Source organism: Rhincodon typus, chromosome 28, assembly GCF_021869965.1.
Source record: "Rhincodon typus isolate 14 chromosome 28, sRhiTyp1.1, whole genome shotgun sequence".
In the NCBI taxonomy this organism is placed as follows: domain Eukaryota; kingdom Metazoa; phylum Chordata; class Chondrichthyes; order Orectolobiformes; family Rhincodontidae; genus Rhincodon; species Rhincodon typus.
The window spans coordinates 19801276-19873364 of NC_063359.1; the positions used below are offsets into that span (position 1 = coordinate 19801276).

At 40.6% G+C, this 72089-nt stretch overlaps 1 protein-coding gene across 2 annotated transcripts; it reads right to left on the reverse strand.

The window, feature by feature from the left end:
* Positions 1-5660: 5660 nt before the first annotated feature.
* pdcl (phosducin-like) lies at positions 5661-25005 on the reverse strand. 2 transcript variants are annotated; one of them, XM_048613569.1, is made up of 4 exons: positions 24879-25005; positions 10733-10930; positions 8070-8251; positions 5661-7640 (listed from the first exon to the last, which is right to left on the reverse strand). In XM_048613569.1, the coding sequence occupies exons 2-4, from the start codon at positions 10893-10895 to the stop codon at positions 7092-7094; spliced, it is 894 nt and encodes a 297-aa protein (XP_048469526.1). In that variant the 5' UTR covers positions 10896-10930; positions 24879-25005; the 3' UTR covers positions 5661-7091. The 2 variants fall into 2 exon arrangements, with proteins under 2 accessions (XP_048469526.1, XP_020374111.1); XM_020518522.2 differs by lacking the exon at positions 24879-25005 and adding an exon at positions 12855-12933.
* Between the last annotated feature and the right edge of the window lie 47084 nt (positions 25006-72089).

Here is a 72089-nt window from a genome sequence, read left to right on the forward strand (position 1 = left end):
CTCTGGGAATCCTCTGAGTGCCAGTGACCTGGTGTATCTCTTCCTTGGCCAGCTGCAGAGATGTGGCAATGAAATGCTCACCGTCTGGTGATGCTAACTGTAATCTAGAGAAAGTACCACGTGATGTGGTAGCATCTGTGCCTGGTGGGTGGGTGTGCAGGAGAGAGCTTTACTGGTGCTTCCTCTGAGACAACTGTGCTGTCTTCCTCAGAGTTGGAGGACGGTTGTCTTGCGGGGCAGCTTGCATGACTTTGACTTCTACCATGGACATCCCACCAGTACCTGAAGGAGATGAAAAAGGGAATGTCACACCTGAGGGATAGGCATTGTGGTATGTTAATATTAAATGCACATTGGAGGTAATTATTTAGTTGACATGGAGGCATTCTCACAGATGCCAGTGTTTGCAGGCCAATGACAAGGTCCTGTCCTTGTATAGAGTGACACCCTTGGTCCACACTGGCAGGGTCTGGTACCAGGGCCTCTTCTAGTGATCCTCTTAGAAGAGGTAGGTCCTCCTCTGCACCACGCTGTCCACCAGACCTCAAGGTTCCTGATGGAAAACCAGAACACCATTCTCTGCCATGTTCTGGAAGAATGCATGGAGACGTGTAGGGTAGGTCCGGAATGTCATCACTTAACTGGGTGTTCAATGGCCTTTTAAAATTGGCTTTAACACCAGGGATGGCAGTGTACCCCGGAATACCTGGGCGGTGGTCAGTACTTCCAGCTACATGAAGTGGGAGAATCAGGCTGGCATCAGACAAGAATTGCCATAACTGCAGGTAATAAGGCAGATTTAGGGAAATTGCATCAGAAACTCACTAGTGCTAGACAAAACGCTCCATGAACCGTGATGAAAACAATACTTTGCCAAAATATGGTAAGATGCAGCCCACAGATGGACACAAGGTGGTGATGTGAACATGTGATGCAATGTGCCTTTAAGAGGGTTCTGTTCTGTCCTGTTTCTCTTGAAGAGGGGAGTTGTAAACCTGGTACTGAGGTGTCTGCTCCATGGAAAGCAGGGTAAATAGCTTTGGGGTTTTTTTAAAGCAGACAAAAATAGCATGAGTGGGTGGAGTCGGGTTCACACAGACCCAGGGTTTCAGTTTTGCTTTCAGTTGTTGAAATTGGGGGTTTGGAGTTGAAGCTGCTAGACTCAGCTCTCTCTCTACTGCTGCAAACAGCTTGAATTCTTTCTCGGCTGCTGCAAACAGCTTGAGTTCTCTCTTTGCTACTAGATTCATTCTTTCAGTTATTAATTTCTCCAGCAGTGGAGGAGATTGCAAGTGAGGGAAATCTGTTTTGCTGACTTTGCCTTTGCAAAGGATATGTATATGGGATGCTGCTATATTGGAACAGTTCATGAGTAGTAGTTAAATATATTATGTTTATTATGTTTATAGGGTTAAAGTTGTTAATTTTCATTTGTTGTTTGTATTTTAATTGTGGCGTAAGTATAAAGTGTGTTTTACTTAAAGCTTAGTAGTTGGACCAATCAAATTGCATCTGGAACACAGCCTTTAAATAAGGTATAAGTTAGGGTCAAGGCTATCTCTGTGACATGTTTTGAGGAGGTTTGGTCTCGTCCGTGACAAAGGTTTAAAACTATTACTTTAGAATTTGCTTTCTAAGGTGGAATAAAAATGATCAGAAAGTGATCCTAAACATTGAGTTTAAAACAGCATTTATAAGAATGCCTGTGATTTCAAAACACTTGGGATTTATGCCAGAGAGAAAAGAGAGAACAGAGTTGTCAGAGAGGAAGAAATATATAAGACTATTGAAGACGTGAGTTTATGGGACCCTTGTTATGTAATAGTGAGTGGAGTTAACATTTTGTTTTAATATCTTGGTCAAAGACATCAACTGAATTAAAATAGCATCAAGTGAATACACAGAAATTTCTGAACGGAAACTGATTACAGCCATGACACAGTGTGGAGCTGGAGGAACACAGCAGGCCAGGCAGCTGACAAGAAGCTTTTTCACAAAGAGGGACACATTCTTCACTGAGGTTTGAATTTCTGTCTGGATATATGACATTAAAAGGGATTATTTTTCTGATGCTTGTAATGAGATTATTCCAATGGTTCTTCTCTTGTCCAATATCATTGATGTTTGGTCCATTTTTTGTAAAAGTGTGTTGTATTCACAGGAGGCTGCCATTCAGTAACTGACCTCCTCAGTAGACAAAAATAAAATAAAAAGGTTGACCCATCAAGCAAAATTCCACTCTGAGATCAGATTTATCCAATAATATCAGCAGCTGGGACCATGACAGAGGCAGAAACAGCTACTTCTGTGAAAAGCAGAGGTAAAGACTTTCTTTTAATATTGGCTACCCAGCAGGACTGATTGCTGTCCATCTAGGTGGAGATTCTGGGACCAGGAGTTGCCATAATTGTCCTTGCAACGAGACATTGACTTGGGCCTATTCAGAAGACTAACTGGCTTGACTTCCAAAGGATACTGAAGGATTCACTCAGATATGGCACAAGAAAGAGAACCCACTGAAAAGCCAGGAGTTTTGGACTTGACCTTTAGAGTTATGCATCCAATGGGAGCGTGGTATAAAGTGAAAGAAATGTCATTAGACATTTTGATTGGATCAGTTAATAAGTGAAGAATTATCTGTTCTTTAGTTTGACATATTAGTTGCTCTTAAGTAATATTCATTCTATATTGATTTTAGTTTGTTTGTTATGGTGAAAGTGGTACAATGTGAAATCTTGCCCTGCAATTTTTTTATTCACTCATGGATTTTATTCATTCATTGCTAGCTAGGCCATCCCTAATTGCCCAGAGGGCAGTTAAGAGTCAACTACATTGCTGTGCATCTGGAGTCACATGTAGGCCAGACCAGGTAAGGATGGCAGTTTCCATTAGTGAACTAGATGGGTTTTTCCTGACAATTGGCAATGGATTCATGGTCATCATTAGATTCTTCATTCTAGATTTTTATCGGATTCAAATTCTACATCTGCCGTGGCATGATTTGAACCTGGGACCCCAGAGCTTTACCTGGGTCTCTAGATTAACAGTCCAGCAATAATACTACTAGGTCATTGCCTCCCAAAAATTTTTCCAAACACCTTAGAAAATATGTCTTCATTAAGATTATTGTTCTGCACAGGGATTGCAATATTTTGAAGTGTGAAAATTGTAGATTCTACTTTAACTTGCCAAGTAGGCCACTGTGAAAAGTAATTCTAAATTACAGGAATATAGGAAAAAAACTGGGCTATTCAGCCCTGCGAGTTTTTTCATCACTGTATAAGATTACGATTGATCTGTGTCTTAATCCTATCTACGCACCTTGGTTTTGTAAACCCTAATACATTTAGCCAACAAAATTAAATAGTACAAATTCAAAAATCATGTAGCTTAGGCTGTGATACAAATATTAAATAATGAATATGTCACAAGCCTTGTATTGCACTGTAGGATTACAAATTGTTTTACCTCATGTTAACATATCACCATATTGAAGATGACAATAAGTCAGTGAGTTCTGTTAAGCTGATCAGTACATTGCTGAACTGATAGATATTATTCATTTTTAAGCGTAGAACCATTAATTACTTTAAAAAGTGAATTATTAGCTTTGATAAAGCTACAAGGTCAACTCAAATACCTGGCAGTATTCTAATGTTGAAGCTCATTCGCATTTCAGTTGTGTAAAAATAGAATGTATAAATAGGTAAATTTTTATAAATAGGGAGGATTAACAAACAATTATCCTGAGTAATAACAGATGTAGTTCCAGATGAGTCAAGGCCCATTAGATGTAGCCATTGTTTGAACAAAGCATTTAATTGATTCATATACTCATCCAGATGCCTTTTAAAATGTTGTAATTGTACCTGCCTCTGGCAGCTTGTTCCATACACACGCCACCCTCTTTTTAAATCTTTTCTCTCTCACCTTAAACCTATCCCCTCCAGTTTTGGACTCCCCACCACACTAAGAAAAAGACCATGGCTATTCAATCTATTCATGCCTTTCATGATCACAACTACCAATAGTTTGAAGAGAAAGATGCACAAATCCAGAGCTGGAGGAATATAGATTAATAAGGAAGCAAGAATATGTTAACATTGAACATTAAACATTAATGGGCCAGGCTCCCGTATGTGTCAGCATAAGCTCAGGGGTAATGAATGAACTCATGTTTATGGAGATGGAATTTGTGACATTAGCTAAACATGGAATTAACAAGCATGGATAAATTATTGGGAGAAGAAAAATCCTGAAATAAATTGACCTTTTGTCTGGCGGGGCAGGCAAACCCAGAGGGGAAAGTGTCATAACAGAATGATATGCTTCATTCCATTTAGAACATTAACCCAGATGTCTGAAGCGTCAGTTATATGTCAACTGTTTTTTTTGTCTCTCTTTCAGTTTTTTGAGAGACATGTCACATGGGCTTGTCACAATGCAGGTCAATCACTCTTCATTTCAGCCAGTTTTGAATTTGTCAGTTGATTTTACAGCCAATGCCCTTTCTACCACTAACTGTTCTCATTTATCCAGACTGGGGATTGGCACTGATACATACTGGCTTGCCTGCACCAGTGACAGGGCTTTTCTGTGGCCAAGAAGTTCTGCAATGTTTTTTTTTTTAAGAAAGAAACATACGTTCAGAATAAATAAATAAATAGCATGTATTGCTTTGACATTCTCAAAATGCTACAAAGTCCTATGCAATCAATGGATTAGATTTGAATGGCTGCTATTGATGTAATTTTTAAAATGTCTATTTAAGCATGCAGCTAAGGTCTCTTTTTAACATCTCCTTGGGGAAAAAAGAAGTGGTGTAGGCAATCCTCTATCAGGAGGAATTTTTAAAACTCTCAGCTGGGAGTGTTTCAAGACTGAAAGTGTTAAGACTAAAAGTTTTCCTATCTGAATCATATCTTTTAAAACACCACTATAAAAAAAGAACATTTTAAATTATTTCAGAGATAGTAGGAACTGCAGGTGCTGGAGAATCCGACATAACAAGGTGTAGAGCTGGATGAACACAGCAGGCCAAGCAGCATCAGAGGAACAGGAAGGCTGACGTTTCGGGCCTAGACCCTTCCTCAGAAATGCTGAATTTTAAATTATGGCAGTTTCATCCATTTCTACGATAATGTGGAGTAGGGAGACCCATAGAACAGCCCAATTATTCAACGAACATAATGAATACTGAGCCCATTTTGAGCTGTCCCTTACATCAGAGAAATGTAAGCTCATCAGCAGGCCAGATTCTTAATTGGAGTATCACAGATGTTTATTCTAGTTTAAGCTCTCATATTAACTGCTTGTCACACATGGACTAATAGAACAAAAATTAATCCATCTCAAAAAACTCCAGTGATTAGGACACTTTCTGGGCAGACAGCATTCAGTGTCTCACTAGAACTCTATCAAGCATCACTCCTTGGTCTCAAGCTGGACAAGGTATTCAAACAGTCAACAGAACTGCAGCCCCATGAAGTTAACTGCGCTCAAAAAGAAAACAAAAAGGCCAAGAATTAACATTGCTACTTTTCATATCAATGGGCAAGACATTTAATAACACAGGCCAATGGAGTTGCTCAAATAAAACTTAAACAGGGATTGAAAACCACATTAAAGGAGTGTTGTAATTATAGTAAATTAACAAACAATTTGATTGTACTACTTTTTTTATTAGATTAGCAGACAATGAAAAAAACATTTTCCTTTGTAGATGGAGCTATTAAAAATACACAGTATACTCACAAGCAGCAATATTACAAAAGTTACAGCAATGTTGGACATTATACAATAACTACCCATCATTTTGACAGTTTAAACTGTCAATGTACAGTTACATTTTCACAAGGCAAATGCTAAGCACACAAACAAGAATCCTTCAACACTGCCTATAAAATCTGGTAGTTACTATAAGGATGAAGCACCTTAACACTCCAGCGCCACATTTATTGTAACTTTGGTGCTTACTTAAACTTCATGCAAATAATGACAGTTAACATGAACAATCATGCTTCAGAGCATAACTAATAGAAATAAATTAAGATGCAATCTTTGCATTAAATACAATTTGTATTAATTATATTTAATACAACGCTTGCAGTTTTTCAATTTTAGGAAGGATATAAACTACTTGCTTTTATACGCAGTCCACAAAGTAAATAAATTACAAATTATAGCATTACAAGAAAGCCTTAGGAAACACAAATGGAAAAGGAACAAGAACGTAGAAATAAAAATCAAAATAAAAAAGGAAATCATGCTATCCCTTCAGTTGCTCAGAGCTGGCCTTTAGAGTTAGAATTACAGGTGATGGACAGGAATCTGGATCTACCAATAGCTATTCAAGAACATGTTAGAAAAAGTGGCTTCAGATGCAACACTCTCGTACAATTACAAAGAACTGAAAGTCTGAAGAAATAGAAGGAAAGAAGATTTTCATGTTAGAAAGATTACCAGAAAAAGAGAAATCCAATTTGGAGAAACACTTAGAATATGAAGGAAATTATATACAGTGCTATGGTATCTCTTCCTCAGTAGATACACTTAGGTTTCCAAAAACTAAGCATGCAGTCAGATCTTCATTATTTGCAATCATTAGCATGAATCTAACTGTATGTTTAGCATAGCTTTGACAAATGCATAGCTTGACTTAAGAGTTTTGTTGTGAGGAACATTTTCAACTACATTTTGGAACCACTCCAAAACAAATTTTCTACAATATACATATTGGAATGATTCAAGTTGTTCTGTTATCAATAACATCTATAATGTCAGTGGGAGCAGGGGCTGCTGTTTTCAGAAAGAAAAGTTAAATAATGAAGCGTACCACTACAGGACCATGTGTCAAAGACTAAAGATGACCTAAAAAAAATTGCTGGCCTGATTAACATACATTTGCTAAGAATTAACTGGTCTAAAGTTTAAAAATAGGCCATGCCATGACTTGCTAGACCCCATAATAAATTAGGTACTGGTAGCTGTTCACTTTCTAAAACAGTAACTTGTTTTGAATTTGCTCTAGAAATAAACTAAGCCTCAATAATGACCGTCCTGAACTATTAAATCATAAGGAAGATACCATGTTAGTCGACGTCCAGATCACTATCATCACTACGAGACACCAAAGTACTCTGAATGGATGTGGGTGAAACCACATCTTTTTCTGGCAGTACACCATACTCGCGCAAAAATGCCTCCAAATCCACTGCAAAAAAGTCATACCCAAGTTGGTCAGTGATTCGCACAAAGTTGCCAATTAAATCTCCACATTTATAGACTAGCAGAGCAGGTAAAGCATTATCAGTGAATCTTGCACTGGCTCCAATTACAGAACTGCGGACTTTGCAGAATTTCACAACTGGATATTCTGCGGCCAGACACAGTAGACACCCATTCATAGCTTCACATCCGGGATGGTCATCTTCATAGATATGCACCATTATGAGTGTATTCTTTTCCTCTTTGTCGATTGTGTCCAGGAAAGCCTGTGAGCTCTCCAGTTCATAGATCTCTTCAAAACGTTTGCCACTGTAAAGATGTTCCCTCATCTCCTCCATCCGTTGCTTCCTGTACTGCTCCAAAAACAATTCATCATCCTTTTCATGTAGCATGTTACATTCCTTCATTGTCATCTATACAACATAATTAAAAAAAAAGTTTAATTTTGAATATAGGATTTTATACTACTAAATAAAGTGATTGCAATATATATTTCTTACTAATTTCAGTTACTATAATTGCTTCCAGCAATGTTAGTATTGGACCTTCAGAATTAAATCACAATTCACAGACAACAAACTTGGAAACTAAAAGAACAAAAAAATGAAAAAAATCTCATGATTGGATGCATTTTACTTTAGTCAAGTTAATCTAAAATTAAAAAGAATTGTCTGGCAAAGCCTGTTTTGATCAGATTTTAGCAATTTTTGCAATTAGTATTTCATTTTGCCAAAATTTGTACACATTAATCCCTCTGAATTTTCATTCAATTCTGTTTGTTATATTTTGTATTTCTACAGCTTTGATTCCTTATTGGTAAGTTACTCATCACAAATATTAACCTTTCCATTAATCTTCTCTTGGAGCATTTGCTGCTTCTGCTGGTCTTTCTCTTCATCCAAATGAGACCTACAACTCATTGAGAGTTTCTTGATGAGTCTTCGCATCTCCCGACGCTGCTCTACACGCTGTTCTGTTTCAAGCTGCTTGAATCGGCGCCAGTCATTTATTACTCCTTTAGGTCCTGCACAAACAGCAACCCACACAATGGTGATTCAACAAAAACACACTGTTGAACAGCAAGTCAGAGGCAAATGTTAGACAGCAACCATCATTAATTTATGAAACGTACAAAAAAGTGTAATGTGCTTCCTTCATGCGTTAAGTGCATCGCCATTCTTTCAGGAAATCAACAAACCCTTTCCACAAGTAGTTTTGAAAATTCATTCAAGTTTAATACCTAACTGATGTCTGTTACAAATTATAATACAACATGTTTTGAACTACTGAGCTGCCCGCTTCATTAATTTGTAAGTTTTATTTTCCAAAATAAACTCAGTCTGATGCACTTCATTAAGAAACAATGAATAAGTGGTATCCAATAATTGCAATTTATTATTTGACTATAGACTCGAGGTGCACAGCAACACTCAAACGTTCTTAAAACATGCTACATTTAATCAAAAACAAATATACAATGTTTTTATTAATAATGTAAAGTCTGATTTGATTGTGGATATAAGTTCATGTTGATACACTGCATTTATCAAATTCTGCATCAACAATAAACGATCAGTATTTCAAAGCTAGGAGCACCAACCCGAGAGAGACATTTTAAGAGTACCATGAAACCTAGAAAGAAGTTCACAATAAAACGTGTGGATCACGTTTGATCAGCACTCTGTACAATTTTATTTTTAAAAGTGATGTTAGTCACTTTGAATGCAGTTCCATTTCACTTGCGTGTTATTCTATTTATCAAAGATGAGGCCAGCTTATGGAGAACCTTAATTCTCCAAATTAGGCTTACACATTTTGCAATGCGATCAGCAAACAGCGCAAAGCAAGTCATTCAAAGATTTATAACAAGGAAGGTCAAGAATCACATGACACCAGGACTATAACAATGTATAACATTATAACAATGAGGATCACACACAGACAACCACACCTAGTGAAGAAATGGAAGGAAAGAGGAATAAAATGGAGCTTACTGAGAAAGCTTGAGGTTTAGTAATTTCTAGTTGAATGCACACAGTCAGGTTCCTGCCCCTCACCTTCAGTCAGTAGCAAAAGTCAGGAATGACATTTCTGTTTATGGTATTATGGAATGTTGTCATTCTCCAACTTTCTAGTAGCTCTTGGCACCCCTATCACAGCATCCTCCTCCAACAATGTTCCTTCATTGTTTGGCACTGTGGGATCTTTACACAGTCCCCATTTCAAACATAGGCAGTGCTTCTCTATCAATTGCTTCATTTTTCATTCCTGCATGGTTACCTCCAAGGCCGCAGACATCACCTCCTCCTCATTAATGACCACTTAGCAATATTATTTACAGAGATGGCTCCTGCTTCCATTTGCAAACTAACATCTGCTTCCCCACAAACTCTCCAAATCTCTCAACTCTTCCAATGCGCCTCTGCTGTCAAGATTACTTACTCAACATCTGTTCTTGGATGAGTTGCAAGTTCTTACAGTTAAATGATTAGCAAGACCAAAGCCATCATCCAACATAAATCTATGCCCTGGCCAGAGAAGATCTCGCCGTCCCTAACACTACCTTGTACTGAATCACTAGTTCACTATCTTACTCTGAGCCCTTCCTGGCCTACACTGACAATTATTGCTTACCTCTACCAAACTCAATCCATCTGTTACTGAAACCCTCAATTAGATTTGAAATATCACGTTCAGTTATTTGTCTGTTTGCTTCCCACTTTCCACTATCACTAAACTTCCAACCAACACTCTACTGCCTACATCCATACCAGGTCCTCTTCAATTGCCATTTTTGCCTTTTCTAACCTGCATGGGATCACAATCTCGAAGTTTCAACTTCAACCACTCTAACCTTTTCCTCTCTATAACCTGAGCCAGTACAACAACCATACTTCCAAACCAAACCCCTCCCTCCCAAAACTTGGAATGTTCTTCACATCAATCTCCTCTGCCTTCCTTCCTTTTACACACCAGCAGTTGCATTTTCAGCCATCTAAAGACAATGCTTGAAATGCCTCCATAATTTCCTTCCCCAACTCCGAACAACTCTTTGCCTTGAGGTATTATATATTTAATGCATTATATTGTTACTGGGTTACTCAGGAATACCACGAGGAGAAAACTACAAGCTAAATTCAACAATACAGCACACGTAGGGCCGAACAGAATAAATCAAACTAAATTAGGTTGCCAGGCAGGTGGCAAAAGATTTCCTCTACTTGCTATGAGTATGTAAAATCATACATCCAGTAAGTTCACACTTACAGATTTGCTTCACAATGAGTGAAGAGGAAATGTTAGCTTACTATTTTAATTAGTTACTGAAGAAATGTCAATGATTTAATGCTTTAAAAATAATCTGGGTATCACCCTTTCAACATTTAATTTTGCTGCAGGAGGAAAAGTCATTTGATTGATTTGAAAGTGAGTCCTCAACTTAAAAGTCTTAAATATTTTGATAGCAAACGTTTTTCATTTTCCAGTGAAATTTCTCACTCTATACCTGTGTTGACAGCACTACGTTCTCGGACTTCTGCACCCATAGAAATCCCTGGATTTTTGATGGTCTTTTGGTCATTTTCATCACCATCGCTGTCTTCATCCTCACTGCTGCTATAATAGTACTGGAGCTTTTCTCCAAGGATTTTATCGTCCAAAGTAGTCATTGCAACCAGCGATCTGAACCAAAGTCAAAAACTAACTAGAAGAGAAAAGCAGAGATGAGTCTATTGCATCACTTAGATTCAAGTCTGTCTTAAAAAATACTTTGCTAACACCTTTCAGATATTCCAACACCCTGTTTCAACATTAAAAAGACATTTAATAATTTGAATTCTTGCACTATTTTACTAAACTTGCGTTCATATCAAATAAATGCAATAATTCAACTTTGTCAAGTTAGAAAGTGGTCGATGCCAGCAGCAACCTTTTACATTAAAAATGAATAGAAATAATAATTTCATGTGGGAAAGTTAGATTTTCCATGCTCATTATTTTAAACTACTATGTAATGCAATTTACTACATTCAGTTGATTCCTTGAAAGAAAATATTGAAAACTACTGTTTATTTAATTTTCACTAACAGAACTGCTGAAAATTAAACAATGACATTTTTGTTCATTCTCCATATTTCAGGTTTGTCTTGAGTATCACTACTGTAACTGGAAGTTATCTTCAAACCAAGTTTATATATCTACTCTTGAAATATCACCCACTGTAAAAGCACTATTTTGAATCAAAATAATTTCAGAAGTTTTTCAACCCTAGTTGCAAATCTAGTTGTTGGATTTTATGAGCGCTCAAAGTACTAACAATATATTTTATTGTTCCTTCGTTGTCGCTGGGTCAAGATCTGGGAATTCCCTTCCACTGGAGATACTGAAGATGGCAGAACTGTCCTACGAGGAGAGATTAGTGAATGTCAGCCCAGTTGAACCAGAGTTTAGAAGTGAGTCTTTTTTTGGGGTTGGGGAGGGAATGCGAGAGGCAGCATCTCCGATTGAAATGCATAAAAATTTGAACAGGACTGGTCAGACTGGATACGGGGTAGATATTTTCCCTTGTTGGGAGGCAAATCTAGAGCCGGAGACACTTTTGTCAGGATACAGGGCAGACCATTTAGAACCAAGACGAGGAAAATTCTCTTTACGCAAAAAGACAGTGAACGTGTGGAATTCTCTGCCGCAGAAGAGTGTGGAGGCCATCACCAAATATATTCAGACAGATAATTTTTTTAGATTCTAAAACCAATGGGTATAGAGAGAAAACAGGAAAATGGCATTAAAGATAGAGGATCAGCCATGATCCTATTGAATGGTAGCGCAGGCTCAAACAGCTGAATGGCCTACTCCTGCTCCTACTTTTAATGAATCTAAGAAATTAAAAGAAAAATGATGATACAGAATGCATTTGCTATCCCCATGGTATTAAGTTTAATTCCATTTTCCCACAGGTCACTGCTCTTCCAGTAAAAATCCAACTACGTTTTAAATGTGATGAGAATCTGCACCTCTATCACCATTACTGGGGCAGGATTCCTAGTCCTTTCTCTTCTTCGTGCTCTCTTCTGAAGGTAGGTCTGACCCACAGTGCCACAAACCCAACCACAGACAGAATAAGGAGCTATTCCTGAGCCCAACACAACATAACGGGGGTCGAATCACTTGTAGTTGGCAAGAATATCGTCCCGACCAGCTATCCAGCCAAAATCGGCCAACCAGGAGTCCAGAGCTTCCGTTGGAATGGAACTTTTACATGCATGCTATCTGCATAGTTATGGTAGAGAGACCAATTTCTTTCCATCACACAAGTGACCAAAAATCTTTCCTACTCTCAAAGCCTTTTGCTGGCACACACTGGAAGAATTTATAAGCTGATATTCGACAGGTTTAGCCACTTAGGAACACATCTTCCATGATCATTATGTCTTGGAGTGAGACTTGAATCCAGAGTTCTTGAGGCAGGGATGCTATCGCTGTGTCGCAAGACCTTCTGTTGCTTCAGGTGCTTCACATTCTCTGAAAAAGAGAAGTATTTCTATTCTAACCCTTCCACCAATTACTTTAATCTGGTCTTTGACTCCTGGTTAGGTTCCTTATAAATTTATGCACCTCAATTAATTTACCTCTTACACTGTTGTTCCAAGGAAAACAAGTCCAGCTGATCCAATTTTTCTTCGCAGCTAGAACTTTCTGGCCCTGGCAAAATCCTTGTAAAAAATGACATATAGCACATTGAAGTGTACAGCTAAATAACAGTCAAGGCAACAGAAAGGGTTTCAAATACAACATCTGTTCTTTAACAGGCACACTAGTAGAAGTCAACACAAGACTGATTGCTACAGATTGCAAGAGGGTAACTGTACATTGGCCAGGCATTTAATGGGTGTGATTTTATGGAACCATGATGATTGGAAGAGATGATATGTAACCAAAGTTTGTATTTGCTGGTTATGTTTCTGATAGAGCCTCAAAGGAAGTGACAAATCTACCTACCAAAAATACTGAGCTAAAGCTATATAATGACAGCAATTAAAATTCCATCTCTAGGTACGGACTTATTTCCTCATTCTGCTCTCAATTGGAAAACAGATTCCATCAAAACACATCAAAACTGACATCACCTGACTAATGCCAGTCAATAGGCCCTTAATTTTAAAATATTTGTGAAGGAAAAAAGGAAAGCATTAAAATATTTTGCCAATCCTACAAGCAGGTCAACTCAAAACCCTTGGTGCAACACTACAGAAATCAACATTTGGTTGTTCATGCAATAATGCAGTTGAGCCTACCTAAATAAGCTGCCACAGGGCAAAGCTTCTACTCAGCTCTACTGGTTTTCTCAATACAATTTGATCAAGATCAGAATATCCAGCACAAGGAAGATATTTAAGTGCACATTATCTTCAGCCCAAAACTGATTTTGCATGTTTCTTTGAACAAGTGAAATGATCATCTTATACAATAATTCTGCTCACTAAACCATTGTACCCATCAGTTGAATAAATCCATCGCAAGTTTCTAATAATTACAGCATTTTGCAGGGCTTCATGGAAACTAAAAACATTAGGCTTCTCTCTGGATCAAATTCATTAACAGTCATGATCTAAGTTTTGAACGTATTGTTTCAATTTGCCAAGAAACCAACCACGGTGCAGTAAGGTGACTAGAAAAATGCTCTGTATATATAGTTTTTTATAAGTCATTTTCAGTCTTTTAAAGAAGATTACACATGGAAAGTGATTTAAAATGGTTTTCCAAAACCATTTTAAGATCCATTTCTAAGTCGTAGTGAAATTTCACTGAATCACCACTCAAATATCAAATAATGTTTTATTGAAAGCAAAAAATTTGATATGTTTTAAGTGGAATACTGGAGGTTGGCTAACGTGGTGCTACTATTTAAGGAAAAGATGGTAAGGAAAAGCCAGGGAACTATAGACTGGTGAGCCTGATATCGATGGTGGGCAAGTTGTTGGACGGAATCCTGAGGGATAGGATTTACATGCATTTGGAAACGCATGGACTGTTTATGGATAGTCAATATGGCTTTTTGCGCAGGAAATCGTGTCTCACTAACTTGATAAAGTTTTTTTGAAGAAATAACGAAGAGGATTGACGAGGGCAGAGCAGTGGGCATAATCTATATGGACGTTTGACAAGATTCCTCACGGTAGACTGGTTAGCAAGGTTATATCACATGGAATAGAGACAGAACTAGTCATTTGGATACAGAACTGACTCAAAGGTAGAAGACAGAGGGTGGTGGTGGGGGTTGCTTTTCAGACTAGAGTGCACCATAAGGATCAGTGCTGGGTCGGCACTTTTTGTCATTTATAAAAGTGATTTGGATGTGAACATAGAACATATGGTTAGTAGGTTTGCAGATGACACCAAAATTGGGAGGTATAGTGGACAGTGAAGGTGGTTACCTCAGAGTACAACAGGACCTTAAATTAGATGGGCCAATAGGCTAAAGAGTGGCAGATGGATTTTTAATTTAGATAAATGAGGTGCTGCATTTTGGAAAGGCAAATCAGGGCAGGACTTATACACTTAATGGTAAGGTCCTGGGGGTGTTGCTGAAAAAAAAAAGATCTGGGAGCACAGGTTCATAGTTCCTTGAAGTGGATTCACAGGTAGACAGGATAGTGAGGGTGGCGTTTGATATGCTTGCCTTTATTGGTCATTGCATTGAGTATAGGAGTTGCGATGTCCTGTACAGTCACTACATGACATCAGTTGGGCCACTTTTGCAGTACTGTGTGCAATTCTGGTCTCCATGCTATAGGAAGGATGTTGTGAAACTTGAAAGGGTTCAGAAATGATCACAAGGATGCTGCCAGCAGGGGAGGGTTTGAGCAGTAGGGAAAGGCTGAATAGATTGGGGTGTTAGAGACTGAGGGGGAACCTCAGACGTTCATAAAAATCATGAGGGGCATGGATAGGGTGAATAGCCAAGGTGTTTTCCCCAGGGTGGGGTGCCGAAAACTAGAGGGCATAGGTTTAAGGTGAGGAGAAACATTTAAAAAGGGACGCAAGGGAAAATATTTTTACGCAGAGTGTGGTGCGTGTATGGAATGAGCTGCCAGATGAAGTGGTGGAGGCTGATACAATGACAACATTTAAAAAGCATTGGATGGGTATACGAATAGAAAGGGTTTAATATGGATATGGGCCAAATGGCATTAAATTTATTTAGGATATCTGATCAGCATGGACAAGTTGGACCAAAGGGCCTGTTTCCCTGCTGTACAACTCTGACTCTAATTGTGTTGCTTCACAGTAGATTTTACATTTGGCAGTATGCAAAGAAGCTTTGAAACAAACTCAAAAAAGAAAACAGATGCAAATCTGAGTGCTCGCAAATTAGATAAACTGCTCCCCCAGGTTAGCAAAGTAACTATCTCTGTTGCAAAGTATAATCAGCAACTGCCCCTCTTGCCAATCCCCAAGAAAGTTAGTCATACATGTGGACAATATGTCCGATTTTCATATTATAGTTTTGCAATGCAAGCCACGCCACACAACGATCTTCAGAGAAACAGTGATGTAACATTTAGGTGAGAATAAACGATGCAACTTCACGTGGTCTGTTATGAGATGCAAACAAGTTTTCACATCGTTCTCCCTTCTGCCTGTTGACACTTACATTTTTGTTATGGACATGGACAGATCTGATGCTGGCACCACCTTGGATTTAAATGACTGCACTTTTTCTGAATTGTTCCCAAAACTATTTTTATAAATGTCCTTTGGGCCAGGTTGTCTATTACGTGTGCACAGCTGCCATAGCTCTTCTATAATAGAGGTGTCACTTGGGGGTTTCGGACACTCCAAAGGCTATTAAAAACTGAACGTTTGTGCTGAATAAAGATTTGTAAGTCCTACATCTAGGATTACAAGTTCACAATTCTGTAGCAAAATTTCAGAAAATGAAACCCATTGTTAAGAGCCTCCCCACTTTCCCCAAGTGTATGGTTTGATTTGAAATCTACAATAGTTCTGGGAGTGTTCCTGTTCTTCAGGAAGAAGAATAATCAAGTTACCAGTGGATCAGACCCGTGTTTAAAAACCTCCACTTTGTCTTAAAGAACCAAAATACATAGATTTGGTTTTCTTTACATTTGGATCTATACTCTTCCACACATGGATTAATAGGCTTTGTGCTCCCAGCACATCTCAATTTTAACGGCTGTATGGACTCATTTATATTCTGAATTTTATCTTGTTGGTATTCTAAATCAAAAGCCAGCTTTTCCTGGAGCTGACATGTACCTTTTCTCTCTCTCTCCTCCATGCTGTAAAGTATGCATTCTCAATCAACATATCCTATTGGCAGAAGCCCAACAGTCCTGTTGTAGGATTAAATTGGCAAAAAGCTACACTGCTTGAACCTAGAACTTTTGAATTATGAAACAATTATTTCATCTACTTACAACTTTTCTCCCCAGTGTGGTGGATTACCATGGGCAGCCTCCATCATGGCTGTGGGACTAAGAATCCAGAATGGAAACGTGCTATTTACTTTAGAACAGATACTGAATTGTACAATGAATAAAGAAAATTACAGTACAGGAACAGGCCCTTTGGCCCTCCAAGCCTGCACCGTCATGCTGCTAAAGAGTCATCACAACTAAAACCCCATCCCTTCTGGGGGCCATATCCCTCTATTCCCATCCTATTCATATATTTGTCAAGGCATCATTTAAAAGTCACTATAGTATCTGCTTCCACTACCTCCCTCGGCAGCAAGTTCCAGGCGCCCACCACCCCCTCTGTAAAAAAAAAGAACAACTTGCCTCGTACATCACCTTTAAACCTTGCCCCCTTAAACCTATGCCACCCTAGTAACCGATTTTTCTATCCGGGGAAAAAGCTTCTGACCGTCCTGTCTGTCCACGCCCTTCATAATCTTGTAGACCTCCAACGGGTGCCCCCTCAACCTCCGTCGTTCCAGTGAGAACAACTCAAGTTTCTCCAACCTCTCCTCATAGCTAATACCCTCCATACCTGGTAAATCTTTTCTGTACCCTCTCCAAAGCCACCACATCCTTCTGTTAGTGTGGCGGCCAGAATTCAACACAATATTTCTCGTCATCCTTGGCTCAGTACATTTGCAACAGAGTCAGAAGGTTTAAATTTGCTCCAGAGACTTGAGCACCACACTGTCAGGAGGTGTCTTTTACATGAAACGTTTGGAGATCTTTTTGCAGTATTTAACGAAGAGCAGAGAGCTCTTCAATTGGCCTAGCTAACAGTATCCTATAACTAAACATTAAAAAGCAGTGATCTTGTCACGGATTTTACTGTTGTCTGTGGTTCTTTGCCATGCATCAAACTTACATTTCCAAGCAACTATACTTTCAAAGTAATTAACTGCTTGCCAGAGCAAGGTCACAGATTTTTGAGAGATATGGTGAGAAAGTCCAAAGAAAATAGAATCAAGAAGAGCCCTTTCTGTAGTATAGATCACGATATTGCACATCTATTAAATGTCTGTTTAGGATGGGGGCTTTCCAGACTCTTCAATGATGACTTTGAGGCAAATCAATGGCTAAGACATGTATGATATCCATCTAGGCACTTGGAAAGGGAATAAAGTATTTTGAATTTTGTTCCAGTATTTTCTGCACTTTAACTTCTATCTGATGACTTGCTTTCCAAATTGAACATCTTTATTAACACAGGTGTTAACTCAGACTGTTGCTCCGTAGGCAAATTGCCTATTTAATATCCTGGAAAGTGGCCAAAGCAGATGAAAAAAATGTGACTGAAAATTACAAATACGTTATGGCATATAGCTATCACTAATAGAAGAGGAGATTAACAAAACATATCCAGTCCTACACTATCTGAATAATTGCCAGTTTCAAAAGAAAGAACTCGAAGTACATCAATACTGTAAAATTTTGTTGGAAATGCATCACAGCATAATGTGCTATCAAACAGAGGAATAGCATCTATAAATATCATACAGCCTTAGAATGAACATACATGAATACTCCAATCCTTCCAAACATAACCATTTACAGATCCTCAATTTCCAGGATGAAATACAGCAAGTGAATGGCAAATTTCAAATTAATTTTCACCAAGCAATGTAATATAAACAGTGAAACACTAGTTAAAAGTAACCTTTAAATAAGAAGTCTGCAAACAGCATTTTAAAAATTATCTTTTTCATAGCATCTGGTCAAAAAATAGTAAAAAAGTCATCCCATACCTGTCCTCAATTGCCACCCACACTTAAAGTGGTAGCTCAGTGAAATCAGAAGCAAAGCAAGTGAGACTGTAATAAAACTGTCACAAAACAACTTGATTAGGAGTCAACTGAACAACCACTTGAGACATTAGCTAACCATTTTTTAAAACCTATAGGACTCTAATTGGAACACCAATGACAAAAACATGACTGATCACATCCTATAAATAAAAGATTTCCAGCTTTGTTTTGATGGAAAAATATTTAAATACAGATGCAGGCACATCTGTAACCAATGTAGTTAATTGGTCCATGAATAATGTGATGCAAATCAATGGGCTAGAGCTTAATTTCAAGGAGCAAATGCTTAAATACAGCCAAAAACAAATGTTTGCTGTAAAAAAGACATTTCCTTTACACAAAATACCTGCAAGCTTTTGTTGGGACAATTAAGTGAACTATGCAAAAAGATACTTGAACAAATCTATAAAAACCAGTGTTAACTTTCTGGTCCCAGAAGGCATACAAAGTTCAAATAGGAACCTCATTTGCTCCCTGTAAACTTGCATAGCAATCGTGAACAATAGTTTCATAACTGTCACAAATCATACTTTCAGAGTAATCAATTCCACATCTAAAACATACACAGCAGAAATTTCTGCTGTGCACACAATTAACTTCAGCAATGTGGAAATATAGACAGAGCTATCTTGCACCCATCTTTACTGACCTATTGCATATCAGTGCAGCCAAAAAGCTAAGTAGGACACTGTTTATTTTTCGTTTCAAATTTGAATTTAATTATTCTTCCAGCAGATTCATTTCCTTCTACCAAAAAGATATTTTGCCTGCAAGCGGGTCTGTGAAATGTAGAGTACAGCAATGCACAAAATGAAACAACCAAATGATTATTCTTGGAATATATTAAGAGATAGCAATTGCATGTTTGAATTAAAGCTTGCACTAATCTTTACAAAAATGGAGTTGAATTCAAGTTGTGAGCAAACACTAGTGATTTTACCATTATCAGACAATCTTACAACTTGGCTGAAGTATCCCATTCTGCCCCCTGGTTATCCTATAGATCTGTCATGAATAAATTAAAGCCCAAGTTGAGGACAGGAAATGCAGTTCTTCAAACCCTGAAGCCACAGAATAACAATAAACAGCATAGGAGACTATAAGATAGGAGTGACAGGAAAGTCACTAGGCATGGAGGAAAACATCAATGCAGGTTTTATCTTAAAATTTCAAAGAAAGTTTGCAAACCTATTAAATTTCTGTTTCATATTAAATTTTGACAGTGGCATTAACAAATTTGCTTTGAAGATCGACATTGGGATACAGAGTAGAATCATACATGCTAATTTTCATGCAGCAATTTTGAGCAGTCTGATCTCTTTTCCTCGTTGCCCTGAAATGTTTTCCATAAATCCCACCAGGGTATTAGCACACTTCAACAAAGAGCAGGAACCGTGAACATATTCCAAGAATGCATCAACGCGAAATGCATTCAGATAGAGATTATAGTTTAATTTGGCAGAATGATCATGATTAGATTGTGCATAAATGTTAAACCATATCCTTCAACAGCTGGGCAGGGTAAGTAACAAAATGGCAGAGGACTTCAGCAACTGAGTGACTTTTTTTGAAATTGTGAATATTCAAAACAATAAAAACATGGACACCACATAATCTACTGAGAAATCCAGTGAGGCAACAGGATTATTTCGCCTCAAATAAACTACTCTTCTTCATACTCAAACTAAGACAGAGAATGATGGGAATAAATGTAAATATATAGAAATGGTGAATTTAGGTATCCCTACTAAACCTGTTCAGATGTATTATGACACACATCTTGAGTAGGTGGACATGAAAGTGGACCACCTGGGTCAAAGGTAGGGACACTACCACTGACAATTAGCAGTGTTTTAGTGTATGACAACTTGTCAAATCTTAGGTTGAATGTGAACTATAACTCCTGATCATTAGTGATGCATGTCCAGGAGTACCTGGGAAAATTAGCTTTTAAACGAAAACAGTTCCTCTCAGCTCACTAGTACAATCCTAGGCTTGTCCCATTTCAATAAGAACAAATAAATTTGCAAATATACATCCCATAATCTAGAAAAAATGTATAAAGGTTAACTAACAAAAATGCTCCACTATAGAATTTAACAGGGACATGGATTTAAGAAACCACAATCTCTCCGGGAGTGTTGTTGAGGGTGTGGAACACTCTCTGGGTTTGGATGATATTCATTTAAACCCCTTGTGTCTTGCAATCTTGTGACATGTTGAATGTTATTCTCCACATAACCAAGAAAAAAAAAACGTAATGATATACTTGTTTATTTCAAAGACACGTACTGCTACTTTAATTACATTTTGTTCAGAAAGGTCTTGAATTCCTTCCCGTCTGTCACCATCTGAGCGTATTTTATGAACATTCAATAAATTTATAAAACATAGAACTTGCCATGCTACAGAGGGAAATTTTAAAATGCCATTACTTTTTTGTGATCCAAGTTTTTAAGAGGATGGAATTGTCGAAGATATATTTTTCATACAATTAACGCGAGAAAAGTCAATATAGAAACATTTCCTGTTTTCCCCTTTGCAATCTAAAACCTGACTAATTCAATTTCTGAGAATTAACAACATAAGAGTACTTTAGAGTTACACTTACAAGAAATTTTACATTTCACTAATTAGTGGAACAGGTTTCCCTGGAGGATGACATTTCGTACTAACATCACTTGTAGTGCAATGCTCCCTTAAAATGGGAGGTATTTCCTGATTTAATGGAATAACCAAACAATTCCATTATAAATAAATGAAACACAAAATGCGAGCAGCCTAGTTAATTAGACAACGAAGATGTCAAATGGAATTTAGCCCTCACTTCAAAGAAAATGGAGCATAAAATGGGGAGGTTTTACTAAAATTACACACGACAGTCAATCCACACCCCGGAATTCTGTGAACAGTCTGATCCCCTTGTCGAAAGGAATGCCAAACTGACAACAGTGGCAGTTCAGAGAAGATTCACTAGGTTGGTCCAGCGTACGGAGGGATCTTCTTATGAGGAGAGGTTGAGTAGGCTGGACTTGCACTCACTGGAATTTAGATGAAGAAGAAGAAAACTTATTGAAACATAAAAGTTTCTTAGGGGGCTCGACAGGAGAGATGTGGACAGGTTGTTTTCTATCGTGGGAGAGTCTAGATCAGAGGGCATAATCTCAAAATAAGGCATGGCATATTTAAGACCAAGATGAGGAAGGCTTTTTCCTCTCTGAGTAGTGAATCTGTGGAATTCTTTAACATTGAGGCTGGGTCATTAAGTATATGCAAGGCTGAGACACACAGATTTCTGGTCATTAAGGGAATGAAAGATTATGGGGATAAGGCAGGAAAATAGGTTTGAGGATTATCAGACCAGCCATGATCTCATCGTACGGCAGAGGTGACGCAACAGACCGAATGACCACTTCTGCTCCTACATTTTATGGTCTTACAACCAAGGTTAATTCCCATGGTCCCCCCTTGCAGCTAGCTTGACACCAATACCTACTTTGACAGCAGTGAGTGTGGGAAAGCAAATTTTGTTGAATTATTTGAATTAAAACATCATAAGCTACAGAGAAGTGGAACCTAAGTCAAAAAAATATCAGATACTATAAATTAAGCAGCTCAGAATAACAAAGATATTGTCACAGCCCAACTGCAATGTTCTGCATTTGCAGAGTTATTTATATGTTTATTTCAATCATTTCTAGAGTGTCATTCAGCAGCATTCCAATTACCATAGGATTGTTTATTAGTGGTGACAACAGAAGACTCAGCTCTTTCCTATCACTGCAAATGGTATCCCAACAAATGTGCAGATCATTAAAAATTAACATTCAAAACATTGTTTTGCTATCCATAATTGAGCACAAGATTACATTATCAGGGTCTCTGGTTATTTGTCAAAAGTGATCACAAAGTGCAAAGATTCATTATAAATTCAAATCTTGCTGCACATCTTGCATGGAATCAATACAAAAAAAAAATTCAGTATAACTGACCGGCTGAATATATTTGAGCTTTGCTCTCATGTTGTATAATGCTGCTGGACCCCACAGTGCAGTATTTTCACACCACATACTTAAAAGGCTGGGAGCAACAACTGGATAGGGTTTATTCCAGTTTCAGCAAGATTTTATGTTGTCAGCTGCTGATAAACAAGCTACAAAAACAAAATATTAGCATGTAACCTGAGAACGTGCGTAGTCATTACTCTAATAAAATTTGTATTAGATTCTGCAGTAGGATCACTCTTTCCAGATATAGACAGATGCGACCTGTCTTTTACATTCAAAATCAAATGATGGGATGGTGGTGTTTCAGGTAATTCAGATCATTGCTCAGACTTTTTAGATGGCTCTGAAGTCCTTTGGGATGTCCTGAAATTATGAATAGCACTGTATGAATTAAATTCTTTTGTTTAAACTCCTAGCTATTGTCTTTCTATCCCTTACTATTTCTCTTCTACACCTTTATGCTTTCTTTTTACTATTTGGCTGCACAATGGTGTCTAACTAATCATCAACTTTAGAAAGAAAGGAGAAGAACATCTATAATCAACAGATGTAAGGTTGAGAGAGTGAAGAGCATCAAGTTCCTTGGAGTGATGATAACTAACGACCTGTCCCGGACTTCCCACGCAAATGCAACAGTAAAGAAGGCACAACGCCTCTTCTTCCTCAGGCGGCTCAGGAAATTTGGCATGTTCATAAGGTCCCTCACCAACTTTTACAGACACACTATTAAGAGCATACTGTGAGGGTGCATAACAGCTTGGTATGGCAACTACTCTGTCCAAGGACATTAAGAAACTACAGAAGGTGGTGTGCACAGCCCAGACCATCACGGAAGCCAACCTTCCATCCACAGACTCCATTTACACAGCTCACTGCCGCGGAAAAGCAGCCAACATCATCAAAGACCCATCACACCCTGGTAATGATCTGCTAAAACCTCTTCCATCAAGCAGAAGATACAGAAGCCTGAACATATGCATGAGCAGGTTCAGGAACAGCTTCTTTCTGGCTGTTATCAGAGTGTTGAATAGACCCTGGCCTTAAATAATGCAACCTGCAAGCCTCTAAGTCTTTCTGATGTGTACATCCTTTGCTTGCTGTGATCTGTCTGTACCACTCATAAACAAAGCTTTTCACAGTATTTTGGTACATGCGACAATAAGTTAAAAAAAAAATCATTAGGGATCTAATTTAAAAATCACACAAGTTAAACCTTTTTCATGAGTCACAAATTGCATAGTTAACAGATATTGTTCTCCTCACAGAAAAGGATATTGAGAGGAGATTTAACAGTGTTTCACAAGATTATGCCCAGTTTAGGTAAGGCAGACTTGAGTAAAGTTCCAACAGTGATGCTAAGAGCCAAGAGGACACTGATTCAAGGTTTAATTCAGAAACACAGGATGATGGGGAGACAGCTGAGGTTAAAGGGAGGAGTAATCAGGAGGTTGGAGGGGTGGGGACTTGACAGGAGAGGAAGATAGGCAATGGCAGAACTTCTGAGGACTTTTCAGGGAGGCAGAACTTCCACCCCCGCCACAGCAACAGGTAATGACTTGCAGTGCTGTGTCCACAAAATGGTGGAAGTAAAAATCAACAACTTCAGAAGGAAATTATGTTGGAACTTGAAGGCTCCTATGATGCTGCTTGGCCTGCTGTGTTCATCCAGCTCTGCACCTTGTTGTCTCGGATTCTCCAGCATCTGCAGTTCCTACTATCTCTGAAACGTACAGACCTATAGGGTTAGAGCGAGGAATGGGGCTGATTATACTGTCGTGCAGAGCCAGCATGCATGAGACGGGCCCAATGCCCTCCTTTCATGCCCACAGGACTCCACATAGTTCTTTTTAAAAGAAGTCAATAAACTTTATTTCGCTTCAAAAGTGACTCAGTGTTCAGTTCACATGCGGAACGTCCAGATGGTCTGTATTCGCACAAACAAAACAAAAAAACAACAAGCTTCTGGCAACTCCACTGCGCACTAATAGACGTCCTTCCTCATTATCGGCTCTATTTCATCCTCCTACAGTAATAAACGCGTGGGAGGAACGAACACTGGCTCCCAGGGGGAGGTGCGGAAAGAAAACAAGTTGAAACACAAGCTGTTTCCGCACGTCCCCTTGGAGCGATGTACAAACATCCCAGAGCCTGAGGGGGAACTCGGCCCCACCGCTGCACGGCCAGGCCCGTGTGTGGAGGAACAGTCCAACCCACACACACGAAAAAAAAAACCGCGCTCTATTCGGAGAAGACCTTTCTTCCCCCTCGCCCCTCGACACGGCAGACACCAAGGCAGAAGCAGACCTCCCCGCTGCGCTGTGCTCTCTCTAGGCCCGATTTCAACCGCCACCTCTTACCGGTCCAAGCGCCCGCTCCGCGACACCCGCCCGTCAGCCCGCCCATTGATTGTGACATCTACTGACTGACATCCCGCACCGACCAATCACCGGAAGTCGTAGACTAGCCCCTCCCCCCACCTTTTCGTCACGTTGAGGGGGCGGGGTATCCATCTGTATCCCCGGCGGTAGGGGGCGGAGCTATCATCGGCTTCCAGGGATCCCGGAACAGAATTGACCCGCATAATTATTCCACGTGAATCTTAATTATCATAGAAATGTTTGCAGCGCGGAAAGAAGCCCCTTGAGTTAAAACAAGGGATTTTTGTCTTTAAAATTAAAGACAGAGTCCCCAATGTACTCATAACATTTGTAAAAGTACGTTAAAACATTTCCATTTGAAAAAAACACAAACTTGTTAAGCACATGTTCCACTCTTAAATGTTCGAGTGCTACTGTAATACTCTTAATATTTACAACATAAATTTCACGTCTGGCTGCTTCATCAACAACTTTCCACTATTAAGTTCAGAAATGGGGGGCGGGTGTTCCCTGATGTTTGCATAAAGTTCATCGCCATCCACCATTCCTCAGAACCTAACATACAGTCCAGGTTAAAACTGTATCAGAGATAGTAGGAACTGCAGATGCTGGAAAATCTGAGATAACAAGGTGTAGAGCTGGATGAACACAGCAGGAAAGCCTTCCTGCTCCTATGATGCTGCTTGGCCTGTTATACGGTCTAGGTTCATGTGCACCTAGACCTCTAGGTTCATGTGCACCTAGACCTAGACAACATTCAGCTGATAAGCGGTAGGTACAATTTCCACCACATAAACTGGCAGGCAACGTCCATTTCAAACACCTTTCACCACTGGGACGTGCAGTGGCAGCAAGGTGTACCATCTCCAAGATGTACTCCAACAATACACCAATGCTTCTCCAATAGGACTTTTGAAACTTGTGATCTCTGCCCTAGAAGGACAAGGGCACGAATGCATGTGAATTCCACCATTAGCACGTTTCCCTCCGAGTCATCCTGATTTGATACTATGTTACCATTCGTTCATTAATGCTTTTGCATTCTAAGAGCCATTGCCCACTTCCTTGTGGAATGTACCTTTGCCAAGAAGGTCTGCAGAGAGTTGCAGTGGCTTAAGCTGAGTTTGATTTCAAGCAGCTATGTAATATATAAACATATAAATTCAGGGCTGGATGAGGTTATTCCGCTCCTCAAGCCTACTTCACCATTGAATAAGATTATGGCTGATCTGGTGTTAACTTCAAATCTGCATTCCTATTTCCACCTGATAAGTTTTCACCCTCTTACTTAACAATATTCTACCCAACACTGCCGTGAAAATATTCACAGACTCTGCTTCCACCACTTTTTAGAAAGAGAGTTAAAAGACTCGTTGGACCCCTAGAGAAAAAAAATCACCAAATCTCTGTTTTAAATGGGTGACCCCTGATTTTAAAATGATGACCTTCAATTCCAGATCTTCCAACAAAAAATCTTCTCCAGACCAATCTTCTTGAAGGTCAAGAATTTGTGTTCAATGAAGTTGCCTCTTACACTTCTAAACTCCAACTGATACAAGTCCAGCCTGTCCAACCTTTCCTCATAATACCACTCACCTAATCCAGGTATCTGAACTGCTTCCAACACCTTAAAAAGGGTGAGTAATACTGTTTACAATACCCAGATGCAGTCTCACCAGTGCCCTGTTTTTCTAAAGCATAACCTGCATGTTAAATGCCCCTTGTGCAAAATGATATTTCTGTAGAATGTTATATAAAAACTGAAAGAACTGTGGATGCTGTAAATCAGGAACAAAAACAGAAGTTGCTGGAAAAGCTCAGAAGGTCTGGCAGCATCTGTGAAGAAAAATCAGAGTTAATGTTTCGGGTCCGGTGACCCGTCATCAGAACTTCCTCAGTTCTGAGGAAGGGTCACCGCACCCGAAACGTTAACTCTGATTTTTTCTTCACAAATGCTGCCAGACCTGCTGAGCTTTTCCAGCAACTTCTCTTTTTGTCCCTGTAGAATATTATGTTGGATGGACCGGGTCCGCAGGAAAACCATGTACAAAACTCTGGACCTACCCATGTGTAATGAAGGATGGCCCTGACCTTGTTGCTGCAGAATGCTCCAAGTAGTTGGACCATTCCAAATCAACTGTGGAAAATTTTGCAAAGGAAAATTCATTTGACCACAAGTCCATCAGACAGTGGTCAGCAAGTAACATCCTCTAGATTCTGTGGCAAAAGGAGAGGGTTGATCCTGTTGGGTGGTTCCTAGACCAGACTGCCAAAGTCATTTTGCAGAATGCCTCATCACCAGAACTTTCCAACCAGCACAAACCAGACATTGCTTGGCTGGTGGTGAAAAGAGAGATCCTTCATGCACACCCAGACTCTCTCCACCACTGCAGGCTGCCCTTGAAGCAGCTGCAGGGGAGGTTGAAGAGACTGTTACACATCTCTTCCTGAATGTGCCTTTGCAAAGAAGGTCTGGAGAAAGATGCAATGGTTTTTGTGCTCTTCGGGCTGTTCCCTGGGACACCCAATAAGACAAACATCAACAACGCATGCAGGGCCATCAACTCGGTGAAAGACGCTCTTTGGTCTGCCTGAAACTTGTTGGTCTTCCAAGATCTAAACCCAGTGTTGCAGACTGGCGCATTCCAAAATCCAGGACTACATGCAGAGGGATGCACTAAAGCTTGGGGCATCTGCCACCAAGGCACAGTGGGGAAAGACCATCGTCTGAGGTCTTTCTGCTAAAGTATGAGGATCCATTCAGTTGTCGGACCCTGTCTTTGCCTCAGAATGAATGTAAATAGCGTCCTGCACGAGTAGAAAATGTCTTTATTTTCAACTGCAGGGAAACCCAAAGGAATGTCAACTTCCAATGTGTTTGCTTTTTTCCCTCTGCAAAGACTGTACAGATCTGTTTTAGTACCTCTCATATATACATAAAGATATTTTTTCTGAATTAAATATATACTTGCGATTTAAAAAATGCTGTGCCTAATTTTCACCATGTGCACACATAAAGATAAAGTCACATAGTCCTGCCAGACCATAGCGACAGATACCTCAGGCAAGGGGAGAGTTAGTGAAGGAGAGTCCTTCATGATAGTGTGGTAATTGAATGCATGCGGTTGGCATCACACTGCACCGCAAACACACACACACACACACACAGAAACACATACACACACAGAAACACACACACACACAGAAACACATACAAACACACAAACACACACACACAGAAACACACACACACACAGAAACACAGAAACACACAGAAACACACACACACACACACACACAGAAACACACACACACACACAAACACACACACAAACACACAGAAACACACACACACACACACTCACACACACACAGAAACACACACACATACACACAGAAACACACACACACACACAGAAACACACACACACACACATACACGCAGAAACACACACACACACATACACACACACACACACTCACTCTCTCACACACACACACACTCACACACACACACACTCACTCTCTCACACACACACATACACACACACACACTCACTCACTCTCACACACACTCTCACACACACACACTCACACACACACAGAAACACACACACGCAGGCTCATTTTTGGTAATCTCCCTCTGCTGGCTCATTCCTAATTACACTCAATCATTCATGATCAGAAACAGACACACACAGCCTCACATTATACTGTTTTCCCATAGATCCAACAATGGAGACTTCGCAATTTGTGACAAAACCACATGCAAGGTTCAAAGCAATATTATAGTAATAATCCATTATATGAACCTTTGCCCATTAAGTTACAATGCACAAGAACATTTTGTAGCAGGAAAGTACAGGAGGCAAGTTCTATATCTACAGATCTATAGACTTTAAATACATCATTCAAAATATAACTGGAATATTCAAATCCATTTACGTTGACAAATATCAACTGCAGCATAATTTCTTGTCAGTTTTGGATGGAATTTAGCATCATTATCCTTGTAAACACTGCCTTATCTCAGTACCCTCTTCCAGACTTGCAACCTCTCCATGCCCATCTTTATTCATCCGTGCTATGTTCATATTTATTCCAGTATGATTTTGAAACTATGTGTTCATGTGTATGTATACACATGTAACCAGACTGTCAAATCATTCATCACTGCATCGCAGCCCATGTACCTAACAATAATGGGTCTGATTGAGCTGTCATAGTTTGCAACTCAGCTCCTATCCTTTTAGGCTGAGAAAGAGCTTCGCATCGAGAGTCATAGAAATATTCTGGCAGGAGATTTCAATCACAGTTCCTGCAGGAATGTGGAACTCACCTTAAATCCAACTGTGCCTTTGTGGTGTAGGGTTATCAAGGGAAGGTGAATCATGCCCCCTTTTTCATTGGCAGCCATTGCTGTATTGTGTGGTTTAAATGTCCAGCATCACAACCAGCCACTTTGACAGCTCCTGTGAAAGATGAAGGACATGTGACGTTAGGGTGGGTGAAATGCCAATGGGTAGGGTGCTTGGTCAGTGGTTAAGGGTAGTGCCAGGTACTTGGTTTATTGGTAGGGAGTGAGTGGTAGTGGCAGATCCAGGAATTGGGATAGGGAGAGGGATGGTGCCAAGTCTCATGGGGAAAAGAGTTGAGTGGTGGGGCTGGGATATGTTGGGTTCTGGGTGGAAGGAAGTGTCAGATTTTGGGCAGGGAAAGAGTGTTGTCTGGGGTGGAGAAGGGGCTGAATTGGGTCCAGTGCCATGTGTGGTGTTCTTGGGTCCCAGGAGAGAGGCGTGCTTCAGGTCGTGTGGCATTAGGATTTTAAGTCCCAGCGGACAAGTTGTCAGGTGCAGCAGTAGAGTGGCATGTCATGGGGCAGGGTCCAGGTAAGTTTTAGCTCACAATTTAAACTCAAATCACAGATTTCTTTCTACATTTAAGACTTTAACAATCAAGGCAACAGGAGACAGTCTGTTGAGGTTACTCAGGAAACAGCTTATTAAGTAATATTTGTCAAAACAGGGCAACTTTACAGGTGTACTCCTGCTTTTTGGTTCATCTTAGAAAGTGCGGTTGACACTTGGTCTCCAACACTGCTAGGTTCTTCATGCTTCTGTTTGGACAACAAGCTCACTAATTTACATTTGAAACTTGATGTGCACTTTGGGCTCTGAAAGCTGTTGCTTATTAACTCTTTTCATGCCACAAACCACAGCATGATCACTTATATCATTAGTTTCTAATTAGCCGAGGGGAAGTGAGGCTCATTTCTAATTGGTCTAAGGGGTGCATGATCAATCACTAATTGGTTTTTCAGGATGATAGACATTGACTGCTGTCACCTCCCATTAACTCATGATTAGTTCCTTAAAGTTAGCAAGAACTGCAGATGCTGGAGTCAGAGACAGTGTGGAGTGTGTTCTTCTAGCTCCACCCTGTGTTGTCTCTAGTTCCTTAAAGTGTCATTATCCATAGGCTAATCTTAGTTGTTATTGTCTTTTATTGTCCTTGCTAAGAGGACATGAAGTGATAGCTTCTTACCTATTTGTTAAGGTTAGGGAGGTATATACTATCAGGCTTTCATGATTATGGTGGTACTGCAGTTAGCACTGCTGCCTCACAGCACTAGGGACCTGGGTTCGCTTCCACCCTTAGGTGACAATATGTGTGAAGTTTGAACATTCTCCATGTGTCTGTGTGGGTTTGGTCCCACAGTCCAAAGATGTGCAGGTTAGGTGGATTGGCCATGTTAGATTGCCTGTAGCATCCACGGATGTACAGGCTAGGTGGATTAGTTGTGGAAAATGTGGGGTTATGGGGATAGTGGGGTGGATCTGGGTGGGATGACTTTGGAGGGTTGGTGTGAAACTTGATGGGCTGAATGGTGTGCTTCCACACTGTAGACATTCTATGAATACTTTGAGCTCATTCTCTGATTGAGTATTAATTTCCTCATTAAATCAACTACCTATCACTGACTATTTGTCAGGTGATGTTCTTATCTCCGTTTGTGCCTAGAATGAATTTCTTATTTTTTAAGACCAAGGATATTAGGGAAAAATTGCTTATATGTTCAGAGCTAGGGCTGTTGAAATGCACTGGTAGTATCCCTTCCTTTGGGTTCCCAACCATGTGGCTCATTGTATTTGAACTGGCTGATAAAACATATCTAATTCAAAACTTGAAACTGATACAAAAGGTACACAAAGATTATGAATGACTAATAGAAGCAAATTATAAAATTGAATAATCTTTTAAGTTAAACAGACTCAGAATAAAAAGTCAGGTAGTGAGCTATCCTTATACATTCAATCATAATATAGTCCTGAGTGATAAAAGTTTAAAGGATTATACATTTACAAACTTAATCTTTGAAGGTGTGAGAAACTATTTCCATTGGCATATAGGTTGGTCAAATGTTGAATCATAGAATCCCTACAGTGTGGAAACAGGCCCTTTGGTCCAACAAGTCCACACCAACTGTCAGAGCATCTCACTCAGACCCATCCCGCATAACCCAACTAACCTACACGTCCCTGAACACTACAGGCAATTTAGCATAGCCAATCCACCTAGTTTACACATCTTTGGACTGTGGGAGGAAACCCATGCAGACACAGGGAGAATGTGCAAACTCCATACAGACAGTTGCCTGAGGGTGGAATTGAACCTGGGTCCCACGTGTTGAGGTAGCAGTGCTAACCACTGAGCCACCATGCCACCCCACTTAAAAAGATCTGATTCTCTATGCACAGTTATTGTCTGACCTGGTGAATGTTTGCATAATTTTCTGTTTGTATCATCTTTTTAACACTGTTCAACTCCCTTAACTTTCTGAAACTAGTTTTCTGAATAAGATAATGGTTGTGGTATTGAGAACCTCTCTAATTGTAATGGTTCTTTCAACAAGTAGAATGTCATTTGTGGTATTACATGCAGAACACCCAGAAACTAAACATATAAAAGCACATGCCCTGAAGTGCCTACTAAATATTTCACATGGGCCTCACATCTGCACAAACTATTTATCCTATCTGGTACAATACTTGCATTTTTTTCATTAAGACATGCCTCTCAATTCTGTTGAGATGTTAATTAATTCCACGTAGTGTGCATGGTAACAATTACCATCACTTTGCATTAAACCATACAATAGCAACGAACAGATTTTACATTGAGCTTTCCGTTGCCTTGGTGAAAAATGAACCAATCCCAGACATCTTTTTCTTTATTTTTTAACTGTGCTTGATCAGTGTTTAGATGAAAGTAGGAAATGTCCGCTTTCAGTTCCCAATTACTTAGAGTTGCACGCATATCATTAAATCCAGGGAACAGGTTAGAAATGAAAATAATTTGGCTTTCAATTTATAATGTTACGGTTTCAGACAAGGTTTGCTAGATGAATAGTGGGAATGGACAGTTTGTACTTTGAAGACAGCTTGAATGGGCTAGAATTTTATCTCCTGTAGTTTAGAAGAGTAGGAGACAACTTGACTGAAACATATAAAATCCTGTAGAATCCTGACAGCAAAGATATGGAGAGGAGGTTTCCTCTTATGGGAGAATCTAGAACTTTGAAAATCAGACGTCACCTATTTAATACAGCGATTAGGTGAAATGTTTTCTCGCAGAGGGTTGTGAATCTTTGGAGCTGTGTCTCTACAAAAGGTGATTGAAGAAGAGTCCTTGAATATAGATTCTGATTCTGATTTATTAAGGTTGTCAAGAGTGAGTGGGAATGTGAATTTGAGGTTACAATCAGATCTGCCATGTTCTTATTGAATGGTAGAGCAAGTCTGAGGGCCTGAATGGTCTACTCCTGTTCCTGATTTATATGTCCACATGTCTGAAATCACCCAGGAGATGCATGTCCGATTTTCAGTGACTTTTATAACAATATTAATTTTGTTTGATTCATCATGCTTGGCTTAACCTGGCAATTTTAGATCAGTATTTTTACTCATCAAAAGCCATTTTAAATCCATTAAGATCTCAGGTTGGCAACCAGATGATGAAAGTTGAATACCGAGAGCCCACATTTACCATTATTATAAAATCATTTCCAACAAGGGAGAATCTAATTATCTCCTATGACATTCAGTGGTATTACAAGCACTGAGTCTTCCACTATTAGCATGGTGGGGGTTACCAAAGACCAGAAGCTGAACGAGACTACCTATACAAATATAATGGCTATGAGAGCATGTCAGAGACTAGAAATCCTATGCTGAGCAACTCACCTTCTGAATCCCCAAAGATGTATCCTGTCTACAAGGCACAAGTAAGGAATGTGATGGAATATTCTTTACTGGCCTGGATGAATACAGCTCCAACAACAGCCAAGAAGATCGACATCATCAAGGACACTTGATAACAACAACTGACAATTTTTGGATCAATGCTGCAGTATCTCTCTCCAATAAGTGTTATAAAATTTTATATATTAATTGCCATATGTCACCTGATTACCCAATGCTGAAAAATTCCAAGCAACAGAAATCCATGACCCCTAAAAAGTTGGAAATGAATAATACAATAGCACGTAAAAAAGTATAGTCACAATAGTCTTACCAGATCAAAGGGCTTTCTTACTAGTCATACACCATGGAATAGACCTTTTGGTCCAACTAGTCCACGCCGACCATGTTCCCAAACTAACTAGATCTACCTGCATACATTTGGCCCATATCCCTCCAAACCTTTCCTATTCATGTACTTATCCAAATATCTTTTAAACATTGTAACTGTACCTGCATCCATCACTTCCTCTGGCAGTTCATTCCACACACAAACCACTCTCTGTGTAAAAAAATGTTGCCTCTCATGTCCCTTTTATATCTTTCTCCTCTCACCGTCAAAATATGCCCCCTAGTTTTAAATTCCTGCACTTTATGGAAAAGACCTTGCTATTCACCTTATCTATACACCTCATGATTTTATAAACCTCTGTAAGGTCACCCCTTAACCTCCCAGCCTATTTTTATAATTCATTTTTATATGCTCTATTCCCAGCAACATTCCAGTAATTCTTTTCTGAACCCTCTCCAGCTTAATAATATCCTTCCTCTAACAGGGTGACCAGAACCACACACAGTACTCCAGAAGAGGCCTCACCAATGTCCTGTACAACCTCAACATGGCATTCCAAGTTGTATACTCAAAGGTCTGAGCAATGAAGGCAAGTGAGCTAAATGCCTTCTTAACCATCCTGTCTACCTGTGATGCAAATTTCAAATTTCAAAGAATTAAGAACCTGAACCCCTAGGTCTCTCTATTCTACTACATTACCCAGGCCTCTACCATTAATTATGTAAGTCCTGGCCTTGTTTGTTTTACCAAAATGCAATACCTCACATTTATTCAAATTAAACTCCATCTGTCACTCCTCAATCAAGATCTCTTTGTAATCTTAGATAACCTTCTTCACTGTCCACTATGGAGAGAACACAAGCTAACTGCTGGTAGTTTAACCTGAGGGTCACCATGCCTCAAGTGAGGTGAGAAGTTGAGAAGAAGAGTCTTTCATGGTAACCTCAGCTATGCAGGAATTGAACCCATACTGTTGGCATCACTGTATGTTACAAACCAGCTGTCCAGTCAACTGAGCTAAGCACCCCACAATACTTCTTAGTAGCATATGAATGAACCATAAAAGCAATCGAAGAATCAAGTATGTTATTCAGTAAATGCTAATTATGCATATAGAGTGGAACTTCTCTCTGTCAACCAAAGTTACGGCTGATTAGAATTGGATGGTCAATTCCAAAATCAAAAAGGTTTATGATGAAAATGAGATGATGACTACGGCTAATTAACTCCGGTTCCTGAGTCAAACTAAAATTTTCTTCTTTCTAAAATGATTCAAACTTGGCTGAAATCTGGAAATACATATTCTGATTGAAATTCCACTTCCACTATCAGCATCCCTCAATTTCCACATTATTTAAATATAAATTCTCCATCTTCGGTTTAATCTGTGGCAGAAAAAGAGGCTACTCAGCCCATCTTGTCCGTGCCAGCTCTGTCCTAGCCTGCAAATTCTCTGTACATAATTATCCAATTCCCTTTTGAAAGCTGCAATTGCATCTGCCTCACGCTCGGCTAGAGCATGTCACTTGCTGTATAAAATGTTTTACCACATTACTTCTGATTCTCTTACTAATCATCTTAAATCAGTGTCCTCCAGCTCTCAATCCTTTCACCAAAGGGAAAAGTTACTTGGAAGAGGCAGATACCAAGTAAGTATTTAATATGCCTGTCGTGTCCTCTGCCTCCAATCATTAATTTTTTTTGGCTCATAATCAAGCCTAGTCCTTTTATGAATCTTACTATTTCTAGGTCTGTCAAATACTTTCAGCCAGCCTTTTTTACTATCTGCCTGTCTTTTCTCATACTGTCGCTTTGCTTCTCTTATTTCTTTTTACACTTCCTGTCCAAACTTTCTATATTCAGCCTGGTGTCCACTTACATTATCAAGCTGACACAAACCATTTCTAAGTACACTTCTTTAAGCTCTAGTCCTTTGCTCATCTTGTGTTAAAACTACTGATGATCTCTGGAGCAATTAAGGAAGTCAATGATGAAAATGAAGAAATAAATAGTGAACTCATGTGAACTTATACAGTTTTTGCACATCGTCTTATGTCATGCTTTTAAGTACAGGTTCCTGTGTAAGTATCTGGAATGCAAGGCTGGAGGAGATGGTAGGAGGCACATACAATAGTGATGCTTAAGGCATCTTGACAGATATATGATAGGCAGGGAATAGAGGGAAAACTGAAAGAACTGCAGATGCTGTAAATCAGGAAGAAAAACAGAAGTTGCTGGTAAAGCTCACCAGGTCTGGCGGCATCTGTGAAGAAAAAATCAGAGTTAATATTTTGGGACTGATGACCCTTCCTCAGAACCGTTCTGTTTTTGTGAGGGAATAGAGGGATATGGACTGTGTTGACGTAAAAGGTTTTTAGTTTAGGAAAGCATTATGTGTCAGTGCAGTCTTGGTGGGCAAAAGGGCCTGTTCCCGTGCTGTACCATTCTTTGTTCGTTGTATCTATACTCAGCCCTAGTCATGGGGTTGTGTAAGGGAGTCATTAACCATGGTTGTTAATATTAGTCCTTGTCTCCCACCAGCCATCTTTGTAAGGCATCCAGTCTTTGAAATGAAGAAGAAATCTGAAAGTTACCAAAGGTATAGGGATCACTGACCCACTCCTAAGATATGGTACCAATGATCACAGATGATTTGTATATTGACCAAGCGGAAATAATTTTCTAGTGATGAAATCAGCTGCATTATAATGTGGTGTTCTCAATGTGACAAATGTATAGTCTACAGCACTCTGTGCCTGGGGAAATCTGGCTATATTGGCAAAGCTTACTGCCAGGACTGCAGCATTGAGTTCACCACAGGGAAACAAGATGGAGCTGTTTGATCTGGTCCTAACTGCCTCAGTAACAGCCTTGATACATTTGTGGATTGAGGTTTGAGAGATCCCACAAAGATCCCCAGTGGATCCTTGGAAGCAGCCACTTGGATAAAAATGGAACGCAGCTGTCTCCTTGACAGTCGCTGGGATAGAAAAGCCTCTCACTCCTTCAGGTCACAGCGACTGCTCCAGCAGACACTGTTCTATGATGGTTTCCTGGAACATCTTTAGTCAGCAGCAATGTTACACCTCATTCATCCGTAGGAAATGATATTGAGGACGATATAGTTTGGGCCTCCTGTACCTCCTCGACATCCTGAAGGGAATCTTCAGCTGTGCTTCTCCACGTGGAGGTTGTTCAGCAGCAACTGAAGGTCAACGTTGGTCCTTGACTTGCTGGCGCACGTTTCTTCCTCACTTTCTCTGCCTCGCAATGATGACCCTGTTGTGGCTGGATCCATTAGCCATGGCTCCAATGTAGGAAACAGTAGAAACAATGCAGGTCTTGAGTAATGTGAAGAGTCTGCATTCATGTCACTCACAAATGACAGTTTATTATAGTCCTTGATACAGCGGGACAAGAAGGACCATGCAATACCTTTACGTGGACCTCTGACATAGTGGACTTTATTCTGATGTGTGCTGTACCAGCCATGATGCACAAATACAGTAGGAGATTTTAAGTGTGGTAGGATTACTGAAACCTGACCAGCCCAAATTACCCACGAAAAGCAGCATTGCAAATAAAAGCACATTGTCAAATACTTACAGTTCAATGTGGGAGGAAATCAGCTCCAGGTCTTTGATTAACCCAAGGGACCTTGGATTGTGTTTGTGAATTGTGGCTCACAGCTTATTGTTTCTGCTTCACAGCGATGACTATGATGACTTTGTAATGACCAATGAAATGGTTAAGATTGTTTGCAGCCAGAATTTCTATACAACGTGATTGGTGACTACATGTGTTTCACATGCAGAATTCAATGATTACAGATATCTGAAACCTGTACTGTGTCAGTGCCTGGCCCTTGAAGAACCTCACATCACTCATGGGTATAGCCTTCTTCCTGACACTGAAAATATCTCATTCCACCCACTCTAGATGGGATTGTGCAATCCTTCATTTAAATAGTGCATTCGCGACTCAAAGGAGGGTGGAAGGTAGTACAGGTAACTCTTCACAGAGTGCATCATCAGCTCAGTCTGGTAATCTACATGACTCTTCCCAAGCTTTCATAATTCTTTCTTCCTTGCACTCCCTGTTGACCTCATCAGTTCTGAAATTCTCCATGTTCTCTAACAAATCATTCAAGGTTTAATTTCCCAACATTATTTCAAACCTTGGGCTCACAGCTTGCGTTATCATGGTGATGCATTGTAACCCCACCCCTGTTAAAAGCCTGAGAGGGCATGACTGCCAATGACCAAATCTCCCACTTTAATCTGTGCCCTGTTATTATGCTGACTCTTTTTCGTTGAGTACCCCACCATTGTAACAGTAATTGTCCCCTCTGCATCCCAGAATACAGTTGATTTCCCCAACGTCCCTCCTACAGCCACGGCCCACAGTGAACAGACCCTGCCAGGAGTAACTGTGGCCTAACTCCCCTGACCGACTTGGAAGGACAGCCCCTGACCAACTGCTGACTAGACGGGACCCCGAGTGACATTTATGTAGCTCCCTTACTGACTTACTGTGAATCCTTGAACTGGTTGCACTGGACCAGCATGACCGACCATGGCCTTCTCCCCAGATTGTAAAGGAAATTGCATCTTAATCAATCAAAACTTGTGTCTCCTTTCTAACAGAGTTCTCCATACCCTGCTTCTGCAATTTCTAGAATGCAGGAATGTATGAATGATTAAAGGTTCAACAGGAGGCAGTCAGTCAGCCATTTTAGTTTGTTCACTCCACTCACACCAGTTGTATGATCTTTTGGTTTCTCTGCCCTTCATCTCTCTGCCTATAAACTCTATGTCTGTGTGCTCTCCTCTCACTGCATCTGACAAAGGAGCTGCGCTCCGAAAGCTTGTGATTTCAAATAAACCTGTCGGACTATAACTTGGTGTCACGTGATTTTTGACTTTGTCCACCCATTCCAACACCGGCACCTCCACATCATACAAAACCAGTGACCTTGAATATCCCAATGGCTCACTGACTGTTCCAAACCACTGGGTTGAGACTGGTTGATGCCTTTGACTGACAGTACTGGGACCCAATGACTTTTGACCGTTCACCCTGATTTGATAGTGACTACTAGATTTTGAAATACATTGCAAATTGAAACACTTGCAGTATATATGCTGCATAAGCTGCTGGATCAAGATGCATAGTGACTTTGGCATATCATAACTTGTCAGCACCCTTGATTGACCACTGCTGGGAACCATGGCAAGGTGCCTGGCTTGGTATCTGAGTAAAAGGTAAGACAAGGTAGAAATACAATGAGACTATAAGTTTTGAATGATGAGGCATTGTGCAAAAAAAATTACAATGCAAGGCATCCAACTAGATATAAAGTGAGTGAATGCAAGAAATCTGAGATACACCCTGCTCTAATGCATGATGTAGAATCATAGAATCATAAAATTCCTACAGTGTGGAAGCAGGCCGTTTGGCCCATCAAGTCCACGCCACCTCTCTGAACAGCATCCCACCTAGACCCACCCCCACTACCCTATCCCTGTAACCCTGCATTTCCCATGGCCAATCCACCTAACCTGCACATTTTTGGCCGTGCCTGTCCCTGTGCAGAAAGTAACCTGACAACAGCAATATTATGGAAAATGTGGCAAGCTTCAAAGTGCAGTATTGAAGGAGAGAACTGTATTTTAATTGAGTTGGAGATGCTCCGTAATGATGTGGTGATGCTGGTGCATACCCAATGCCAACCTTCATGCCTGAAGGATACAGCCAGTCACTGCCCATGGAGCTTGCCCTGAGATGTTGGGTGCTGCTGGTCAGGATGGAGACCCAGAGGAGCAAAGCGTGAGCTGGAGCGGTTGGACTTTCATATCAACCTTATCTAATCTCTCTTCACTGCCTGGGAAATGGCAAACTGTACAGAAATGAGATAAATCAGGCAATAGTGAGATGTTGCAGCATTACATAGGCCCCTCGGCCCTCACTAATGATTCTTGTCTCAGTGTTCAAACCTTGGATGAAAAACTGCACTTTCTCTTCTTGTTGTTGAGAATCTCATTTTGTATGGGGAAGTGATCTTTTAGTAAAGTCAATGAAGATTCTGTTTGAGTGTTGGTAAATTGATAACTTCATTTAAATCACATCACACGCTTTGGCGACTTTTCCCATGGCCTTACTTCTTTCAAGAGAAAAGAGTAGTTTGCAGGGGGAGTTTTATCCCGGTTTGCTTCCAATTAATGCAAATAAAAAGAGCGAGGATCTTCAGACCCAGCATTGTGTGCACACGTGGTTACAGGCTGCTGTGTTGAGGGGAGGAGTTGTAAAGCTGGGTAAATGTACAGTTGGTGGATCAGACAGCGTGTAGAGAGTACCTGGTCTCATTGGGAGTGAAACGAAGCGACCCTGACCGACATAATCCCCTCTTCCTGCAGAACCAAAGTTCCTGAAAATCCTCTCGCATGGCACTGCAGGTGCAGGTACAAAGTTTGAGCTTCTTAAAGGTAAGGGAGGCAGCTGAGAATCGAACTGTCATTGGACAGATTTTGAAAATCTGAGCCCATCTATATTTTTAAAAAAATGGAATGTGATTCTATCGATGAACAATATGTTACTACTGATGAGCAGACTTGGCCAATTAAATCGATTGTTTAAATGAAATTGATGGTCAATTAATTAGGAGTTTGTAAACGCCCAGTGTATATTCTGTGCAGCTCATGCCCATTTCTGTCAAAATTCATTAGAAGAATTGAAATGCCCAGGAAACAACTCATTGCGCTAGGTATAGTGAATAGCACAATGAATACAAGGCGCAGTTTCCAGAGGGCAGAGCTGTTGATTAGAAATTTAGGGACGTGTTTTTTCACTGACGAATAAAAATAAAATTGTTGAAACGAAAACGCAGCCTTGTTACTTAACAACAGCGAGCAAGAGTATTCGGACTAACAGCTCGTCAAAACTTGCTCCCCTAGTGACATGGAGCAAAGGGAATCGGATCAAGAGTGAGTCTAAGAGGAAAAAATTCGGTTAGAGTTCGAGGTTGGGATATGGAAAGAGAAGGGACTTTTCAATTCTCTCAAATTAGGGCGAAACATCCCAGGAATTGACAGCTAGTTCAGTTATAGGGCCTATCACTCAAAACCTAAACGAACACATAGCAGTGTCTAATAATACATCAACACAGCTAATTCATATGCGTTTTGAAATGTTAAATATTTTAATCACAACACTTTATTCAGCAGTTTTATCTGTGCAATATATTACAGTGGTTCATCGGTAGTTTGAAGAAATGCATCACTGAATTAATTACTAAAATACATTGGTGCAGTGTTCAGGTATAGGTATTGTGATTTAGTCTTAGATTCAGTACCAAAATTTCTAAACATTTTAAGCACCTTATTTCTTATCGTCAACACCATTAAAAAAAAGATGATCTGATCATTATCACATTGCTGTTCCTTAGAGCTTGCTGTGGGTAAATTGCGTGCTGCATTTCCTACATGTAGAAGTGACTGCACTTCAGAAATACTTCATTGGTTGTAAGATGCATTGGGACATTCTGTGGTGGTGAAAGGCACGGCCTTTTTTCTTTTTCTGATATAATATGAAGATAACCAAAAAAACTTAAAGAAATCTGAAGTGCCTGTCTCGCAACTATGTTAAAGTTTGCCAAGGGAAATTATAACTAAAAATTGAGATTTAACAACTATGAAAAAAGGTGTACCAATGATGGAAATGTTATATGTAGGTTGCTTATATATTTACACCTTAAAGACACCCATGAGAACATTTGCACTATAACTACAGCATTCATGTGAAAGGTATTCTAATGCAAATCATGTCATCACGTTAAATGAGTATTGCTGAAAAATACACATGTTGTTAAAGTTTTTATCTTGCACTAATCAGAACTTCTGCAAAAATAAAGTGGAATAATATTTATGCTGTATAAGAAGAGAGTGCTGATTGGTTGGCAGGTTGTCTGATATGCAGGGGCATTGTCATGGAACATGCATCAATTAGATGACCAACAGTTAACTACCACGAAATAAAAACTGAAAGAACTGCAGATGCTGTAAATCAGGAACAAAAACAAAGTTACTAAAGAATCTCAGTAGGTCTGGCAGCATCTGTGAAGGGAAAAACAGAGTTAACATTTCGGGTCTGGTCCCAAAACGTTAACTCTTTTTTTCCTTCACAGATGCTGCCAGACCTGCTGAGATTCTTCAGCAACTTTGTTTTTGTTCTTGAGTTAACTACCATGCGTTGTTCAACACTAAATCAGTATCTACCATGCAGGGTCACTTGCTAACCAATCAGCACTCTCTTGCCATGCAGAATAAATATTGTTTCCATTACATTGGTATTTATTGCTAAGGTTCTGATGAACGCAAAACAAAAACTTCAACAACATGTCTTCTTTCAATGATACTCATGTTTTTCCACTTCTAAATAACTAAATGTAAATTTAATTCATCTACAGCTGATTTGTAAAGTTATTTTCCTGAATATGGGTACTATACAATCCTATTTCTGATCCAGTGAGATCTCCCCACTATTGATTGACTTAATCACAATGACTATTAATGTTTATAAGTACCAATTCTTTTCTTACTCACCGTTTTGGATCAGTATCATCCATGCCCTGCATTTGTTTGTATTCAGCTTCTGAAACCTGTAGAGGAACTCCATCTTTTTCATATTAAAACCTATAATAGACAGGCATTATCTATGTTTGAGGAGGGCATGTTTGAGGAGGGCCTGGTATGAACAATCACTCAAGTGATTACCTCAAGCAGATAATCATTGAGAATATTAATAATTTTCTGTTCATCAGCAATTATTTGAATTTACTATTACTATTTGTCTTATAATACTACCTTTTATGTAGCATAACATCCCAAAGTGTATCACAGAAGCTTAATCAGTCAAAACTTTGCACAAGAAAACATATTAGGCAGGATGGTGAAGTTTAGTCAGAGACACATTCGAAGCAGGATCTTAAAGGAGAAGAGAGAGGAGGAGAAGTTGAGTGAAGTGATTCCAAAACTTGGGGCCCATATAGCTGAAAACACAACTATGAATTGGGGATTGAAGGGAGTGAAGGTTGGTGGGGCTGGATTTGCAAGAATGCAAAGCAGAGCTCTGAAAAGGTGTAGGTTGGGGAGTTTACAGAAACAGGAAAGGGCAAGACTAAGAAACGATTTGAACAAATTACGTAAGTGGAGGTATTGCTGTCCAGGTGCCAATGCAGATCAGTAGACAGAAAGATATTAGATGAATGTGACTTGGTACAAAATTGATGATGGGCAGCTGAGGAGCAGAAGTTTATGGGTATGCGGAGAATGTGAGTCTGGTTGGGGAGCAATGGAATAATAGAGGTGGCAAATGCATAGATAGAGTTTCTGCAAAATGTGCTGAGTCAAAGTGGAGATGGAAGATATTCTGAAGTTGGGTGGTCTTTCTGATGAAGAAGATATGGGATTGGAAGTTCGGCTTGGAGTCAGATGGTAAACTGAGATTGCAATCAGTAGAACGAGCTTCAGGAGTGAAATGGCCTTCATCTACTCGTAATTTATATGTTCAGAGACAATGGATAGTGAGAGCCATGGAGTTGGTGTGACGATACTGTGTGGAATGCTCAAAGGTTTCCTTCTACTCAGCATTGTTTAAGCATCACACTCCTTCCTGTTATAGATCTGACAGGGTTTCTTATTCCTGTGTTTACCTCCAGGGTTTCTTTCTGCTTCAGAATTCCTCTGTGCCCCATGACCACCTGTTTCTGAAGGTTCCTGTCTTCTTCCCAGAGCATTACTTCACCGAATTCTTTACAGGTTTTGCCAAATATTACAGGAGAGATGTCATCTTATTTCAGGTGAAATAGGTTCCTCCCCCGTTATTGGTGTTATTGATTACTATTGGTAAATTATTTTTGTCTTTTAATACAGAAATAGCAAACACTTAGTTTGCATATAGTTAACTTACAGAGATGAAATATCCCTACATTTTCTATGTAACAAATTCATTAACCTGTTCTTCAAAAAAATTTACAAGTATTTTTAATTGTTCAAGGGATGTGGGCATTGCTGGCCAGCATTTGTTGCCTGTCCCTAATTGCCTTGGAATTGAGTGGCTTGCTGTGCAATTTCAGAGTCAGTTAGGAATCAACCCCATTGTTGCCGGTCTGGACTCACATGTAGGTCAGACCAGGTAAGGACAGCAGATTCCCTTCCCCAAAGGAACTAGTGCACCAGATTAGTTTTTATGACAATCAGTGTGGTTTCATACAACTTGCAGAAAACACCTTCCGTTCTTGCAAAATGTGATAGTTACGTTGTTCCAATTTAACAACTGCTCTGCCGTGCCTGGGTGGAAAGAGATTTTCAATTAAAAAACCAAAGAACTGCAGATGCTGGAAATCAGAAACAAAATCAGATATTTCTGGAAAAATGCAGCAGTTCTGGCAGAATCTGTGGAGACAGAAAGAGTGTTAATATTTTGGGCCTACTGACTTTTCTTCAGAATGGATTCTGACAGTTGTTCTGAAGAGAGTTTCAATATTCATTAATGTAGATTCATAGAGATTTACAGCGCAGAGAGACTTTTTACACCACAGAAGGAGGCTATTCTGCTCATTGTGTCTGCATTGCACTGAGTCTTGTTATAATTGACCAAGTCCTCACTATTGTCAGCATCTTATAATAAGATCTTGGGCATTTTGGAAGTTTCACTGCCCCATCATTCTCGCAGGTAGTAGTGTAAACAACTGGTACCATGTGGAGAAGGATGCCCATTCAATGTTTTAGGCAGAAAGTGTGCTCACTCATGATAAACAATAAATATATTTAGTAGATATTAATGGATAGCTGCATTGCATCAAAGATATATGATCATCTCTTGTGAGATACCAGGCTCAACTTAACAGTAAGAGAGAGTACTGTGATTAAAACATTTTCATACAGTATGGTAACAAGCACAGAATCAGTTGGCTTTCCAGAAGTACTCCTTTATATCCTGATGGGCAGAACCTATCTCAGGAAGTTAGTTAACACTTTCAGGTCCTAAATATTTTATCCAAAAAGTTCCAGATCCTGAGCATCCTTTGGGTAAAAAGAATTTGCTCTAAGCCTCATCTCTGATCTTACGTTTATGCCCTCTGATTATGGGCATCCCAAGCAAGGAAACTAGGATCTTTTTAATCTGCTGTATCAAAGCTCCTCATTATTTTATAGACTGCAATTATGTCTCCCAGTAACCTCCTTTGTTCCAAAGAAAATAACCTGAGCCTTACAGCTTAACTTCCCCAGCCTGGGCAACTTTCTCAAATCTTATCAGTACCATTTCAGCACATACACTAACAATAATGAATGCTTTATATAGTTCCAGCACTAACTGCCTGTTTTTATATTCTGTGCCTCAGCTAATAAAGGCAAGAATCCTGTATGCCTTCTTGACTATCTTATCTACTTATCCAGCCACCTTTAGGGATCTGTGGGCTAGAATTCCGAGGTCTTTTTGTTCCGGTGTTGTTTTCTCTAACCTACCATTTATTGTGTATTCCTGCGCCTTGTTAGACTTTCCCATTCTCACACTTCTCCAGATTTAATTCTATTTGTCACTATCCTGCTCACCTGATCGTGCATTCCAAAGCTTTGTTCCTCTTTGTTCCTTTGTTGTCAACCAGGCAGCCAATGTGTGTATTATCTGCAAACTTCCTAATCATATCCTTACACCCAAGTCTAAATTATATACCACAGAAAGCAAGTAACCTAGTGCTGAGCCTTGCAGAATCCCACTGGTCATTAAGTTACATTAATGATCGGATGAAGAAGCTGAAGGCATTGTTGCCAAGTTTGCAGATGACACAAAAATAGGTAGAGGAACAGGTAGTGTGGATGAAGTAGCAAGACCACAGAAAGACTCAGACAGGCTAGGAGAGTGGGCAAAGAAGTGGCACATGGAATACAATGTCAGAAAGTGTGATGTTATGCACTTTAGTAGAAAGAAAAGAGGTGTCAACTATTTTGTAAATGGCACAAGGGATTTGGAAATCCTAGTTCAGGATTCTCTTAAGGTTAACATGCAGATTCAGTTGGCACTTAGGAAGGCAAATGCAATGTTAGCATTAATTTCAACAGGGCTAGAATACAAGAGCAGAGATGTAGTGCTGAGGCTGTATAAGGTTCTGGTCAGACAGCATTGGAATATTGTGAGCAGTTTTGGGTCCGTATCTAAAGAAGGATGTGTTGGTCTTGGAGGGGGTCCAGAGAAGTTTTACAGGAATGATCCCGGGGATAAGGGCTTGTCATATGAGGAGCAATTGAGGACTCCAGGTCTGTACTCCATGGAGTTTAGAAGGATGGAAGGGGGTGGAGTTGTGTCGTGTGGATCTGATTGAAAATTACAAAATACTGAGAGGCTTAAGTAGAGTGGATGTAGAGAAGAGGTTTCCACTAGTAGGAGAGACAGGACCTGAGGGCATAGTCTCAGAGTAAAGGGAACATCCTTTAGAACTCAAATGTGGAGGAATTTCTTCAGCCAGAGTGTGGTAAATCTATGGAACTCATTGCTGCAGAGGACTGTGGAGGCCAAGTCATTGAGTGTATTTAAAACAGAGATAGATAGGGGAGAAATGGTTGCAGGGTGAAGACTAGAGAATGGGATTAGCCATGATTGAATGGTGGAGAACACTCACTGGGCCAAATGGCCTAATTCTGCTCTTATAACTTACAGTCACCTTGCAAAACAAACGGTGATGACTGTGATTGTGCAGCCACCAATTCAGATACTGAGGGATATTTTCAATCTCACTATCTCTGAAAGATAGAAAACTGAATTAAACTAAAGTTTCTTTCAGTCCTGATATCACCACTATGAGTATGGAATGAATCTTCTGACAAGAAAGGAGCCTGGATTAACATCAGTTTTCTCTATTTTGAATTAATCTTTGGCTGGTTGTAAACGGACTCAGCCAAGTGAGTTTGCTTGCTGCTCTTCCAAGCTGCTGTTTAATTGTCACATCAATGCTTATGCTGTTTAGAAACAAAATCAAATTCAAGCTGATGTCCAGGTTGATCCTGCTTTCTTTTAACTGGTTGATTTATCTTTCATCAAGTACTCTGATTCTACAGATCCTTCATTAATATGGTGAATACCATTAAATTTTTACATTTGTTATGATTCAGTTTGAGAGAGAAGCAAATTAATATTCAGTTTTCAGTCATACTACATTTTATCTCATTTGTCCTAACCTGTTTTGGTCTGAGAGCAATAACCACCTACGGTCTCTCAACATTGAATGGTAAATAGTATGATCTTGAATGTAATTAAATTCCTCCCACCTATGTAGGTGGTGTCTGCCGACTAAAACACCAGTTTAAGTGATCGTTTACTGCCATAGCATGAATTAAATTTCACTCTTCATCAAATCATTATTTATCTCTTGGATTTAACTATTCTATAATTCCAACACCAGCAGAAATAGGTTTCTTGAAAGGAAATAAAATGGACAATGTGAGAGAGTAGAAGTGAGCCTTATAGGATAATGCAGTGACATGACAAAAAAAAGGTTATTAATCTTTAAATAGAAACCGAAAGAACTGCGGATGCTGTAAATCAGGAACAAAAACAAAGTTGCTGGAAAAGCTCAGCAGGTATGGCAGCATCTTTGAAGGAAAAAACAGCGTTAAAGTTTCGGGTCCGGTGACCCTTCCTCAGAACTGATGGTGGCTGGGCCCTATCCTATCGTTTACTCCCTACCCCACCCACCTCCCTATTTTCTGCATATAAACTGATGTTTTCCCAGCCACCATCAGTTCTGAGGAAGCGTCACTGGACCTGAAACGTTAACTCTGTTTTTTCCTTCGCAGATGCTGCCAGACCTGCTGAGCTTTTCCAGCAACTTTGTTTTTATTCCTGGTATTAATCTTTAAATCTCATCGATTGACTTAAAAGCCTCAGATTTTATTTTGAAAACTTAAAAATGAGATGGGACATTGTAAAATGGTTATCAAAGTCTCCTGACTTGAAAGGAGCTAATATCAATAGGAATTTACAAACGAACCTCTAAAAAAGATGGCAATTAGATTCAAACTTGGTTGAATATTGGGAAATGGAGCATATTAGTCAATGCATATTTTTAGGGCTGGAGGAAAGTTTGTAGTGGAATTCAGAATTGTGACATTTTTGTGTTTTGTGATACACATTAATGTCCTAGATCTTGGTGTGCAGAGGACAACTTCAAACTTTGTGGGTGATATGAAACTTGGAAGCAGTGCAACCTGTGAAGAGGATAGTGTAGAACTCCAAAAGGATGTGGACAAGTTGGCAAAGTTAGCAGATAGATGGGTGGCAGATGAAGTTCAGTATGGAGAAGTGTGAGGTGATGCATTTTGGTCGGAAGAACATAGACAGACACTATAAAATAGGAGGCACAACATTTAAGGAGGTACACGAACAGAAGGGCCTGGGTGTTTATGTGTCTAGATTGCTGAAGGTGGCAGGATATGTGGAGATGCAGTTAATCTGTATCTGGGCTTTATCAAAGGAGAATCGGGTGAAAGAGCAAGGACAAGGAGGTTGTGGTAAACCTTTACAAGACACATGTTACATTTTGGTTAGATTTATGGTAGAATTGGCTGAGAGGCATGGTGAGGCTTATCTTGATGTCAGGAGCACCTGTCTCCCACCTTTTATGATTTTGCTGGGCAGTAATGATTTTCTCTCTGGGCAGTGGTGAGTGGGGCTAGATTTGGGCATCAGAGATGCTGTTGGAGCAGGGTGAGCATTTAATGAGGTCCGAAAGGTAAAATATGACACAAAATCTCACCAGGCTTTGCTGTGAGAATCCCTCCAAAAATCTTTTGCATTTAGCCAAACAAATGTAAAATTCAGCTGTATAAGAATGATGTGAATGCATTTGAATGAGAAGAGATATACAAAAATGGTTTCAGTGTGAGAAGGTTCAGCAATGAGGACAGATTGAAGTGTTTGATCTGGAAGAGTAGATGGGGGAAATCATAGAAACCCTACAGTGCGGAAAGAGGCCATTCGGCCCATTGAGTCTGCAACCTCTGAAGGGCATCCCACCCAGACTCAGCCCTCCACCATATCCCTATAATCCTGTGTTTACCACAACGAATCCATCTAGCTTACACATCCTTGGACACTACGGGGCCAATCAGCAAGGCCAATCTACCTGACCTGCACTTCTTTGGTCTGTGGGAGGAAACTGGAGTGCCCAGCAGACATGGGGAGAACATACAAACTCCGCACAGACAGCCACCCAAGTCTGGAATCGAACCTGGGTTCCACTGAAACTGTTCTTGCTCATAAAAGCATCAAGAAGGCAGATTTAAAGTGATTTGCAAATATTGTTATATTATAAAACTTTTTTATTAAATATTATAACATCTTTTCACATGATGAGTTGTTCGGGTCTGGAATGCACTGGAAGTGTGGTGGAGATAGAGTCAGTTAAGGCAGTCGAAAGAGCATTGAATGCTTCTTTGAATAAAAGCAATAGGCGAGGGTCTGGGGAATAGGCAGAAGGATGATGCAAAGTTACGGTGTTCATTCGGAGAATCAGTGTAGCCACAATGGACAAGTTGGTCTCCTTTAGCAACACTCAGTGATTCTGGAAAATAGCTATTGTTGCAAACAAATGACCAAAACTGGAAACTGCCTTGTGACTGTTATCCCATCCTGAGAATGAAAGTCCATCATCTGGAATTTTTAGGTCACGACGATGCCTTCAAACATCCTCGGGGATGAAACTTCTTGACTATAATTATTGCTGAAACAAAGACCATCCTTTGGAAATCGATACATGAAGAGGAGAGTTGAACTGCCTCTCATCTATAACCAAGGAAAATTGGGTAACTCTGACAATGGGCTATCAAAATACTTTGTTAAAATACCCAGATTGAGGGCTAACGGCCAGTATTCACAAATTGAAAACCCACCTCTTGTCAGAAGCCATGATTATACATATATAATTGTGTGATTTTGCTACAGAAAACAGCAGCATCCTGTAACTTCAAGGAGAACGCCCCACAGAATGTACCATCACCTGTCTCTCATTCTGCAGATCTCTAGCTGGAACCCTAGCCCTGTTATAGAATGGGGTATAGGGCAGAGATGGAGAATTCAAATAGAAAGGAACTTCAAGGACCATAGCATCTACTCTGAAGAAAGGACTGACCACAATTTAAAAAGACTGTCACCAGAAGAACAACCAGTTTTGCAAGCTCCAACAGGAGTCTTAATGGTCAATATTAGAATGTATAATTCTTTCACTTAAGAACTATAATTAGTTTCAATTCCACCTCCCCTCATACTGGTACAGCATTCTGTTTGTTTAAGCACTAGCGTGTGTGTGGATGTGGTATGCAATTGGGACAGGTTTTACCTTCTAGTGATGTTTATACTTTTACTGAGTGAGTTAGCACAAAAAAAACCTAACTACATAATTTAGATTATCTCAAACGATGAGACTGACTTGCTTCACTACAGTATTACACGTGGTCAAGTACATAGTGTCATATAGCACGGAAACAGACCCTTTGGTCCAACCAGTCCATGCTGAACATAGTCTCAAACTAAACTTGTCCCACCTGCCTGCTCCAGGCTCATATTCCTCCAAACCTTTCCTATTCATGTACTTATCTAAGTTTCTTTCAAACGTAACTGTGCCCACATTTACTACTTCCACACACGAACCACCCTCTGTGTTTAAAAAAAAATTGCCCCTCATGGCTTTTTAATTCTCTCTCCTCTCGTCTTAAAAGTATATCCCTGATCTTGAAAACCCCCATTCTAGGGAAATGACACCTACCATTAACCCTACTTATACCCATCATGATTTTGGAAACCTCTTTTAGGGGCACCTCTCAACCTCTCAGTGAATAAAGTCCCAACATGTCCAGCCTCTCCTTATAACTGAAACCTTCCATTTTCGATAACATCCTGGTAAATTTCTGCTGAACCTTGTCTAGCTTAGTAATATTCTTCCTATAACAGGGACACAAATTAAAAAGCATATTTTTTTCATAAATTCAAATTGCAATATACCGATCTCAGGAATGGAAAGAGAAAGATTTATTCACCCCCTCAGGACTTGGACATAACATTAAGTATATCTCAGCAAAATGGATGGGAACTTCATTTACCCCAGAAAACCCACAGTTGTTATGGGGGGGTGGCGGTGAACAGTCCCCACAACGTTTGTAGGAACACATTTGTCAGTGCACTCCATCTCCTCAGAATGTGAATTCAGTAAGAATTACCCAATTACTGTGGGAATGATGAGATATTAGGGAGTACAAGCTTGCTTTATTTTTGTTTGGCTGCTTCAGTCTTGGATTGGGGGCAGGAGGTCTTGTACACTGAAATAAATTTAAAATGTGGGGTGCACAGGAGGTGAAATGGCTCAGCGCAGAATCTCATCAATATCTCAGAATGCCAAGCTTCTTTGATCTAAGTGATCAAAGAGGTTTTTAGTTCAGATGAGACTACAGTAGGAGCTCTAAGGACTGTCAGACATGTTTAACACATTTTCAGACTTTCATTAACAAAAACTCTATCAAAAGAAATGAAAATGAGTAGAATAAGAATTAGTTGAGATCAACTGTGAAATAGCACTGAGATAATATTTGCAGAGTATTACCTATTAGTGGAATTGCTATTATTTTTAAAAATAGTCCTATTTTGATTTGCACCTGACTGTAAATATCTTTAAACTTTTGTATAATTGCACACAGTTTAAAAAACAGTATTTGAAATGAGAAGTAATGTCTGATTGCATAATATCTTGTAAATGTGAATACTGCTTTTACAGAGCAATTGAAGAGGCTGTTGTCTCTCTTGTTTCTAACTTGACAAAGATGTGTAGCCACCATTCAAGACAGAAATGAATACATTATGCATAATGATCAAAATCGAAGGAAGCTGTAAATCCATACTACATTGCATTTTTGCAAAAATGCTGCAACTTTGTTTTATTTTCATTTAAAATACTGTCTCTTCTTTTTGCCTAATGACATGGGAACCAAGGGCTCATCTGTTGCTATTAAAAGCTCCTTTGTCATACAAATTCAAAACTGCCTTCTGTATGAAATGAGAGGTTCATACAGAGTAGACATGTGTGATGAACAGCATTTCCAGAGCATTTCTCCTTTTGTGCACATTAGTTTCCATGACTGCAAAATACCTTTGCCTTATCCCAGGTATGAAAAGCAATTCATAAATTCAGTGCATAAACTGTCTTTTAGTGTAGAGAATTAAAGGTCGCAATGAACATCAGTATTAAAAAGAGAGGTCATTTTTTTTCTTTGTATTTGCAGCCTGCTTGTGTTGTACAGCTCTCCACAACCTACAGACCTTTCAGTTCTGCTTGAGCAGCTCAGTACAAGTGATGAAGGACAAAGTCCAGTATGTTTGTGGGAAGTGTTGAACTTCTTGCCTAGGAATGAAAGCTGACCTCTGGTGTAGTTACAGGTGAATGGGAAAGGTTTCTTCTATGTGCTAAATGCAATGGAGTCTCAAATGTATGTGTAACTCCTGTTGGAATATCAAAGCACTGTTCCAATGCAGAGCAGGTCTGAACATTTGACATCAATGATTGATTTTCTGTTTGAGTACTGCCATCTCAACAAACAAGAACAAGAAAGATACATCCGCTTGTAGTACGGGAAACAGAACTACCATTCTGTGCATAGCAAACATCCACAAGTAGAGATGAAACAAATGTGCTGTACAACACAAGCAGTCTTAGATGGTGTTTGACTAAACATTGGGTAGACACATCCTATCTCACTTTGAAAAGTAATACAATCTTTTACATCCACCTAAGGGACAGGGTCCTCAGTTTATTGCCTCATTTGAAAGGTAATAACACTCCGAGTGCCACACTACAGGGTCAGCCCACAGATTACATGTTCCAGAATCTGGAGTGGGACTTGAACCTATGATCTTCTGACTCAATGGGAAGATTATAACTACTAAACTAAGGTTGACTCAGATGTCTGAGTAACTCCTGTATTCAGGCTTTTGTAGAGAAAAATAGGATGCATAATTTGCAAGAATGTCTTCAATCCCAGAGCAGTTCTCTGCCAGATAGAGTTTTAGAGCAGGTGGCACTGTCCCTTTTGCATGTGGTAAACACTATTTCAATCTTTTGACAGATTAAAGGAAATAAAGGAACAATAAAACAAAAGTGTTCTCTGCCAAGAATGTAACCAATTGCAGGAAATAACCAAACAGCTGTGAAGGGTAAGTTATTGCAGTTTCTTTTACTTACTGCTGCACTGCATTTTTCAATGTTCCTCAAGCAGGAACAAGATAAAAGCAGCGAGTCACACTTTAACACAAGTATACAGAAGTGTAAATACCTTGTTAGTCACACCCTGTTTCGGAGAATAATACAGGGATGTGTGATGCAAAATTAAATAAAATGTACAGCACTGAAACAAACCATTCAACACAACAAGATTCTACTGGTACAGTCACAGAAAATGCTGGAGCAATTCAGCTGATCTGGCAGTATCTGTGGAGAGAGAAACAGTTAATGTTTTGAGTCCGATATGACCCATCTGATTTTGAAGAAGAGTCATACCAAACTCAAAATATTAACTCTGTTTCTCTCTCCACAGATACTGCCAGACCTACTGAGTTTCTCCAGCATTCTCTGTGTTAGTTTCAGATTTCCAGTATCCCCACTATTTTACTTTATTTAAGTCTATGCTTATAATTGCATTTCATACCAGCCTTCACCCAGTTTATCTAATTTTAACCTGATCAGCATCAGATAACTTGAATTTAATTGCTCTGATTACATACATGACAGACAGGAATGTATTGTTAACCATTATTTTGTCCTAAAGTCTGCCACAGATCAAAAACAATCAGAATTTTACTTGTGTCTTATTTTAAGACCTTCAAGAATGGACAAAATATTAACTCCCTGAAATAAAATTGATATTCCCTAATTGGTAAGAAAAAAATGTAACTACTGTGGTGGTATCTTGGGAGCATCAGTATTAAAACCTGCACCCATAAATTTAACAGCCGCACATTTTGTGTTGCAATATGTGACTTCCGAAGAGAACTTTCCAGAAATTAATCATGATTAGGGGCGGCACAGTGGTTAGCACTGCTGCCTCACAGCGCCAGGGACCTGGGTTTGATTCCACCCTCGGGCGACTGTTTGGAGGAAGTTTGCACATTCTCCCCATGTCTGCGTTGGTTTCCTCTGGGTGCTCCAGTTTCCTCCCACAGTCCAAAGATGTGCAGGCTAGGTGGATTGGCCATGCTGAATTGCCTGTAGTGTTCAGGGATGTGTAGATTGGGTGGGTTATAGGGGGATGGGTCTGGGTGAGATGCACTGAGGGTCGGTGTGGACTTGTTGGGCCAAAGGGCCTGTTTCCACACTGTAGGGATTCTATGAATCACATTCCAAGCTTAGAAATACAGTGAAGGTACTCTGCACTCTCTGTCAGATTAACTCTTTTCTCCTTTTACAGGATAAGAGAATTGGGATTGGTACTTGTGTTAGGTCCAAGGATTGTTGTGATGGTTACTTACAAACTGCTATCTTGCAGTTAGTAGGATTTTTCACAGCTAAGGAAACAAAATACCTAAGGGTATAGGATTGTAAAGAATTTGACATAAGCTTAGAGCCTATAGTGAGTGCCAGTAAAATTTTATTAGTGCCTGCAGGTTAAGCATAGACATTTTAAACTAACCTGTTCAGAGATATGATTACACATCACTGAGGCAGGTGGAACTTGAACCCGTGCCTTCTGACACTATCACTGCATCACAATAGCCTGTACATGGGTCAAACCTATACTTTCATTGATTACTTGTAGTCAATAGCTTACGGGTGGCGTATGTATATTAGATGAATGTGCCTCCTTAGAGAGGCTGTCCTTCAATGCAGATAAGTGCATTGGCCTATTTTAACATTTACACTGCATAGGGATTGTGATAATAGTTTTTTTTTAATATGTTTGTGGGATGTGAACATCACTTATTAGCCCAGCATTTATCACTTATTCCTAATTGCCCAGAGGTCTGCTAAGATTCAACCATTCTATTAGTTTCAAAATAGTGATGGAAAAGGATGGACAAGATTTAAAAGTTAAAGGTTTAAATTGGAGGAAGACCAATTTTGAAGGTATTTGGCAAGAACTTTCAAATGTTGATGAGGTGGCGGATGTTTGCAGGTAAAAGGATGGCTGGAAAATGAGAAGCCTTCAGAAATGAGATAACGAAAATCCAGAGACAGTTGATTAGGGTGAAGGGCAAGGCTGGTAGGTGTCGGGAGTCCATGATCTATATGGACTTCAGTAAAGCGTTCCACAAGGTTCCTCATGGTAGACTGGTTAGCAAGGTTAGATCACGTGGAACACAGGGAGAACTAGCCATTTGGATACAGAACTAGCTCAAAGGTAGAAGACAGAGGGTGTTGATGCAGGGTTGGTTTTCAGACTGGAGGCCTGTGACCTATGTGCTCGGTCCACTGCTTTTTGTCATTTATATAAATGATTTGTATGTGAACATAGGATATATGGTTAGCTAGTTTTCAAAATGACACCAAAATTGGAGGTGTAGTGGACAGCGAAGAAGCTTACCTCAAAGTACAAGGGACCATGATCAGATGGGCCAATGGGCTGAGGGGTGGCAGATGGAGTTTAATTTAGATAAATGTGAGATGTTGCATTTTTGAAAGGTAAATCAGGGCAGGACTTATACACTTAAAGATAAGGTGCTGGGGAGTGTTGCTGAACAAAGAGACCTTAGAGTGCAGGTTCATAGTTACTTGAAAGTGGAGTTGCAGGTAGATAGGATAATGAAGAAGGCTTTTGGTATGCTTGCCTTTATTGGTCAGTGCATTAAGTATAGAAGTTGGGAGGTCATGTTGTGGCTGTACAGGACATTGGTTAGGCCACTTCTGGAATACTGCATTCAACTGTGGTCTTCCTGCTATAAGAAAGATGTGAAATTTGAAAGGGTTCAGAAAAGATTCACAAGGATGTTGCCAAGGTTGGAGGGTTTGAGCTATAGGGAGAGGCTGAATAGGCTGGGGCTATTTTCCCTGGCGTGTCAGAGATTGACAGATGACCTTTATAGAGGTTTATAAAATCATGAGGGACATGGATAGGGTGAATAGCCAAGTAGTTTTCCCCGGTGTGGGGAGTCCAAAACTAAAAAACGTAAGTTAAGGTGAGAGGGGAAAGATTTAAAAGGGCCCTAAGTGGCAATTTTTCACGCAGTGGGTGGTGCATGTATGGAATGAGCTGCCAGAGGAAGTGGTGGAGGCTGGTACAAATACACCATTTTAAAGGCATCTAGATGTCTACATGAATAGGAAGAATTTAGAGGGACATGGGCCAAATGCTGGCAAATGGGACTAGATTAATTTATGATGTCTGGAAGGCATAGATGAGTTGCACTGAAGGGTCTGTTTCTATGTTGTACAGTTCTATGACTCAATGAGAAATTGTTGGAGTCACGAGTAGGCCAGTCTACATAAGAATGGCAGATTTCTTTCCATTAATGACATGAGTAAGCCAGGTGGGTTTTTATACCAATTGACATGGCTATCATTGGGCTAGTTTTTAATTCCAGACTTTACTGAATTCAAATTTTCATCGTGTGCCATGGTGGCTTTCAAATCCATCATCCCAGAGCAATAGTGTTAACATTTCAAATCCATCATCCCAGAGCAATAGTGTTAACATTTCAAATCCAACATGACTTCTTTGTCCGCTCCACACTCCCCTCCAGCTCCACCACACCCGGCACTTTTCCCTGCAACCGCAGGAAGTGCTACACCTGCCCCCATACCTCCTCCCTCACCCCCATCCCAGGCCCCAAGAAGACTTTCCACATCAAGCAGATGTTCACCTGCACATCTGCCAATGTGGTATACTGCATCCGCTGTACCCGGTGTGGCTTCCTCTACATCGGGGAAACCAAGCGGAGACTCGGGGACCGCTTTGCAGAACACCTACGCTCGGTTCGCAACAAACAACTGCACCTCCCAGTCGCGAACCATTTCAACTCCCCCTCCCATTCCTCAGACGACATGTCCATCCTGGGCCTCCTGCAGTGCCACAACGATGCCACCCGAAGGTTGCAGGAACAGCAACTCATATTCCGCTTGGGAACCCTGCAGCCCAATGGTATCAATGTGGATTTCACAAGTTTCAAAATCTCCCCTCCCCCCACCGCATCCCAAAACCAGTCCAGCTCGTCCCTGCCTCCCTAACCTGTTCTTCCTCCCACCTATCCCCTCCTCCCACCTCAAGCCGCACCTCCATCTCCTACCGACCAAGCTCATCCTGCCCCCTTGACCTGTCCGTCCTCCCTGGACTGACCTATCCCCTTCCTAACTCCCTACCTACACTCACCTTTCCTGGCTCCATCCCCGCCTCTTCGACCTGTTTGTTTCCTCTCCACCTATCCTCTCCTCTATCCCTCTTCTATCCGCCTCCCACTCTCTCCCTATTTATTTCAAAACCCCCTTCCCCTCCCCCTTTTCTGATGAAGGGTCTAGGCCTGAAACGTCAGCCTCTCTGCTCCTATGATGCTGCTTGGCCTGCTGTGTTCATCCAGCCCTGCACCTTGTTGTCTCATGACTTCTTTTCTGTTTTGTTTCAGAATTCCAGTATTTTGCCTTTTTACCCCAGAACAAAAGCCTGGTATTCTGGATTACAAGATGAGTGACACTGCCTTGACTTAACTACCCCACACTATAGCATTAAATAATACTAAAACCAGGAATATTAAAAATGTACAAGTTATAAAAATATGTCAGAAAGGAAAATTGAGCGTTGTCGGAATCCTGGTTTTAGTATTATTTAATGCTACAGTGTTGGGGTAGTTAAGTGAAGGCAGTGTCACTCGTCTTCAAATCCAGAATACCAGGCTTTTGTTCTGGGGTAAAAAGGCAAAATACTAGATTTCTGAATCAAAGCCTTTTATTCCCTACAATTGGATTACAGTGTCCTGGTTTCACTTATGTGTATGGACAAGGATATTAAAGGTGCAGAGTCGGGGTTGGAAAGGGAGTGGTAAATGATCAGAATAGTACCTAACTTGAAAGCTCTTATTTATCAAGATTGGCTTCAAGAATTGGACTACTTGGTTTAGAGAAATTCAGAACAAAGTTTAAGATTTTGAAATGGGATTTTAAAAAGGATGTGTGGGTTATGAAAGAGGAGTGCAGTTGTGGGACCAGAGGGAATGCCTTTAAGCAATCTCTCTTCACAGAGAGTCACTGCCTCAGACTGAAGACATTTTGTTGCCCTAAAGCTCCTTTAAAATTAAATGGCAAAGTCACCACCTGCAAGTTCTCCTCCAAGCCCCTTACTCAACCTGACTTGGAAAAATGTTGCTCTTCCATCAGTGTTGCTGGATCAAAATCCTGGAATTCCCTCCCTAAGGGCATTGTACAGCGTATGGACTGCAGCATTTCAAGGTGGGAATTCACCAACACCTTCTCAAGGGAAACTAGGATGGGCTCACAAGTGAATAATAAAACGAAACATTTTTTGGTTTTATGAGCAAAGGCATTACCTGCGCACAAAATTTACTTTGTAGTCATTTATAGCTATGAGGAAATAATGGGCTTTTGCAGTCACATTGATTGTTTTGGTGAGTTAGTTTGTTTTCGTTTTGGTGGTTGCAGGTGAGGGTTGGGTTATTGGCGTGTGTGATTGTACCACAGCAGGAGGGACTTACCTCATTGAATGCTCAGTAGGGCCCTCTTGTGGTTCGGTGGTAGTGTTCCCAATCCCGTGGACTGAGAGGCCCAGGTTGAAGTTCCACCTGCTCCAGAGGTGTGTAATAACCCGAACAGGTTTAAAACAAATATATGATGGAGCTCAGTGCCTGTTTTTTTTTCCTGTGTGTATATTTTATATACGAGCAATCATTCACCTTTAACATCACAGAAAAGCAGTATCTCTATTAAAGCCAGACAATTGCCTGTGAGTTGGGGATCTGTGTCTGAAGTGGAATTCGTTGTTTTCTAGTGTGGAACGATATTGTTTTTCAGCCCAGGTGATGGAAAAGGCAAGCAGTGCAGTTGTGTGTTTCCTGCTCTGGAGTGTAATCCAGGACTGCTATATGTGGAACAGCATTTGTGCAGCAGACCTTGGTAAGTCGGGTCATCAATTGTAGCTGTTACCTGGAAACTGCCAATGAAGGAAAGAAAATCATGGTGTTGTTGATAGAAACCAATCAGAGAGAGACAAAGATAACACGGTGTAGAGCTGGATGAACACAGCAGGCCAAGCAGCATCAGAGGAGCAGGAAGGCTGACGTTTCGGGTCGAGACCTTTCTTCAGAAATGGGGGAGGGGAAGGGGATTCTGAAATAAATAGGGAGAGAGGGGGAGGCGGATAGAAGATGGTTAGAGGAGAAGATAGGTGGAGAGGAAACAGACAGGTCAAAGAGGCGGGGATGGAGCCAGTAAAGGTGAGTGTAGGTGGGGAGGTAGGGAGGAGATAGGTCAGTCCAGGGAGGACGGACAGGTCAAGGGGGCGGGATGAGGTTAGCAGGTAGGAGATGGAGGTGGGGCTTGAGGTGGGAGGAGGGGATAGATGGGAGGAAGGACAGGTTAGGGAGGTGGGGACGAGCTGGGCTGGTTTTGGGATGCAGTCAGGGGAGGGGAGATTTTGAAGCTTGTGAAGTCCACATTGATACCCTTGGACTGCAGGGTTCCCAAGCGAAATATGGGGTGCTGTTCCTGCTGTTTTGGGTGGTGTCATTGTGGCACTGCAGGAGGCCCAGGATGGACATGTCGTCCAAGGAGTGGGAGGGGGAGTTGAAATGGTTCGCGACTGGAAGTTGTAGTTGTTAGTTGCAAACTGAGCAAAGCGGTCCCCAAGCCTCAGCTTGATTTCCCCGATGTAGAGGAGGCCACAACGGGAACAGCGGATACAGTATACCACATTAGCAGATGTGCAGGTGCACATCTGCTTGATGTGGAAGGTCTTCTTGGGGCCTGGGATGGGGGTGAGGGGGAGGTGTAGGGGCAGGTGTAGTACTTGCTTCGGTTGCAGGGAAAAGTGCCGGGGGTGGTGGGGCTGGAGGGGAGTGTGGAGCTGGCAAGGGAGTCACAGAGAGAGTGGTCCCTCCGGAAAGCAGACAAGGGTGGGGAGGGAAAAATGTCTTTGGTAGTGGGGTCAGGTTGCAGATGGCGGAAATGTCGGAGGATGATGTGTTGCATTCGGAGGTTGGTGGGGTGGTACGTGAGGACGAGGGGGATTCTTTTTTGGTTGTTATTGCGGGTAGGGGTTGTGAGGGATGAGTTGCAGGAAATGCGGGAGACACGGTCGAGGGCATTTTCGACCACTGTGGAGGGGAAGTTGCGGTCCTTGAGGGGAATGCCTCATCTCGGGAGCAGATGCGGCGGAGGCGAAGGAATTTGGAATAGGGGATGGCCTTTTTGCAGGAGGGTGGGTGAGAAGAGGTGTATTCTAGGTAGTTATGGGAGTCGGTAGGTTTGAAATGGATATCGGTTTCCAGGTGGATGCCAGAGATGGAGACAGACAAGTCCAGGAAGGAGAGAGAGGTATCAGAGATGGTCCAGGTGAACTTAAGATTGGGGTGGAAGGTGTTAGTGAAGTGGATGAACTGTTCGAGCTCCTCGTGGGAGCACGAGGCGGCGCCGATACAGTCATCAATGTAACGGAGGAAGAGGTGGGGGATAGGGCCAGTGTAGCTTTGGAAGAGGGATTGTTCCACGTAACCTACAAAGAGGCAGGCATAGCTTGGGCCCATGCGGGTACCCATGGCCACCCCCTTTGTCTGTAGGAAGTGGGAGGAATTGAAAGAGAAGTTGTTGAGGGTGAGGACGAGTTTGGCTAAGCGGATGAGGGTGTCAGTGGAGGGGGACTGGTCGGGCATGCGGGACAGGAAGAAGCAGAGGGCCTTTAGGCCATCTGCATGGGGAATGCAGGTGTATAGGGACTGGACGTCCATGGTAAAGATGAGGTGTTGGGGACCAGGGAATTGGAAGTTCTGGAGGAGGTGGAGAGCTTGGGTGGTGTCATGGACGTAGGTAGGGAGTTCCTGGACCAAAGGGGAGAAAATGGAGTCAAGATAGGTGGAGATAAGTTCGGTGGGGCAGGAGCAGGCGGAGACAATGTGTCGACCAGGGCAGTCAGGTTTGTGGATTTTGGGAAGGAGATAGAAGCGGGCGGTGCCAGATTTTTGAATATATCGAACTGATGATACTGCATTATTTTAACAACTATATTTATTATCTCTTAACAAAAAAGTCCTGACAATAAATTTTACAGCATTAGTTGCTAAGTTACCTGTTACATAAATAAGCTCTTTCTAATGAATTTCAACATTGTTTTCCCTTCTCATAGATTGTTCAATTAATAGCTTTCTGTATTATTGTATATAATGAAATTGCTAAATATGAAAGTAAAATGAACAGTAATTTGTCGTATCAAGGAAGGACCCTAAGCTAGAATCATGGTGGTGAACACGATCCCTGAAAATTTCACCATAAGTTGATTATGGTAGATCTTTGTCTTTTGATGAGAAACAGAAATCTCAAATGATATGCTACATCCAGAACCATCATATGTTAGGTGAGGAATTTGACTTAGTTTTAGTGGATGCAAAGTGTATGCGCAAATGAGGTTGTCTTATTTGCAAGTTATTTTTCTCCAAAAGTTTTTTCCTTCTCACTGAAGTAATTTGTGTGGGATATAGTGATTGACGCCCACTGTTACTCTGAATTGTTTGACCATCAGCAAAACTTTACCAAACCCATCTTGAATGACCAAAACCATTTTGCTGCTTTCCGTTGCTCATCCAGAAGCATGACATTTAAACACTAAAGCTTGTTCCTGACTTCAGTTAAGGTGCTCAGGATTCATTTTCAGTTTCCTCTTCCCAAGCCTTTCTTGCTGATTGTTTCTGATTTTTGAAATCGAGATGCAATGCTGGATCTGTTTTCAGGAATGAGGCAGGACAAATGGATCAGTGGTCATTTATGGGACAGTGAGCAGATTGGCTCAAGGCTTAGTTTAAAAGTACAAGGAGCAGTCCAGACCAAAAATAATTTAAAATTTATTAATTTATTAATATATTTATTATTAAAATTTATTAATTATTAAAAATAATTTATTACAGGAGGACTAATTTCCCTAGAGTGAGGAAAAAACCTAGGATTGGAGATGGGAAGGAAAAACTGTAATTGAAGAATGGATTGCCTTTACAGAGGAGATAGTTCAGATGCAGTCAAAGCACATTCCTACATAGGGGAAAGGTAGGGCAAACAAAGTCAGAATTCCCTGGATGACCAAAGAGACGTAGAGCAAGATAAACCCAACAAATAATGCAAGTGGCTGATAGCAGGTTGACAATACAATTCAGAACTAGACTGAATGTGAAAAATGTAATTGGCAGAAGAACCAGACACAGCTTAAGGAAAATGTTTTATGCAGCAAGTAGCACTGCCTGAGAGTGTGGTGAAGGCAGATTCAATTGTGACTCTCAAAAGGGAATTGGATAATTATGTATAGAGAAACAATTCGCAGGCTGGGGCTAGTTGAGTGGCTATTATGTATGGACACAATGGACTGAGTGGCGTCTCTGTGCTGTAACCATTCCATGTCACAGATTAGACTGAAATCAGTGATCAAAGAGAGAATTTCTACTAAATGTCATGGGCATTGAGAGAATACTGAAAGGATGTTAAGAAAGACAATGTGTTCCCAGTTTTCAATCAGGTGGAAGTTGTATAATTTGGTAGAAAGAAGCTTTAAGACTCTATTTAATTAAGAATAATCACCATTTAATTTTCACCACAAACCTTTTTCATTTGAGGATTCATTAACATTTCCTGATCAGTTGCAATTCGCAGTTGACAGAAAGAACTTTTGCACTGTTTACAGAAATGTTCTAATATATAATCAAGTCTTTGATTTATGGTTCATGTACCATTGTAATGTTCATTTTCATCAATTGTGGAGTCACAGATTTGTTTTGCTGGAAACCTTCAGGCTGTGGAAAGTTATTTTTATACTCAAGGAATATATGGAACTTTGAATACAGTCTCCCTATAATTATTGGAGAGAAATATTGCAGCATCAACCCAGAAAAAAATTTAGTTAGACCATTAGACAATAAGATGTAGGAGAAAGAGTAGACCATTCAGCACATCAAGTCTTTCATTGAGTTCATGGCTGATCTGATAATCCTCCACTCCCCTTTCCTGCCTTTTCCATATAACCCTTGAATCCCTTCCTGATAAGTATATTCAAGGCTGAGATAGATAATGTTTAACAACCTAATCTCTGCAGTCCTCTGTGGTTAAAAATTCCACAGATTCTCTACCCTTTGATAGAAGAAATTTCTCCTCATCCCTTTCCTAACTGGATGACCCATTATATGGCCCTGGGTCTTACTCCCATTTATAATTATCGTATATAATCCCCCCTGTACAGTTTTGCCTTTTGGCCATTTAATATTTTTGGAATGCTATTAATGTCTTCTACTTTGAAGACTGATGCAAAGCATTTATTAACTTCTCTGACATTTCCCGGCTACCCACTATTATTTCTCCGGCCTCATTCTCTGAGGGGTCCAATGATCACTTTTACCTCTCTCTTATTTGTACATTTAAAGAAGCTCTTGCTTTCTTTCTTGATATTACTTGCTAATTTACTCTCAATTTATTTTCTCCCCTTTTGTTTGTCAGTTTTTAAAACTTTCCCAGTCCTCTGCTGACCACTGATCTTTGCCATATTGTACGTTTTTTCTTTCAATTTGTGGGATCTTTGGCTTGTTTGGTTAACCCTGGTTGGTTTATCCTTTTCTAGACTTCTTCCTCACTCTGATATATCTTTCCTGTGATTCATTAATGATATTTTAAAATGTCTGCCATGGTTCCTCAGCCATCTTTTTTTCTAAACTCCTCTCCCAGTCTACTCCACCTAACTCTGCCCACATTCCTTTATAAGTATCCTTATTTAAGTTTAGCACCATTGTTCCTGACCCAAGGTTCTCACTCTCAAGGCAAATAGTAAATTCCAGCATGTAATAGCTGTTGTTTTCCAGGAGATCTTTTACTTTAGATCATTTATTAACTCTGCCTCATTATACTTTACTAACCCCACTACATGAGAAATCAGTCCTGAATGTACTTTATGAATTCTTCCTTCTGGCTCCCTCTGTCAATTTGATTTTCACAATCTACATAAAGATTATTTCCACCTGTGATTATTGTACTTTTTTTTTATTTTACTTGTTCTCATCATCTCTTGATTTATTCTCTGACTTATTGTCCAGCTACTACTAGGGGCCTATTGATTACAAAATAAAAACGGAAAGATCTGCGGATGTTGTAAATCAGGAACAAAAACAAAGTTGCTGGAGTTCTGAGGAAGGGTCACTGGAACAGAAACGTTAACTCGGTTTTTTCCTTCACAGATGCTGCCAGACCTGCTGAGTTTTTCCAGCAACTTTGTTTTTGGGCCTGTAGATTACTCCCGCCAGTGTCTTTTCCCCCATGTTATTTCTTACTTCTACCATATGGATTCCACAAGATCCAATCCAAGATCATTTCTTACTATTCTAAGTATTATATATTGTAAAGCAAACTTTGTTTAACTGGCACCTTAGGACAGATGCTCTTGATAAACCAACAAAAATTATATATCTGAAAAACTGGAAGCTTACTGTATTATTGCAATCCCCATGGTGTCGGAGTGGTCAGTTGAGGGTGCAAGTGAGCAGGCTATCTGCTGGTGAATTTTATTTAAGGCAAAGTTGCATTATTATTTATGCTGTAAATTAAGTATAAGAGTGATGTGTATACTCTCCTGCATAATGGTTCTATTACTTAGTATGTGTTTTACACTGATTACGTAGACTTCTTGATCACCCAGGATATTTGATCAACTGGTACATTCCTGGTCCCGTAGGTCCTGGTTAATAAAATATTTGCCGTACTAACAAAGTTCTCCCATCACCCTTTCCTTCCTGCCTGTCCTTTTGAAAAGTCACATGCCTTTGAATAGTTAGTCCCCACCTTTGTTCTCCTTGTAACCACATCTCTGTAATGGCTGTAAGATCATACCATTAACTTTTATTTGTGTCATTAATTAATGTATTTTGTTCTATAAACTACATGCAATTAAATAAAGAGCTATTAATTTAGTCTTTTTACCATTTCACTCTCTTTTGGCTCCAGTCGTTGCTGCTTTTCTATGTTTGTACGCTGTCTGTTCCTGTCCCACTGAGGATTATTGTCCAAATAGTTGCCTTGCAATGCTGCTATATCCCTTTGCTTTGTAAACTGCATTTTCCCTCTCCCAAACCCTCCTCTCTGCCTTTAATAAGTTTAAAGCTCATTCACAGTACTAGTTATTCCATTCATCAGGTCAGTGTTTTTAAGAAAGGTTACTGGACCCAAAACATTAACATTGCTTTCTCTTCCACACATGCTGTCAGACCTGCTGAATTCCTCCAGCAATTCCTGTTTTTGGTACAATCACAATCTCCTGTCCTTGATCACAGACCAAGTTTGAATCACCTAGTCTAAGGGGTGTGACCGCCTCCAGGAGCAATGTCTCTCGGTAATTTTCCCCGGCCTCAAGTAGCCAGTGTCTGTAACTCAGGCTCCTCCATTTAGATCCACAGTTTTGTGAACTGTAGACACTTGATACAGATGCTTTCACTGTGGATCACCTTGGTGTCCAGACACTCCCATATGTTACAGCTGCAACACATCACCCAATCTATCATCTGTATTGTACATTAACTAATTTATTAGTTAATCACTCTTGTATTCTGCTGTTTACACTTGAAGGATTCTCTTTATGTTCTATTGTAATGTTTTAAATAGTCTAGTATCAATCTTACACATAACCGGTGAGTTGTAAGAAAAAAAGAGAAAAAAAGGCTACAGACCTGAACACAACTGAAGACCTTACGTTTTGATGTTGCCAATTATTCTGTTTTCTCTGGTATAGAAAGACCTTTCCTATCAAATAGCCTTTGAAGCAAATGTGCCAAATGCCACATATGCTCATTTGAAAGTTCTAAGTCCTTTTGACTCAGATTTAAAGATTAAAATGAAAACAGCCACCTGGATGTTATGCAGAGGCAGCGTTACCCAGAGCAGGCCTGCCTCAGTTTGGCTGGGAAAACAGTTTGGCTGCGCAGTGTGACCATCTCCAGCTCGGAGGAGCCAGAACCCCAGGAATGATGTTGGACAGCAGTGAATGGATGAGCAGAGAGGGTAAAGTCTACGGAGAGGGAAAAATGAACTTTTGAAGTTGTTTCAGTTTCAGTAACATCAATTTCTTCAGTATTTTACAATTTGTGCAATTTATTCATTAATTTATTCTGTAATCCAAGATGGCGCCAGAGCATGGCGACATTATACACTTTTCACTGTACCTAGGATATAACTGATAAATATTAAATAAAACAAATAAATCAAATCAAGACTAAGCTGATCTTAATTGGCTCTGGGCAGGACTTGAACTGCCAGTCTGCCCCTGAGAGCTGGCAGCCAGTGAAATGGGCCTGCAAGACACGCTTTAGGAAGGGAGTGGAGGACTGGTTCGGGAAGCTGATAGTGAATAGGGAGCAGCTGAGGGCTGGATCATAGGGGTGGCTTCTATTGGATACAAACCAGGTGGCATCCTTCCCCAAGTGTGAAGAGACCATCTGGTACATGATCTGTGCATCTCTCACGATTAGTAAAATTTTAGAGGTGATTGGAGAAACGTCGTTATGTCAGTATTCGTTTGGCAATTTAAGGGCCTCAAGGGCTTGCAGGCATCCTGTTACGTCCCTGGCTGCTGGTAAAATGCCAACAGAAATCATAGGCAATGCACAGGGCACTGCTGCCAAGGAACCAAGTTTACTCCTTCTGCACCCCACCCCATCAACCCACCTGCCAGCCCAATCCTGGGGCTGGTGGAAAATTCCACCCAGGGATTCATGAAATTATGTGAGCACATGTTGACAATGATTCTTTGTGTGATAATTGCTGAATTTTGTATCACAATAACCATTTTAACTGGGATCTGTTGCTAGTGCAAAAATCACTGGATCAAATAATCTAAGAATGAACTAACTCATACCTCATTTTGCAGAATTTCTAATTTCTTTATTTCTAGATTAAAGATAACAATTTTTGACAATGAAGCTTGAAGTTCTAACTGGAAGCAACCTGACTTCAAACATGAAAAGTTACCATTGGTGCAGACAAATTATACATTTAATGTGATCTTGCTCTCCGTGCACTTTCTTTGCAGCCATAATATTGTATTCTTCGCTCTGTTCTATTACCTATGCACTTTGTATGGTATGATATGGTATGATCTGCCTGTACTGCACCTGAAAAAAGAACTTGTCACTATACCTAAGTATGTGTGACAATAAGAAAATCAAATCAAATCAACAGAAGTAGTGTTTTGAAGGCTTTGCAATTTTAACAGAATTTGCTGTCATTCATATTCTACAGGAATGTAGGATCTCCAGAGATTTAAACAACTAATGCAGCTTCTTATTAAAAATGATATGAATGAAGGCTCTTCAAAAGATAATCAACTCTGAATCCGTTTGAGGTGAAGATTTAATAAACATCAGCATGGCTGAAACTACAATACAGGCAAGCCTGTAATAATACAAAAAAGTAATTATATCAGCATCAGTTGATATTCTGCAGGGAATGTAAAATTCCTGGTTTAAAATGGACAAGAAACAGAACTTTAATTGTAAAGACTTCTTCTGATCAGTAGTGTATTCTCTTCATAATTTTTTATTTCTTTTATTTAGCTAGTACTGTGTTCACTGTTCAGTAACTCTTAAAAACCTGATCACATTATCGTATATCACTGCAACTGCCACCTATTCCTAAATGCCATCTGCTATAATCAGTTTTTTTTGTTTAAAGCAATCACATATACCAGACACACTGAATTTTACAGCCCTGAAACAGGCCATTTGGCCCATCAAATCTATGTTGGTGTTTATGCTCCACACAGATCAGCTAAATGTTATTATGCCATGTAGATTTGTCTTACTCATTCAGAGCAGATGGGCATTGCTGATTGGGTCAACATTTGTTACCCATCTTAGTTCCCTTCGGGGCAGTTAAGAATTTACAACATTGCTGTAGGTCTGGAGTCATAGGCAGGCAAGACCAGGTAAGGATGTCATCTTCTTTCCCTAAAGGACATTAGTGAACCAGCTGGTTTCCCAAATAGATAATGATTTTGTGGTCATCATTAGATTCTTAATTGCAGATTTTTAAAAATCGTTCTCAAATTCTGTCATTTGCCATGGCAGGATTCAAACTTTGTCCCCAAAACAATCCCTGATCTCTGGATTAATTGTCTAGTGATAATTCCCCTAGGATATCCCCCCACCCCCCCTAAAATTACTTAAGAACTTCTAGGGCTCTTGTAATGCAGTGGTAGTGTCCAAACCTGTGAGATGGAAGGCCTGAATTCTAGGCCGACCAGCTCCAGAGATACACCATTACACTTCTGAGCAGGTTGATTTTAAAATAAAGCCTAAGAATTTCAGGCTCGTGAGCCAATGGAGAACTGAAACATAGAGAAGAAAAATTCTTGTTAATAGAGCAGATGGTGAGAATAATTGCTATTTCTTTTAGACAGCCAGTATGAGCATGATGGGCTGAATGGCTTCCTTCTGTGCTGACTGACTCTACCTAATTATTTTGTTCTGGTCAAGTGGTTTAAGGGAGCCACTAAAGATTTTTCTTAAAGTTGCAAATGTTGACAGATGTGGGAAGCTTGGTCAAGATCGAAAATAAGGTAGCAACTTGCTGCTGCTTCAATATTGTTTCATATTTTCTCATTGTTGCTTGTAAAGTTCATTGTAAGGAGTGCTTTGAAATGTGCACTGGAAAATTCAATTATAATTTAAACTGAAAGGATGTAAACAGGACAACAGATCAGAAATGGGAGGTTGGACAAGCAATTGATTCTCATTTCATCTCATCATTTGCATTTAGAGTTATAGAGATGTACAGAGACATACAGCACGGAAACAGACTCTTCGGTCCAACTTGTCCATGCCGACCAGGTACCTAAGATGAATCTAGTCCCATTTGCAGCATTTGGCCTAAATCCCTCTAAGCCCTTCCTATTCATGTACCCATCCAGGTGCCTTTTAAATGTTGTAGTTGTACCAGCCTCCACCACTTCCTCTGGCAGCTCATTCCATGCACGCACCACCCACTGCATGAAAACGTTGCCCCCTTGTGTCCATTTTAAAACTTTCACCATTCACCTTAAACCTATGCCCTCTTGTTTTGGACTGCCCCACCCAGGGAAAAGACCTTGGCTATTTACCCTATCCATATCCCTCATGATTTTATAAACCTCTATAAAGTCACCCCTCAGTCTTCAACGCCCCAGGGAAAATAGCCCCAGTCTATTCAGCCTCTCTCTATAGTGCAAACCCTCCAACCTTATCAACAGCCTTGTAAATCTTTTCTGAACCCTTTCAAATTTCACAACGTCTTTCCTATAGCAGGGAGACCACAGTTGAACGCAGTATTCCAAAAGTGGCCTAACTAATGTCCTGTAGAGCTGCAACATGACCTCCCAACTCCTATACTCAATGCACTGACCAACAAAGGCAAGCATACCAAGTTCTTTCTTCACTATTCTGTCTACCTGTGACTCCACTTGCAAGGAACTATGAACCTGCACTCCAAGGTCTGTTTGTTCAGCAACGCTCCCCATTAACTGTATAAGTTCTGCCCTGATTTGTCTTTCCAAAACACAACATCTCCCATTTATCTGAATTAAGCTCCATCTGCCACTCCTTGGCCCACCTGATCAAGATCTCATTGTACTCTGAGGTAACCCTTTGCTGTCTACTACACCTACAATTTTGGTGTCATCTGCAAACTTACTAACCATACCTTCTATGTTCACATACAAATCATTTATATAAATGACAAAAAGCAGTGGACCCAGTACCACTGGTCACAGGCCTCCAGTCTGAAAAGCAACCCTCCACCACCACCGCCCTCTGTCTTCTACCTTCGAGCTAGTTCTGTATCCAAATGGCTAGTTCTTCCTGTATTCCATGCGATATAACCTTGCTAACCAGTCTACCATGAGGAACCTTGTAGAATGCCTTACTGAAGTCCATATAGATCACATCAACCACTCTGCCCTCATCAATTCTCTTCATTACTTCTTCAAAAAACTCAGTCAAGTTGGTGAGACATGATTTCCCATGCACAAAGCCATGTTGACTGTCCCTAGTCAGTCCTTGCCTTTCCAACTACATGTAAATCCTGTCCCTCAGGATTCCTTCCAATAATTTGCCCACCACCAATGTCAGACTCACTGGTCTATAGTTCCCTGGATTTTCCTTACCACCTTTCCTAATTAGTGGCACCATGTAAGCCAATCTCCAATCTTCCAACACCTCACCTATGGCTATCGATGATGCAAGTACCTCAGTAAGGGGCCCAGCAATCACTTCCTTAGCTTTCCACAGAGTGCTAGGGTACACCTGATCAGATCCCGGGTAGTTATCCACCTTTACGCATTTTAAGCCGACCAGCGCCACCTCCTCTGTAACATGGACATTTTTTAATACGTCACTATTTATTTTCCCATGTTCTACATCTTCCATATCCTTCTCCATAGTAAACACTGATGCAAAATACTCATTTAGTATCTCCCCCATCTCCTGACGTTCCACACATAAGTGGCCTTGCTGACCTTTTAAGGTGCCTTATTCTCTCCCTAGTTACTCTTTTGTCCTAAATGTATTTGTAGAATACCTTTGGATTCTCCTCAACCCTATTTGCCAAGGCTATCTCATGTCCCCTTTTTGCCCTCATAAGTATACAGCTATTGCCTTTAATCTGTTTTAGGGAATCACTCAATTTCTGTTATCTGTCCCTGACATATGCTTCTGCCCTTATTCTTGACCAGAACGTCAATTTCCCTTGTCATCCAGCATTCCCTACACTGACCAGCCTTGCCCTTCACCCTAACAGGGACACACTGTCCCTGGACTCTGGTTATCTCATTTTTGAAGACTTAAAACAGTTTGATCAGAAGTAGTAGTCGAATCAGAGATAGTAGGAACTGCAGATGCTGGAGAATCCGAGACAACAAGGTGCAGGGCTGGATGAACACAGCAGGCCAAGCAGCATCATAGGAGCAGAGAGGCTGACGTTTCGGGCCTAGACCCTTCATCAGAAAAGGGGGAGGGGAAGGGGGTTTTGAAATAAATAGGGAGAGAGTGGGAGGCGGATAGAAGAGGGATAGAGGAGAGGATAGGTGGAGAGGAAACAAACAGGTCGAAGAGGCGGGGATGGGGCCAGGAAAGGTGAGTGTAGGTAGGGAGTTAGGAAGGGGATAGGTCAGTCCAGGGAGGACGGACAGGTCAAGGGGGCGGGATGAGGTTGGTCGGTAGGAGATGGAGGTGCGGCTTGAGGTGGGAGGAGGGGATAGGTGGGAGGAAGAACAGGTTAGGGAGGCAGGGACGAGTTGGACTGGTTTTGGGATGCGGTGGGGGGAGGGGAGATTTTGAAACTTGTGAAATCAAGGGAGGTGCAGTTGTAGTATGGCGCACTGACCTCTACATCGCCGAGGCCGGACGCCAACTCTCCGACACCTCCTCCTACCGCCCCCTTGATCATGACCCCACCCCTGAGCACCAAACCATCATCTCGCAAACCATCCACAACCTCATCACCTCAGGTGACCTCCCACCCAAGGCCTCCAACCTCATCGTTCCCCAACCTCGCACTGCCCGCTTCTATCTCCTTCTCAAAATCCACAAACCTGAATGCCCTGGTCGACCCATTGTCTCCGCCTGCTCCTGCCCCACCGAACTGATCTCCAACTATCTCGACTCCATTTTCTCCCCCTTGGTCCAGGAACTCCCTACCTATGTCCGTGACACCACCCACGCCCTCCACCTCCTCCAGAACTTCCAATTCCCTGGTCCCCAACACCTCATCTTTACCATGGACGTCCAGTCCCTCTACACCTGCATTCCCCATGCAGATGGCCTTAAGGCCCTCCGCTTCTTCCTGTCCCGCAGGCCCGACCAGTCCCCCTCCACTGACACCCTCATCCGCTTAGCCGAACTCGTCCTCACACTCAACAACTTCTCTTTCAATTCCTCCCACTTCCTACAGACAAAGGGGGTAGCCATGGGTACCCGCATGGGCCCAAGCTACGCCTGCCTCTTTGTAGGTTACGTGGAACAATCCCTCTTCCGTACCTACACCGGCCCTAAACCCCACCTCTTCCTCCGTTACATTGATGACTGTATCGGTGCCGCCTCGTGCTCCCACGAGGAGCTCGAACAGTTCATACACTTCACTAACACCTTCCACCCCAACCTTAAATTTACCTGGACCATCTCTAACACCTCTCTCCCCTTCCTGGACCTCTCTGTCTCCATATCGGGCAACCACCTCGAAACCGATATTCATTTCAAGCCCACCGACTCCCACAGCTACCTAGAATACTCCTCCTCCCATCCACCTTCCTGCAAAAATGCTATCCCCTATTCCCAATTCCTTCGCCTCCGCCGCATCTGCTCCCAGGATGA

Coding starts and splice junctions, on each gene's coding strand:
- pdcl (XM_048613569.1), bottom strand. CDS start 10,895: ATGACTACTTTGGACGATAAAATCCTTGGAGAAAAGCTCCAGTACTAT. Junction 8,252..10,732: donor ACGTAGTGCTGTCAACACAG/GTATAGAGTGAG, acceptor CTGTTTGTGCAG/GACCTAAAGGAGTAATAAAT. Junction 7,641..8,069: donor AAGAGAAGATTAATGGAAAG/GTTAATATTTGT, acceptor TATGTTGTATAG/ATGACAATGAAGGAATGTAA.